At 37.9% G+C, this 69,169-nt stretch overlaps 1 protein-coding gene across 5 annotated transcripts; it reads right to left on the bottom strand.

Annotated features, from left to right (window-relative positions):
• Positions 1-43,628: 43,628 nt before the first annotated feature.
• GABRA6 (gamma-aminobutyric acid type A receptor subunit alpha6) lies at positions 43,629-67,576 on the bottom strand. Of its 5 annotated transcripts, XR_011155068.1 has the most exons (12): positions 67,317-67,576; positions 67,050-67,168; positions 66,719-66,786; positions 65,257-65,477; positions 65,063-65,145; positions 64,328-64,471; positions 63,751-63,903; positions 63,512-63,664; positions 60,283-60,542; positions 50,325-50,585; positions 45,231-45,360; positions 43,629-43,659 (listed from the first exon to the last, which is right to left on the bottom strand). XR_011155068.1 is itself a non-coding variant. In XM_069029153.1 (11 exons), exons 1-11 carry the CDS (start codon positions 67,352-67,354, stop codon positions 45,310-45,312), a joined length of 1,551 nt encoding a protein of 516 aa, XP_068885254.1. In that variant the 5' UTR covers positions 67,355-67,576; the 3' UTR covers positions 44,441-45,309. The 5 variants fall into 5 exon arrangements, 4 of the variants coding, with proteins under 4 accessions (XP_068885254.1, XP_068885255.1, XP_068885256.1 ...); XM_069029153.1 differs by lacking the exon at positions 43,629-43,659 and having other exon boundaries at positions 44,441-45,360; XM_069029154.1 differs by lacking the exons at positions 43,629-43,659; positions 63,751-63,903 and having other exon boundaries at positions 44,441-45,360; positions 67,317-67,570.
• Positions 67,577-69,169: the final 1,593 nt, after the last annotated feature.

Here is a 69,169-nt window from a genome sequence, read left to right as displayed (position 1 = left end):
TCAAGCATAATCTTTCCTACTGTCTAAAGCTAAAACTTCTTTTCCATTAATATATTACTGTAGAAACATACAGGGAGCAGGTAACAGATTGTAGCTCAGATTTTTCCATTAAAGCTCAAAGGTTTTTATTTTCTAAGTAGCATAGCAGGAATACACATATTTTAGAAGTTCTTACAATCTAAATGATGAAAAATAATTGAAATCAGAATATGCTTCAAAGATAGCCTTTTTTATCAACCCGTCATGTAAATGAGGATTTATGTTAATGTCTTATTTGTATCTTGTGGCCTTTTGAAGCAAATGTGGCTGTTCCTATTCCCTGCAGTTTGGCTCACATTAGGGAGGAGTCTCTGAATGTCAAAATTCAAATCATTGCAGATTAAACATAATCAGATGATGTTCTCCAGGTGTGTATCTGATATGGTCCAGTAGTAACGCATATTCAGCCTACAGGGCTGGACTAGAAGTAACCCTCTCAAAATGCATAAAGCTTGGGTGATGATCCACAGCATCAGCTATTTTGCTCTGGATACCTCCATCTTCTGGTTTATGGTACATCTTAATGCAAAGCCAGCCTATGACATTTAAATATTCATCATAAATTTTATTTTATGTTAATCCACCTTACCTTTTGCCATGTGTTGGAGGCTGATGTTACAGATTTTAGACGTGCCAATATCCATGTCCCCAGCACTCAAAATTATTTTCAGGGGCAGACCTGCATGTATCTGTTTATGGTTACGCCAGCCATGAGTTTCTCTGATTTAGATGCTTTCAACATCCTATGGAGCTCTGCCTTTGTCTTTTTCCATTTTGTTTTTTACTTTTTTTCTTCTCATGTCTGCAAGAATAGGCCTTGGCTGCGTAAAATAGTCATTGTTTCTTGCATTATCAGATTTGCTTTTTGTCCTACATAGGATTTTCTGTGGGGTCCTAGTACCAGTCCCATTTTCCCTTCCCTGCTGTATGCTGACATTTTTATGTGTATTATTAGGAAAAATGAGATCAATCATGCAGATTTATTGAGCAAGCACAGTTGAGCCCTTTGGGCAAGACTCCTTTAATTTCTTGGGGTATGATTTTTTTTTTTTAATTTCAAAAAGTACCTTTTACAAACTTGGACTGCCTTGAAAATTATTTAAACCAGCAAAGTGAAATACCCAGAGCAGTTGGCTCATCCTCTCCAGCAAGTCAAGGAATTTACAGTCATGTAGCCCATCCTACGCCTCACTCTCATTTCCCTTGAGAGATAGACCTGCCAGTTCCCTCTGTCAAAGCAGGACTGAAGAAGTGGGATTATGGAGATCATCATGTGGAGTATGTGGCGTGACTGGAGGGAGCCAGAATGGATATCTCCAGTCATTATTATTGTGTCAGTAGGTAATGAGGATCTGGGCATATATTCAACAGCAGAATAAAGAACTTTAAATACAGCTTCAACAGTATAGAGTGTTATCAGGAATAAATTCAAAGCAATCTTTGAAAGTGACCTAGCTTTTTCTCTATCAACATTTATGCCCCTTATTACAGATTATTTGTGTGATTTAGAATGCCATTCCCCTGTGAGCTGTTCCCCCATGTTCTAGTGAGGGTTGTGAGGGTGGGGAAGTTTGGATTTCCTTATGTTTCACTGATGTCATTAGACATATAAAGAAAATTTTTCGATTTTTTTGAATAAAACAACAACCTGAGCAACTTCAGCACCTGAAAATAAATATCTCTTTCGAACTGGTCAACAAATGCTATGCAAATACCCATTCTTAAGCCTGTTAGCAGTGACACTGAATTCACCAAGACTGCCTACTGTATATTCCTGTGCCTTTTAAAATAGAAGCAGCTCAGCACTTTAGAAAGTTCTGTGTAGGATTTTGTTTTGAGAGCCATATTCCCTCCAATCCATTGACAGAACTTTATATCAATGATGAGATGGTTTCTCTTACTGCCTGTGTAATCACTAAAAAGTCAATTACTGCAAGAAAAAAAAGCCATTCATGTCTATTTTAATATTTATATAGGAAGCACTAGCCTTTTCAATATTAACGGTGACTGAGCTTAATTAAGCAATTCAAACTGAGAAAATACAACATAGTTTACTCCTCATCAAATTAATGTACCAGGTATTGTCAACGTGGGACCTGTTCTCAAAAAAAAATCTGCTAATGACACTGTTTAGTAGAACATTTCATTAAAATTTTTCTTGACTTCCACAAGATTTTATAGAGCAATATGCTGCAAACAGGGGTGTTACACTAAGAAGCAACTCAGAGTCCTCAGGCAGGTGCAAAAGGGAGCTCGTTTATTCCAAACACCAGGCCTTTTTAAGCAATTAGGCCTTTATCAGTAACATTCCATTAAAGCACAACAACATCATTCAATCAACCATAATTCAACCAACACCATAAACCACGATCGGAACACTTGACGTTACATAACTTGTTTTCTATGGTTACGTATGTTTTCTACCTCTATTCCAGCTGAGTCATTACCCAGAATCCTTTTCTACTTAGCCAAAGTAACAGAAGCGAACCATGATTTTACAAGGGTAACAAAGCCTTCCTTTTATAAGGTTTTACCTATCTGCAACACATAGGGTGCTTCACCAACTCCTCTTCATACATTTGAAACCTAATTAAAGCAAACATTTAGTGAAAAACTGTCTTCGATTAACACAAATCTCAAGTGGGCATTTCCATGTGCAATATGGCAGGAGGGGTTTTATGTGTAAAATTTCTTTAACTGTACCTTCTAGACTATTTATTGCATGTGTGTGCACTTAGGGAAAAAAAAATTACTAGTACAAAGCCAGTGTAAAATAGCAAGTGCCAAAAGCACAAGATTAGAAGCCTAGGTTTGAGAGGTCTTTAGTGAAGAAACACAGGTTATATGGCTTCACAACTCTCAGCCTCTTTTATTTCTTTTGTAAGTTTTGATTTATTCAAAATATTATACAAAATTAGAAGAAGCATGTAAACTAAATATAATTACTGTTATATAGTGAACAATACTGCTTGCAACAATGAAAGGAAAAAAAAATCTGTTTGGAAAAATGTGTGCTAAAATGGGATTATAATTTAGAGTATTTTTTACCCAAATAGATTTTTATTGAGTTTTTACAATTAAGGTGAATGTATGCATTTATTTCAGTATGCCAAATTAACACCTTTACAGCAAATTCTTTGACAGAAAAGCTTTTTAAAGACCACTGCAATGAAGAATGACTGACAATATGGAGTAGCACAGAAGGAACCTCACTAGTTTTTTTACAGGAGGAAGAAATTGGAAAGCTAAAGCTCTCAGAGGGCAAGAGTCAGCAATGCAACAAGGAAGTCCTTATCAGAATTGTGTCTGTTCACCTACTACATAGCAACCATTGCAGTTGAAATTCAAGTGACAAGTGTCTAAAGGTACTGTAGAGAAATGTGAAATATGTTTGTGAGATGTCCAATCCTCACAGAATTATCTTAAAGAATTAAACATAAAAATGCAAAGATGCAGACAGAGCTGTCCTGATAATGAGTAATAAACAAATAATTTTTTACTATACGGCATTCTTTTTTGATGGCAATGATGGCATCATGGTAAGAATTAATGTTAATATCAGATGCTCTTATGTCACTCATACAGAAGGAATAACTTGGAAGGTTTTTTTATGCTGCAGTTTGTAAGCTGCGCTTTACAGTAGGTAGTGAAACTATTAAGCAATACCAAAGATTCAGAACTGAACAGGCATTTCAGGTAATTCTATCTAATTTGCATTAAGATTTAGCAAAAAAAAAAAAAGGAAACAAACACCAGAACAAAATTTATGTTGAAACTCTTTAAACTTTCTGTAAAATATGCTAGATTTTTCTATTGTTATAGCCACATAAGAGAGTTTTTCCAGTGAAGTGATGGGGACAGGCAATTCATAGGAATGCACAATAGGCAATCTCCCTTCAACTTGTCTTAATGCGGGTTTACTGCGGTGGAGGAAGAAATATTAAACGAACAAAAACTTTAATCTTTAAAAGATCCTGAAGGGTGAATTGTCATCCTTCCTCTCTCTTCAGATATAATATCTACATGTATTCTCAACTCCTTGGTAATTCTATCAGACTATTGTAGTGTAGAACAGACCCATTCAAAAGGGGTATTTTATGCCCTACCAGCACTCATAGTTTTATTTCAGTTTTCCTTGCCTCACCATCAGGAAGCATTCGTCCCAGCATGGCCTGTGCAGAAGTATTTGTGCTTCAGCAAGGGAGCAGGACTTTATACTCCTGAGTTGGTCACAATAATTGCAAAAACAACTTGTGACACCTGAGAGTGTCCATGAGTTGACATCCATGTTTCAAGTGTGCAATCACAAGACATAAACTTGTTAAGTGAAAGAAATTTGGTAATAAAAAGTATACCAAGAAAAAGAAAGCCAAGGTTTGCACAGAAAAGAATCAGCAGAGGTGTAGCACCACAGGAGGAGAAGCAAGATGTGAAATGCACTCCTGATGCACCTATTGGTCCTTTGAAAATATGGGATAACACATGCTTCTGAATTAAGCTGAGAATAAATCTAACCAGTAGAACACCTTATGGATCTTGCTGTAACAAAACATGGAGAATTGAAAGTCAAAGCTATGAAACACTGTCAAATTTGTACTGGAAAAAATATTGTAGCACTACTAATGGGTTTGGTCCTGAACTTCGCACCCATCATTTTTGTAAGACATAATGTTTGTTAAATTCCTCTAGAGAAATTGCTCTTTAAAAGGACATTAATATTATGCAATTTTAATACATGCATTATATGCTCAATTCCTAGTCTTAATCTCCCAGCACCATTCTTCAGCTATTAATATGTTTAGTTAAATAACTTCTTATACTGGGCTAGTGATGTAGTGACTATATGCCATGGATGAATTATGGAAGCAATTTAATATTCTAGACATTTATTTATATTGTGACATTTTTCATCAACTGAGAAGTTGCAGTTGTTTGCTTAGAATAGAAACTACTCACAAATCAGCAAGTAAATCAAGGTTTCTGAAATTCTGTGTCATGGCATATGATAATTGATATTTAGCCATTACAAAGGCTCAAGACCTTATTCTTGGCCTGGTTTTGATGGTGTAACTATAGTTGCACTTATATCTTATGCCCTAGGTTATTAAGGATCTCTCTAAATCAAAGTTCGGGGAGCTCAGTAAGTTTGATTTATCTTGGATGCTCATTAGGCAGAAAATGAATATGAACTTGCTCTTAATGAATGCAGTTATAAGTTATATTTCTGCCTCGGCCTTTTCTGCACATTTCCAAAGTCTTGATTTGGAATTCAGAGGAATTAATATATTGACTTGCCAGGGATATTGGCATTTGTCTTGCTCCCACTTCAAAGCCCCTTTCAAGACTCTTCAGAAGATTAGCACCAGGCACGAGAAGACAGATAACTAACCTTCCCAGGAAAAATGTGCGTGTCTTTTAGGAGCAGGTTCGCAGGTTTTGTGGTTGGTTTTTTTTGGTAAGACTATCAAGAGAGCTATAAAAACACATGCACTCAAAATATCCTACTTTTCAGTGTCTCCAGGATTTCAAGTCATACCTCCTAGCCTTAAACAGGACAAGCTCTAGCATTAAGTTAATACTTAATTTTTCCAGCAAAATGATTATCCTGCATCCACACTTTACTAACACAGCTTTTGACCACACCTAATAAAATAAATCAAAAAGTAAATAGCTGAGTTTATAAAACAAATTCTTTGTAATTCTTTTTAAAGCAAGAAAAAAAATTTAAAAAATCTCTTCTTTTTATTCTTCCTATCAGTACCACGAGACCTGCTGACATTCACATCCAGTCAATAAAGTCAGTAGGCAGAACAAAGCACAGGAACTGATAGAAAATGTGAAACTTTGTTTCTAATCCTTTCCCTTGCACAATCACATCTGCACACCAGCCAAACCGTTTTTTTCCCTGTATTATTTTGTGTGAATTCTCTATTTCTCCCAAGTTCAAGGAAAAAGATTCTTCACATACAATGTATTAACTGTCAATACCTGCTATTTGTATGCCAAGACATAAAACTGGTATGGATTATCAAGCTTCTTCATGGTGTTATTTTTTATCTTCTCAATGAAAACTTACATTTTGAAGATTATATGGGTGAGATTTAAATAAGCAAGGAAAAATGTCAGCTTTCTTCCCTTCTTAATATTTAAGGACCTGGTATCTGATCTTATTCTTTGACAAGACAAGTTCAGTGCCACTAGAAAGCCAAAAAAACAGTATGTAAAGCTGAGCCTTGTGGTATCTGGACTTGGAATTCTATTTTCAGGAGCTTGTGTTCCTGATGAGATTATGACCAGATTAATTTTTTCAAGTGTGTGTGGACTCAAAGAATTCTTAGAGCAATTATTTAACAATTCTTATAACATTATTTTTTAGCTCAAGAACATTATTATGGCAAGAAAATATCTCTCACCTTAGCTGTTCACTATTGACATACTTTACACGTACATACAGGAGATATTACTGACAGCCACATGGCTGAGAAGCTGACACAGTTGGTTGCAGTGTCAATATTGTGATGGTGGCTTAAAAATGGCATAGCTCCCTCTATCCAGGGGCCCAAGAATGGGGCATTTTGAAGGATGTAGCCTACACCACAGTCAGGCAGCACTCTGAGAACTATTTCACACTTTAATGAAGTCTGAAGTGCAAGTATACCCTTAGCTTTTGCATCCCCAAGAGACTTAACAGTGTGACATCAGGGATTTGAGGGGAGCATGTTTCTTTCCAAGCAACTCATTGCCTTACACCCTGGGCCATGTTTCTTGTTTGAAATTTGGCAGTGGTAGTCTGAGATCCTATGTGTAAGTTAAAAATATAGTTCCAGATTTAATATCAGTATTGTATTTCTATTATTTCTTTCTATATCTAACGTGAAGCAATGCACCAATACCAGGCTTCTGGGAAAAATTATATTCTCTATAGGGTTGTTCTTTTGCTGACCTGCTTAGACATATTCAAAGGGAATCTGGGTTTTCTGGGCATATGGTAAAATTCAGATTAAAAAAAAACAACAAAAACAACCCACCCAAACAAACAAAAAGCCCTATGCCTAAAGGTAAGGTCCAGATCTCCTAAGTGTTCTGGCAATAGATGGCTCCAGCAATGCTGGGGCTTACCAGCCATATCTCAGAGATGCTGTTGACAAAACTTTTAATGTAATACCTCTAAGTCTTGAAAACTTTCCAACCAATTAGGTCACCAACACAACTGAAACCAAGAGGAAAAAGGTTCACTGATATCAAAGGCAGAAAGATTTGGCTGATTTATTTTTAACCTGCTTAAAATATGAAGTCCTCCAAGACTATGTGTGAGGGCACTGTAATGTAATTGAATCCATTTTGAGGAGAAGATATTGGTAACACAGGTGCTGGGAAAAGATCTTCATATTCAGAAGGACATCTTAAAAAAAGACTTTCATTTTTAAGTCTTGTTAGACCTTGTTAGACCTCCTGGATAAATATACTGCAGAAATTGTAGTAGGTCTGGATGTGATTGTGTAAACTGAGTACCAAAAGTAGCCTATGGTCATGCTTTAAACAGACTATCAAGATTCCTTCTTTATTTAGGCTCTGTGTCTGTTAGACATGAAAACTGAAATAAAATGTGAATGCATATTCTTGACTGAGTAAATCTTTAAATGTCTCAGAGATTCTCCATTATTGTTAAAGTTCCATTAACAAAATAAAGTCTTGCATGTATCATTATAGATTATAAGCCCTATTCTGTTTGTAAAGTTAAAATTGAATGATGTTGTTTTACATAAACATCTCCTTACAGCACAGAAGCATAACAATATTAACTGGAAAAATACACTTTAGGATAGTGAAACCCACATATTTGCTAACATATTCTCTTTGAAGAAAAAATTGATCAGGTGTGTTTTTGAGCAGTTTTAAGAAAACTTGGCATTTAGTTTAAACCAAGTTTCCATTACCTCTGAATTACTTTAAGTAATGCTTTCCCAGAATTAGTAAAATGTCATTAAATTTTATTTTAATTATCCAACCTTTTATGTCATATTCATGTTAAAGATTGGGGGGTACTCTGATATCAAAGTGAAGTCTATCACTCTATCCCTTAAGGTTTCTTAGGGGGTTTACTCCAGGGAGGGTGGGATAATAAACTTGCTGGGGTCCCAGGTAAGAGTTCACAGGTTATAGTAGAAATAATGTACTTTAAAAGAGGTTAATAACAATGAAGAAAAGTCAGGAAATAAAATATTTCTTGTATTTTTGCTTACATTTTTGTGCTGAAGAACGTTCTTAAAATACAGTAAAGTGTGACTAATTTTCAGAAGAGATTAGTTCTGGTACCAGAGTAACCTTATTCAAAATAAAAGAAAAAGTCTTGCCGATATTAATGTCATTGGTCCAATCACACAATTAAAGATGCTGAAATGCATATAGGTTTTTCAGGATGAGACACAAATGACATAATAAATAGATTTAAATTAGGCTGTCTATAATTAAACTGAAACAGAAGTCTTTAAGTGCTTCCCAATTTTAGTCAATGGCCAGGTAGAAGCATTCAATTTGGGTACAAAATGCTTATTGCTTGATTCTCTGATTATAGAGTAGGCTAATTAAAGACTGATGAATGATTTATTAGTTCTCTTATGATATATACCATCACTTCCATTTTAGCTTCTACTCCTGTTCACTTGCTGAGCTAAGTATAGATTTGAAGGTCTGAGGGCTTTGCCAGAGATTGTATTGTCTATATTTATAACAATTTTAAAAAGATACCAGTCAGTATTTTAAGAAGTATTTTTCATTGGGCTTGTATGTTTTTCTCTGCCAGTCTTGTTCCTATTCTGTGCTCAGCATAATCAAATCTAAGCACCTGTGAGTGGTGAAGTAGGAGACACCTATGGTGTCTCAATATTTTCCATCTTCTCCTGCCATAACTCCAGCTGTGCAGCTGGGACAGCAAAGCAGGCCCTGGATGGGGGCAAAGCCTTGTTCTGCTCCTGAGTTTCTTGGTGGCTGGGTTGGATTTGATACTGTGCAGTCAGTCTGGAGATGCCCATCCTCTGGGCTTGTGAAAGCCACTAGCTCACCTCCAGACTGAGCTGGGGCCAGGAGTGGGCAGGAAAGCAAAATCTTTCCAAACTAACCATCAGTATAGCCACACTCTCCTGTGGCCTTCAGCCCAAAGCATATAACTTAAAGTATACAAATAGTCCCAGTTAATTCAGAGGAGCTGACACTTAAGTATCCTACTAAACTGAAACATCAGGCTGGATCTTTTGTCTTTGATTGTCTTGCATTGTTTCTGTTTATGTAATAGATATTTTTAATTTCCTAACTCCTCTATGCAATGTCAAAGATAAATTGTAAATATAAAATTCATAGGGATTGTGTAAAGGATTTTAAATATTTCAAATTGTAGTTAAGATCTAACAGAATATAATCCATACTCTATGAAAAAGTAAGAAATGGCTATTTCTGCTGGGATGAAATTTTAGTAGCTCAAATCCAATTGTGTCATTACATGAAATTGTAGATTCTGTTGTACCATTGTGCATAAAAAAAAAATTGTATTTAGAATAGTCTTGGTCAGTATCTCCTCTTTGAATTAGATGTGGAGCTGCAGTACGCATGTGCACAGAATCACAGAATTGTTGGTGTTGAAAGGAACCTCTGAAGATTGTCAAGTCCAAGGGAGGGTCATCCAGAGCAGGTGGCACAGGAACTCATACAGGTGGGTTTTGAATCTCCAGAGATGAGACATTAAAAAAACATATATGTATGTAAATGTAGCAATATAAATGTGTTGCCCTCATTTAATATTTTTTATTAATTGAAAGTAATATCAGATATTGATATCTGATCTGTAGCCATGGTTAATGAGCAATAAATATAATTATTATGAATTAGTAGTAATAGCTACAGGTCAGAGTTTTATTTATCTTTAACAAGAAAGCCTTGGCTGCAGAACCTAATTGTAAAGAAAGTCTCTTCTCAGCGTAAGAAAACAGTATAACAGCCTCTGATATGTTAAAGTCAGCAGTGGTTTTGAATTAATCCAGAAACTGTAGTTCATGTGGTGAAATCTGAAAGGATCTGGCAAATTATTCTGGCACTTGAAGATTGCTAATTAGCACATAAAGACTAAACAGAGCCAATAAATTTCCTCTTACTATTTCTTCCAAGTAAAGAGTAACATCCAACAGGAATACTGAAGCCTACTCTGTTGTCATGTGTAGCCATTAGACCACCAATATCTTCTGTCCTGACTTTGAAATAATGGCACAAAGCTGCTTCCCAGGGCTGGCAGAGCCTAGACCACACTTGCAGGGGGAGCCTGGTCTGCATTGGCACCACAGTAGCAGAGTGAGTGCACAGGACAGGTGCCTCAGCCTGGAGCAACATCTCCTCTATAAACAGGCAGAGGGGCTGGATGGACACTCACAGGAGTTAATGGAGAGGGTCTAAAAATGTCCCGACTCTGAATACATTGCACAGGGAGAGGAATAACAGGGAATCTTTTTTGCTGAGAACTGCTTTTTTTTTAAGCATACTTTAAGGAGAAGGCAAAGGCACTTAGCAGACTAACTTGCACAGAGTGCCCTTGCTGGAAATGTTTCTGCTTTTTCAGAAGGGGATGCTGTGCATGCTAATATGCTGGTGCAGAGCTCAGCTGGGGGAGCTGGGTAAAGCAAAGAGTAAAGACCTTGTAGGGAGGTTATCCTCCTTCAGGAGCAACTCTTCTGAAAATACCTGCCATTTGGGACAGCCCAATACTTTGTGAAAGAGAGTTTTTCTCTCCAGAAGCCTCTCTCTAAGCCCCAGGGAAAAGTTATTTCTAGCAGGGATGATGAAGCAGTGTCTAGTAAGGGGTGTGCTCAACTGGAGACAGGGAAATCAATACTGCCTTGGGTTTGGTGGCGGGATTCTAAGGAAGGCTGGTAGAGCCCTCTGGCAGAGCTGAAGCTTGTGTGCAGTGTCTGAGAGTGGGGCTGGAGGATCCGAGTGGACCTGATGCCTGCTCACACCATACAGGGAATTTCTGTTTCTCTGTTAGGAAGGTATTTAAATTCACTTGGCAGTCTAAGCACACAAGTTCTTGCTGAAAGAGGTTTATTGCTGAAGGTTATGCTGTGCTTTTCATTAAGCCACAGAGTTTAAAGTGTTAGAGTTTTGGATAGTAAAACTACAAGTAATTTCTACTGACCACAGTCCACTAGAAACTGTTAACGGTATTCTTTTTAGGTAGGAATAATTTATAGCAGTTTTGCTAATCAGTTCTGCAGATGGGAGAAAACGTTGCAGCATCTTGGTCTCTTTACTATATATCAAATATATTCTACCTCACCTATTTTTTTTTAATTTTATCTAATGTTAGAATGAGAGCACAATCTCTTAATCACCCATCTCATTTGTCAAACATCTCTGCATGGAGCAAGAGAGACTAGAGAAAGCTGTGAATGGCATTATGGCAAATGTTATGCTATAGGCATTGTTTTAAGATGGAGGCCATTTTGACAAGCAAGAGTATATTTTTGTATATTGTTTATAATTAAATGATGTCATTCATTTATGAATATATTCTTCCTGTAAAGTATTAGCCTAATCTCCTTTGAAATACATAAAGTGAGGGAAATGACAATTTCTGCATTAACCTCAGGAAAGAAAGAGTTGGTACTAAAATGCATTTCCATTTTATTTGAGAGTTATGTTGTTTTGTAAATAACATTTATCTTTGCTCCAGAAAGATATTAAAGCAATAAGGAAAATGGAATCTTGAATTGGAAAATTAGTCACCTCTAAGAATAAAACTTCCCTTTGAAATTGGGAATGTTAATTTTCAATCGCCTCCAGACACTGTGTCCCAGAGTTCTATGAGGTTTTCTTTATTTGATTATATACATTTTTGACTGATTAACCAATTTTTTTCTATTCTTCTGAGTCATAAATTAAGGCACCTGCTGATTATAGTGGAATTTATCAAGTGTAGGACAGTGTCTTGTGACAAAGCAGTTTGAAGAGCAGAGAAATAACAGGAACTGTTGCATTTTAAAATGTTGGAAACATAGTTCAGAGAAGGTTTTTTTCCATCTTTTACACACACCTTTACTGAAGACTGAAAATTTCCAGGCAGAGTCGCTGAAGAGAAAGAGAAGAATTTTTTATACTCCATCCCAAGTTGTTTGAGGGTCTCTTATTTTTCTATTTGATATTGTCTTGCCCAGCAAGCAACACCCTTTATTCCAGCTGAAAAGGACAGCATTTATTTTTTTCATAGCTGCATTAAGCACTACAATGGGCTATGCATGACCACAAGAGTTGTTTCCAGGTAACTAAAGCTTGTGCTGGAGGAATGCTGATGGCAGTGGATGTGCACAGCTCCCTCTTTGCTTTGTATATGAAACTTCTCTGGTTTATGCCCCAAGTCTGGCTCATAATTTAACCAGTAGGTTGCTAAATACTGAAAACATTAAGTGCACTGATCTGTAGGTTTGTACTTGTGTATGAGAATTTTTAGCAGGAATCCAATACAGCCAATATAAAAGAAGTTCTACATGGCTTTGTTTCTATTTCTTTCTAGATTTTCACATGTATTATGATTTTATCCTGGAATGAAAGGTGGGATTTCTTCAGATCTGTATGTAATTCAGTAGCTGATGGCTGCCAAAAATGTGCTTGTAAAAAGGGAAAAGATGTGAGATGTGAAATTGACCCCCGCCCCCATTACCTGTGCCTTTAGTTTGTGAAATTCAGAGCAGTAGCATTATTGGGCTTTTCAGGGTCAACTGGCTGACCCTGTCATTGGCAGAAAGGATCCCTGTTAAGAGATTTGGGGAAAGATTTAGTTGTTACTCAATTTACAACAGCTATCAGGACCATATCAATTCGGGCTGACTCAATAGACTGTGGAAGCTGGAGCAAGGTCTGACATTAAACTGTCCCAAACCTACCTTATGGAGTTGAAAATCATAAGGAAAGGATTCTCACTAGAGACAGATTCATAGAAAATAATAGCTTTTAACTGTAGAATGTATTTACCTCTTTAGTTGGGTGTAGGATTTTGACATTTTATTGAGCTATGCGACTAAATAAAGTCAGATAGATAAATCGATCTGACTTCTACAGAAACAGGTAGGAAGTGAGACATGCAAAATATCATAACTCTGTTAGTTAAATCAGCATAACAAGCATTAGTGGTCAGTAATAAACATATTAGAAAAGTGACTGTGGTTCAAATCACTCTTGCTCTGTTTCTGTTCTTTCTGCTCTGGATTTATTGCATGCAGTGGCACAGAGAGGCAGAGAAAGAAGTTGTCTTTTTACTGCAGCAGGCCTTCATTTGCTTTGAATGTTAAATCATTTCAGAATAAACAGCAACTGAAATGACTGAAGTGAATGTAGTCTGCTAAAGAATTTTGCACTAATGATTTCTACAAAGGGAATTCAGCCTTGTTAAAAAGTATGTAAACAGTAAGAAGCAATTCTAAAGCCCTCTGATGTCGATTAAAGCCTTTCTATCTCAGAAGCTCATATATGTTTGCTTTAGAAAAGCAGCTTCTCTACAGTGGAATGCTCGCAGCAATTTCAAAAACAGCAAAGCAATTAGTTTTCTTAGGCTGGGGTTGCTGAGGCTATGTAAAAAGAGAAAATAGGAAACATATCTAAGCAATGGGTTGGGAAGAGGATGGAATAAGGAAGGATCTTTTATGGTGGAAAATTAACTTTAGTTTTCAAATCTTCAGTGAATCTTGGCAACCTAGAGTCTAGCAGAAAAGTCATCAAAATAACACTAAATTTGCCATGTGATAATGATCTATACAGTATTTTATATAACTTGTTCACTTATAGTAAGTTATAACAAGATAATAGTTCACTTTAATTCCTACAAGAAATGAAAAATTAATAAATGCTTAAATAAATATAGCCTGTTGTGCTGAAACCTTTATGTGAAGTTAGGCTTATCTTTCCTCAATCTTTCTAGGGACCATCTTATAACTTTAAGCATAAACTTGTAGGTTTTTTGTTACTTTTATATTGTGCTTCTAGAAATGATCCTGAAGATAAAATTGGTTTTCCATAGCATACAATTCATATTGTGCATAAGGCCAGCACTTTAAATTCAATGGCCAAACCCATCTAGTTCTTTTTACCTGTCCTAAATTAGCACAGTGGTGCCCAGACAAGAAACAGGGAGTAATTTTCTTTACTCTGCACTCAGAGAACACAATTAATCCCTAAGGTGCAAGGGGACACAATTCAACTGGATATTCCTCCTTTCTTTTTTTTGCTTGGTGACCCATCCAATGAACCCATTGGCAAAAGGCCCTGTTTGGTGACTGACTCTGAAGCATGATGTACCTAAAATGCAGAAAAAGGCTTCAAAGAACTTTGCTTATTCCTGGGAGAAACAAATTATCAGAAATATATTAATGGGTAAAGCTATAATAGAACAGGCAATTCTTGAGACAGAAGGAAGCCTTCTACCCTGATATTAGGAATTAGCAGAATAAAGGAACCTATCTGATGATACTCAGTGTCCAAAAATCGTTATTAAAATACTCATTTTTGATCTGTCTAGTAACTTCTCCCATACATTATGGCTTCAGGTATGCACTAGACTGAGACTGAAGATGGAATGGTAGGGAATTTTTCCTCACCTAGCTTTAACTCCCTGCCAAATAGGTGCATGCATCTGAGCTGCTCAGCTAGACTTCCTCACAGACTCACTTCTAGGGTGTAATTTTTGTCTGCTGGTTCAGAAAATTGTCCCAGTGTGGGACTAGTTGTACCCAGAACAAACCTGCTTCTCCCCTGTGTCCTTAAAGTAGTCCAAAGTCCCTTATGAAATGGAGCTGGTTACAGCATGTCTGACACAAGGTGAGATGAACCCTGCCCAAGAAAGAGTGTTCACCCCATGCGTGGCACTGCAGCTCTTCTGCCATAGGAGCTAATGTTCTGGTGAATAAAGTCAGACAAAGATTTTGTAATGCTCAGAGATGAAGGAAATAGAATTTCTTTTTAAAAAAAGTTGTTGCCCAAGGCAAGCTTTTATTAGCATTTTGTCTCTTAGTTCAGTTCAGTGAGTAAATTCATTGCTTGTGGCTTACAAAGAAGTTACTACAGTAGAGGTTACCCCCGTCCCTCTCCCCGAGCTACCTATACAAAAGGCTTCTGTGATTCTCATTGTCATGTCTCCCAAAAGGCCCACCTTCCCCAGCTGACACAGAAGGTTAAGTGTGCAAAACATCTGCTGAGCCACAATGGCTTATGGCAGTGAGGACAGGAGTAACTAAACCGTGAATTTTCTTCTACTGCATGCTACTTAACATAACTGAAATCTAGATTTTTCTCTTCACAATAACAAATGTTACTTTTTTTGCTGATACACCATTTTTAGTTGGAGAGTTTAGAAGGTCCCAAGTGTTACGCTTTTCACTTCTTTAATGTAGGATATTACATAGTGTATTTACCTGTCATGCCCTTGGCAGAGGACTCCTTGTTCATTGATTGTTTACACAAAACAGAAACGCACAAGTCTCTGACAATAAGAATCTGGCTAATCAGTGTGATATTTGCAGAAGTAGTCACTGATTACAGAAGGGCATGTAGAGATTGAGCTCAAATTTCCCAGTTATACAATATCAATGCACCCAGCCAGAGGTACAGAACTAGAACTTAGGGGAAAATTTTCCACATAGTCCAACTTCTGTTTGGTTTTTGAAGATCTCTGTAAAATTGTGACTTTACCTACTTGTTAGCTTTTTTTCCTAGCTTCTCCTCACCTTAGTCATTTTAGTCATTCCTCTGGATGCAGCTTGGACTTATTACTGAGTCCAGCTGAATCCTAAAGGTTTCCTCTGAGATGATCAGTGCTGTAGCAATATGCAAAATATGACAACAGACCTGCAGTTCTCACATTTTCTCATGTGTTCATAGTTTAGGAATTATCAATAGGTCACTGGTGATGATCTGCCCTGCCCCTTGATTTAAGTAGAATGAGCAAAGGGATAATGTTTGTCATATAAAACTTTTCAGGGAGCTGAGAAGTCTGGCTTTAAGTCATCCTTTTCCTAGGTTAAAGCAAGGTTGTTGAGATATGTAGCTCTAGAAACATGCTTATGTGTAAGAGCTCAACGTATTAGTGGTTTATTTTCTTGTTCTAAACTGAACACAAAATCTCTGAGTAATCAATGCACTTGTATTAACTTCATGGGGGTGTTGGAAGACAAGTTTTGACTGAGTATTGAACTATAGCTCTAACTCACCCAGAACCTCAAACACTGAATCCTTGCTTTTAAACTAGACTGAAATATGATTAGAACTCATCCCATATCTAATATCTACTTCTAAATCGCAGTGGTAGCATTAGGTCAATTCCCCCACTGGCACTTTTGGCAGAACGAGAGGGTTTATATACAACGCTTTTGAATAAATGTATAGTAGCAGGTAATAGAAATTCAACACCTTCAAGAGATGACCCAAGAAAGATGATCAGTATTTCTCTATTACAGACTTGCATTGAGTGCTGGAAATTTGGGAGTTTGGGATTATTTTATTGCTAATTCTACTGTGAAGTTCTAACAGTTGATTTAACCTAGTCATGAGTTGATTTATGTCTCTGTACAATGAATGCAAAATTGAACCAAACTTCACAAAAATATTAATAGACAATGCTAGATGGGACTTCTTGTTTCTCCCTGTTTTTCCCTCAAGAGTCTGGCACTGCCACTAAGCAGGAATAGTGTTTTCCCCTGTACAAAGGAATGAGCCCTCCGTGGTAACCAAAGGGTAGAGAAAAAGACAGTTTCATCTCTGTTCAACTGCTCTCTTGTCTAATACTGTGAAGATTAGAAACTAATTTTTTTATGTATTATTAAGAAAATATTAAGATTTCATGGCTGAAGAGCAATAAGGAAGGCAAGTGATTCTGTTGATATAGCTGTCAAATTTGAGCACATTGAAAGGTTAAGAACTTGATGTCTTGCAGCAAAGATTTTTAAGAATCTGATATTCCAAATCTCTATCCAGCATCAATTGCAGCAGAAACTCTCTGAATAATTTGCATAGCAACTGTTGCTAAGAAAAAAACCTGCAGCCTAAACCAAATTTCTGATAAATTCAAATCCTATCAGCATTTCCAGCAGCTGGAGAAGACTAAATATACATAGTTCAAATGGCTGGCTTCCTCCAGCAATAGTATTTTTAGATGTTTCAAAGAAAAATAATGATTCAGAATACACAAATATTCTTGCTATATATAAGCTTGGGGGGAGGTGGAATGGCCATATCAAGGCAGCAGAGCCTCTGGGTTTCAGATGTGTTATCTGACTATGGGCATAATTCATGTCTGAAATCGGATGCACCTGCTCAAGCCAAGTGACTGATGCTCAGAGGAAGCTTCTGCTTCCCCCAGGCCCAAGCACCCTTCAAAATGAGGTGAAATGGGTGTTTCACAAAGGCCTCTGAATCAAAACCTAAACTATCCCAAATTTATAGGGCTTCCCCTGTTAAGAAGTGATCCTAAGTCATAACAGGAGACAGTAGAGAACCTCAGTTTGGTCCCCACACACCACTTATAGCTGAGTTTTGTTCACGAGTCCTTGATGCAGTAGTCTTCATCTCCGTAAAGATTTCCTCTGGGGAAATGTTGTTGGGAAAATGCGCCTCTGTACCATCTGAAATGAAGGAATGAAAGGTTAAAGAAAAATACGTGGGCTACTTCCCTTAGGTAAAGGGAAAAAAGCCCCACCCCATAAATGAACATGGCATGCCATGCATTGATAAAATCATATATGTTGACTCAAAGAAAAGACTAGAGTAATGTGACCTGTTAACAACACTGTTGAATGAGTACAGATCAAATAAATCTGAAATGATCATTATTTCAGCCAAAACCCTTAAGTCTTTGGCTTCTTGTTGTAACAACCCTATCCCAGGCAAGGTCTATGATTACCTGTAGACAGGACTGGATAAGTGGATGACTGGATTGTCCAGCAGAAGGATCTAAATATCTGCACAGTAAAAATAAGGATGTTTGTATTCTGTTCTCTAAAACAAACTCCTGTCAAGCAGACTTCTTCATCTGCTGCTAAAGGAAAGACACATTCTTTTGTTGCTATCGATCTCAACTATGATGTTTGCAGAAACCCATCAAAATAGAAAGAAATTACTGTAGGGTTTTCTTCTAAGAGAAAATAATAATCTCTCCTTCTAAATGCCTTAAATTATATTCCTGCATCAAGTTAAATCTACATATATTTGTCCGTATGTGTGACTGACTTTGCCAGTAACAGATTCACGTAGCCAAAATTTTTCAAATTATTTGTGTAGTTCTTTGGAAGTTATGGTTTCAGTATTTCATTTCCTTCTAAAGAAATTAAAAAAAAAAAAAAAAGCTGGTTTATTTATAAAGTTCCTGGGCTCTGTCTGGAACATTACTAAGCCAAGCATGCTGGCCATACCTGCTAACCAAACACAAACTGCTTCAGGTGTTATCTGCCTTTATGGCCCATCTAATTTGTCCCATTTTCATGTGAAGTGGGCATAATGCTTTCAGTAGCAGTGCAGGAAGCAGCAGCCAAGACTCCATTTTCAGGTCACTGATAAAAAGAGTATAACACTGCACTCTGCTCAAAGTATCTTTTCAACATGCATTCAATCAGAATGTGTTTTTCTCTGAAAGTAGTTGGGTCAATAATCTACAAGAGCTCAGAGGCTTTATGAAGTACCCAAATCTTGAAAATTTACTCAGTGACCTTTCTGTAGTTTACCTTCAAATTCTGTAGTCCCTATTCAAATTGTGTTTTGGCTAAATTTGCTCTAGTTGCTTCTTTTCAAGTTGAGCTGTCTTCTTCCATTAAAAATTACAAAAAAGGTCTCACTAACTCTTTTCTTTCAGATATTGCTGCAAAAGTCAGAAGTAGCATATGTGTTACTAGTCCCCTTTTCAGTACCACTTTAAATATAGCAGCAGCTGAATAGACATTTGCTTCGCTGGATCAAATGGCCTATGCTTGAACTGCAGGACACAACAGCCATTAAGCTTCTGTTTAGCTGGTGTCCCCAGATCATGGCAAGAACTGACACCTGAGTCCCTCCCAGCCACCCCTCCAGTCCCTTGTGCTGCACGAAGCAGGTACACAATGGAGATGAAGGCTCAAGTTCTCCTGAGTTGGTGGGGAAAGACCAGAGCTTTTAGATATGCTGTGAATCACACCTCCTGTTCTGTTCACATTCAGCCAGGGCTCTCCAGCATTAGCTCACTCCTGCTACACACCCAGCAGTCCTCAAAGGCAGTGCTTGTGTGCTGTGAAGAGCTGGGGTTTGTATTTATCACACTTGTTACATAAACTCAGACCGGCTGGCACATGCTCTCAGCCAGTATAGAAGATTTCTTCAAAAATTTCAGAACTTATCTCTATGCCCATAAAGAATAAAAAGGGGTTTTGCCTTTCAATGACAGGTCCATGTCCTACATGGACTTGATGATTCTGTGGCATTGTCAGTCTTCAGAAAATGAAGTCACTTAAGAATATTTTTTTTACCTTTTCCAGCCAATTAGCACAAGGTGGTCTCTCTAACATCAAGGTCAGGGGACTAGCCTAGAATAGCCTAGGCTCTGTCCTTCCAGCGGGAAGGGGAGATCTCACAGTCAAATAGGTTTGTCACTTGGCAGTTGGACAACGTCCAAACAGTCTAGAAAGCAGCAAAGGCAACAAGCACAGGGAAAGAACAACACAGCAGAAAAAGAAAAGGGAAAACAAGTACAAGGGAAACAGAGAGACTGGTGCATCTCTGCATGGCCCTGCAGGTCTGTCAGCAGTCTGACTATGGCTAGGCCCTCTGCCCTCCCATTGTCAGAGCCTCTGCTTTCTGAGAAGACCTTTAGGTTTCCCTTCCAATTTCTGTTCTCTGCATTTCTGAACGAAATTCTTATCCCTTTCCCTGAAGACAGCTAATATTTGTTTTGCAGATGAAGTGACTGTATATCTCGAGAATCTCATGGGATATAAATTGGATACATAAGTAAGGCTGATGTCAGAGATTCTATACTCTCTTGGTGCCCTGCATGTCTGAGCCATGTGCGAATCCTTCTTAAAAGGAGTTGTGCTAAGCCTGCCCTTAGGCCTGGGCTGTGTGGGCCTGCCAGGGACTCTGCATTCCCTTCCAATCCAAGGACCGGGAATGACCCACCTGGTTTTTGACTCCACTTGTCTCTGATCTCGCAGTTCTACCTCTGGTAATCACAGAATCATGCAGTGGATTTTAATACTTTCAATAACAGCAGCATGCTAACACATTGGAAAGAATAGAAGCAAAAGAATAAATAGAGAAACAAGAACATTTTGGCTATCAATTTGAATATTCTACATCTCTAAGGTCTTGAACAGACTGTTATTTAAGTACCACTTTCCAGCAAACAAGAGCTGTTCTTGGGTTCTTTTTGAAGGAGAAGATATCTCTATGTATGAAAATAGGAGTCTATCTGTAGACTGCCATTAGATAATCTTTTTCCTGCCTTAAGGATATTCATGTCCCTTTTTAAAGCAGAGTTTAGAATGCTTAACCTAAGCTCAAAACTTTTTTTTTTCCCTTCCCTTTCTTTTTCCCTTTTTTTGAATGAATGCTTTCCAAAGAGCCAGTCTGGAAGCCAGGTATTTAGGGAAAATACCTTGCATCCTGAACCTCCTGCTGAGTTCCCAAGTACAAGTAAGATATGCATGTGCAGTGACATTGTGTATAGGACTGAAGGAATTAGGATACTTTCTGAAAATATTTCCGGAGCTTAGTTCCGATTAGTAACAAAGACTTTAATACAGCAAAATACCATTTACCTCAACCACTAAATGTGATTGTATATCTGCTGTCTCGTTCTTGACTTTCGTATTGAAGAAGTCAAGTTTGTCACCATCAGATGGGAGATGAGACACAGGCTGAACGGATCCATTGGGGAATGCTGTCAGCTGCTGCCATCATTAGGAGCTGGGAGCAGCTCAGCTTTTCCTTGGCCACAGGCTCCTCCTCTTTTTACTGCTCTCACTGGAGCAGCCCTGGGCCTGATGGCCTCAAGTCAGCAGTCAGGTAGGGCAAGGCAGCAGGACAGCCCAGGCTCTGGTCCTGACCCCCACAGCCAAAGTGGTAACTAAGGGCTAGGGCTGTGAGCCAAGTTTATTTTTTCCTTTCAGTTGTCTTTGAGGGTGATAAGGCATTTTTGCTTACTTCAGTGCTGAAAATTTTGTGCTGATGGATGAAATGTATTCCTGCTTTATTTCCTTGTGTTCATTCATTAATGAATATAATAATAAAAATATTCAGCTTTTTATAAAGGAAATATTTTTACCCTGAAAAACAGTCATTCTTACAGAGAATGATAGCATGTGTATTACTCTAAAATACAGTGCAATATTAACAGGGAGGACTGACAATAGCTTAATACCATTCTCTTAATATATGTTAACATTATTTTGGATGTTTAAAGGAAAAAATCCTACCGTTTCTTCCAAAATAAGGATATTTTTTCTTTTATTACACCCATCTGGAAAAACTTGGGGAAGCTGAAATATAACTAATAACCTATTAAGACCTCAGCATGGCATTTCCTGGGTATTCAAAATGCCAGTGTTTGCTAAAAGGAATATTTTAATATTCTGCAATGCAAACAAGGTCATAATGTCATGCAAATTAACTTCCAGATTGGAGAGGTCTCCCATTCACACATTCGTTATGCTTCATTTTCATGGATGCTGATGACATCAAAGCTTTTAGTTAAACCCAATGTTTTATTGCAATAACCATCCATTGAAACGATCAGTGGGTATTATACCCCCCTAATCACATTACTTACTGGCACATCAGCAAAATACGTTTCTTAATATGAATTTGAAGTCTTATGCCTATTGAAATTAATGGTGAAACTTTTGTTGGCTTGATAGTCCACAAGACAATTTCAATAGTAGATGTTACGTTGAAATGTCTTCTGAAATGAAAAAATACAGCATTGTTGTAATATTGAGCAATAAAGCAGAAAATGTCTTCAACAGTGAACTTTGTTAATCAAAGCTGCAGGGAAAAGAATTGAATATGAAATAAATTACTGCTGCTTTTTTTCCCTTTTTTTTATTTTCCTGATGCCACATATGACATCAGCTTTAGGAACAGGAGAATAGTAGCTGTTGTTGAGGGTTCTGTAGAGGCACTGCTAAAGAGCTGTGTGATTTCTCCAAATCACCTGTTTGCCAGAAGTCATGAAAATTATGCCGCTGCAATGAAGAGTAAATGAAACTTCATAAATACGTGAGATGCCAGTGAGTTGTGTGAATCTGTGTAAGTCTCCTGTAAGTGAAGTGGAAAGTCATTTAAAGAACAAATAAAAAATCGTGATAATTCTTAATTCTATGTAGAAATTTCTGCTTCAGAAAGTAATTTTAGACCATTCTTATCAATTGCTACCTGAACATGGTGGACTTGGTGTGTAGGGAGGTACTTTAAAAGATGAGTATATCATTTGAATAGATCTTGTAATTGTGTGCTTCTCTATTCCCTGATTTCTACCCTAGCTCTGCCTGCTTAAAAATATTTGAATTCAGAAGAGGTACTGTTAATTGCTAAAAGAAATGTCATTAGAGCCCTTCTCATCAATGAACTTATGACTGGTTAACTCTGGTTTAAGTGTTCGAAGGATGTCTGCACAAACGGACAAGTCTTGGAGTTCTTTATCCAGATTAATTATTCCTGCTCTGTTTTCCGAAACCCTGTACTGACCACATACATTTCAATTGCTTTGGGAAATAATTATTCTTGTGGGAAAGGATCCCACAGTATTCCAACATCAAAATAAAAAGTAAAGCAAAATCAGATTTATGTACTACACGGAAGCTGCTGTGAAATTAGTTTTAAAAAATTCTTTCAAGAAATACTCAAATGCTTTCAAAATATCAGGATACAATTACTAAATTTTAGTGATCAAATGCAAATATTGAACAACTACATATATGTAGTTTTCTGCTTACTCTATTAAAAACTTGGAAATTTAGGTCATTCTCATTTAGAGGTGTTGGAAGTGTTTGTGTAGAACCGGGAATCAAAGCCGGTAATTTCATTAGAGAAAAGGTTTCAAAATGATGGGTTTGTTCCTTTGTTCCAAGTCTTAGAACTTGTTCTGAAATTCTGACTAGGACTGGACAATACCAGCTTTGGTAAAAAAAAGCATGATGAAGTGTGTATTGTACAGACCCAAATTGTTGCCTGATTTCACCTAAAGAGCAAGAACTATGTTTTTATGTTCAAAGAAATGGAACTTCTGAACAAATTCTTTGTCTGTTAACTTTATCATATGGCACCATTAAACAAACCAAGTTTCTATTTCTGATGGTTTGACAAACTCTCAGCTTTTGATTAAGAAATAAAATGTTCCTAGAAGTTGTAATAGCCTAGTGTTGCACAAATGCTTTATTCCCTCTATACTAGATACAGGATGGCAATAGAAGTTTAAAGCAACTTACTTTAAAAAGTTAAATGAATATTTCTTACATCAAGGGAATCACTAATTATTGTACTGAGGACCCAGTGGCAGGATATGAATTTCTTTCAAGCTCCAATTATGAAATTCTTAAAAAATTTGGAGGCTAGGAGAATGGCCTCCTATTTTGTACAGAATGGAGCTATGAAAGCAGAAGACTGTAACATCAAAAGAGGAAAAATACCAAGAATGCGTAGAATTTAGCAAAAGTTATAAAAAAAGTTTGTAAATAAGATTTAGTAAGTGAAAGAATGAAAATAAGTACTGAATTGATCCTCTCTGGTTTTCATACCAAATTACTGCAAGATTTTTCTTTCTCTGCCAGGCTCTTACCCACTGTTTTCTTGACACAGACTTTTATAGGGACAGTTAGGGCATAAATACATCTATTCTGATGGAAACAGAAATTGTTACCCATGACATTCCTATGTCTGTGTGGTTGAAAGTCTGGTGGGAAAAAGAGTTTATAAATTATTTATGAAGCTTTGGCATAGAAAAAAAAATTTGAACACAGATGAAATAGATTTAGAATATGGATGAAATAGGTTTAAAACAGATTACACTGTTATTAATGAAGTTTTGCCTGGGAGCTGCTGCTTGTGCCATGGCAGAAGGGCCCATCCACTCATGGGTGCTGCAGCTGGAGGAGGTGGAGCTGGATCCTCTGTGCCCCACGGGGACATTCACAGCATCCTCAAGGCACAAACCCTTGCCAGGGCCTCAAGGGAGGGCAGGATCCTTGGAGAGACACAGTTACACCCCTCCTGTCAGGAGGGAAGCTGACTCCAGGATAGCACTCTGATAATCTCCTCACTGGTACCAAGCTCTTGATTATTTTGCAGGAGGGTGCTCCAGAATCTTCCTTTAGGTTCCTCATCTGCTCTGTGAATGAAATGCTTGATGCCAGACTACCAAAATTAAAACCTGCTTGTATTGGTATATCGTGCTGAGCTCCCTTTCATTTCCAGCTCCAGCAGGTCACCAAAATCCTTCCAGGTGTCTGCAAATTATCAAACTCCAGACACTCATTCCAAGGAAACTATGGTGGCTTAGGTTCACCAGAGCAGCCAGTCACAGGCTCTGAGAGAAGTTTTTAAAACTTCAGTGTGACAAACAGCACACTGTACTCTTCACAGCAAGTACCATGAGTCTTTGGCTCCCAAAGTTTCTCTACCAGTTTTTTTGCTCTTTTAGTTTCTAAATTATGTCCCCTTCTGATATCCTTGTTCCTTCCAAAACTTAATCTAAGCAAGGCAGGTGACTCATTTTATAGTTACAAGGCAAGAAATTTTTGACATTGAACCTATAGTGTGTGTGCTGTGAATTGATCCCCAGCATGTATGCAGTTGCATGGGAATTGTATTTAGTCAGCAATCCTCAGGGAAGGTTCCTACAGTTGTGAGCACCAGGAAAACAATCAGCAGACCCTGGAACCTGCTGACAGGGCATTACTTCAGAGTGAGCTGGGCTGGGTGAGAGCTGAAAAGGTTAAATGAAGGTGGAAAGTTCAGGGGAGTTGCACTGCAACCAGGTCTCAGACTAGCATATTATTGCAAGCCAGCATGGGAGGATGTATTTAACAGATGGTTCAGAATATTATGATTTGTGTTGTCTTCTGGATAATGCAGCTCAATTCCCCTTTCCCCAAGTCTTTTTTTATTATCTGAATTGAATCCTAAGTGTTACATTGAGAGAAACACTCTTTGCCTTTACTTAGAATTCCTGAGAGGGAAGAATCTCTTGCCAGGCAATTTTCAACTCCTGCTGGAGCAGGCCGAGTTGTTTATCTGCTTTTTACTTTTCAAATGGTTAATGATAATGAACTGTAATTGAGAATTGCTTTGGGATCATTAATATACATGTTGTCATCCATTTATCTCCCTGTTTTCTTTGAAATCACCTTCTCAAGGGTTTGGAATGATGTCTGATATTCATTTTTTTCTTCCCGCCTTCCTGTTAATATTCGCAGGTTCTGTTTTTGTCCTTTTGTAGAACTGCATTCTTCTAATTCTTTTTCTGTGTAAGTTTCTGATTCTCTCTCTCTCTTTTTTTTTTTTTTTTTTTTTTTTTTTTTTTTTTTTTTTACTGTTTCTGTAGGCTTCTTGATTTCTAACCACTCTCTTCTAGGTTTCTGAATGTATTTCCAGTATACAAATAAGAGCAGAAAAATCTTCCCAACCTAAAACATTCAGGTACAGCTTGCTTAGCCTCTTGTTATTAATACATCTACTGTTGCTGTCTTAAGATACTACTGAAAACAAGATGTCACTATTGTAACTTTTGTTTTGTCTTGAGCAAAAACCCATTATGGAGTAAAAATGTTTCTGCATAAATGTTCTGGGTTTTGGTTTTATCTGCATACAAAAGAACTCCTGGAGACTCTTTCTTACCCATTCCTGGTGTCTCTCTGCTTCTCAGTCTGTTGGAAGTGCTAGGTTTACACTGAATTATTTTGGTGTAGCATGGACCTGCAGTGCTCATCACCTCCCTGATTCTGTATGAATTAATCAGTGCTGTACACCTTCAATAAAGAGAATATTAAGTACTGCTGTAATGTTGTAGGGTGCAGGTTGCTCATACTGCTTCCTCTGTCATCCCACCCCCACCTCCTTTCTTTACAAGGAAATGGTGCATCCTGAGGAGCATCCCTTGGACCCACCCTGGTTCATTTCTAAAGCATCTTCATCTTCTCTACTTCCACGAATAGCAAATCTGCATTCTGAAGCAATGCTCAAAGAAAATGGGAAATGTGAGCACAGCTCTGAAAGCCTCATTAGTGTGTTTCAATCTGAGTGATCCCACATGAAAGAGGACTGTATCATTAGTAAGAGAAACATTTGATCATTCACAGTTAAATGGAGAGCTGAAAATAATAACTGATGAAAACTAATATAAAATTGTGTTTATTCTAGTTCTATTCATTCTAATTTTAGTTAGCCTTATGAGGGTACTTTTCAAACATCAGATTTGGAAGATACATTCCCATCTTTAAGAAAGCCAACAAAATATACATAAAGCAACAACAAAAAAATCCCGAATATCTGTAACTATTTTTATATTACATTGGTGCTTGTTTCCTGAAAGAAGAGTTTAGTTGTATGGTCTTAATGACAGCACTTTATTGTCAGCTCTCCTCCCTTGGCAACACAGCTCCAAACATCTATAGAGAGAGCTTGAAAACCTGCTTCTGAGAGCTTTTGACAAGCACAGCTCCAAAGATGGATTTGACTGTACATTCCCCTGATTTAAAGAGGGTGGTCATTCAGAAATATTAAGTCCTTATCTTAACAGGGATCCTTTCTGTACATGTTCACATTATTCAGGCTTCTGACCTGCTAGCCATCACCAGGATGCTGGCAGAAAGAGTTACATGCAAAAATTATGTTTTATTTCTATCCTAAAGGTTTCCTTTTACTTAAGAACCTGCTTTTAAAAAATATTTACTTAAAAGAGGTAAATTTAGGTAACTTATTACTGTGTGATACAGCATTTTATTCCATAAATAGGAATGACCAATTGAGAATTTTAGGATGCCATTCAGACAGTGAGTCTGAAAGGAGTATGACAATTCAGAAGGCTTACTGAGCTGCGTAAGTCTTTGTTTCACACCTTTCTACTTTATATTTGTATTAAGTATTTTAGAGTCCAAAACTGCAAGAAGGGGTTCTTAATGAACTGTATTTTGGGGGAGAATATTTGTGCTGTGATTACCAAAACCAGCTGTTACAGGTTCTGCTTTGAGTACCTATTTGTTTACCTTGCAGTATTGTCAGGCACAAGTCAAGATGATGAGCAGTGCAGAACACTTTGAAATGTCCATCCAGGTGTGTTTGTAGTCAATGATGGAAAGAGAGCTGCTCTGGCACACCTCCAATACATAAATAAAGCTACCATAGGTTCCTGAATTCATGAACTAGCTGTTCTGTAAAGTGTCTCAAAGACAAATCATGCCCCTTCTGATTGCTGTGTGTAGTGGTTTGGTCTAAAATACTCATTACTGTTTATCTTCTGTGAGATAAGAATTAGGAGAAATGCAAAGCAGGCACCAACTTGAATGAATATAAAGAAGTTTATTAACAGACCTAAAAGAAGAAAAGGAAAAAAAAATTATAGCACCTTTAGAACTCTCCTCCTCCCCCCACCTTCCTCCCTTCTCCCACTGACAATGTAAAGACAACCCTTAAGATGTTCAGTCTGTTTACCACTTCCATAATAACCTTGTTCAGTCCATTTAGAAAGAGAAGTCTCTTTTTGCTCATGCTATGAAATTTTTCTGGGGTACAATTTTAAGGTTGAGCTGTTCAGAAACAAAAAAAACAGAGGCCCTTCTCCTTCCCTGGGAGCAAAGGGTCATCTTCATCTTTAAGACTATCTCTGGAAGCATCTCTAGGAATTGAGGTTTTTCTCCTTTCCTCTTTGGAGCAAAAGTCCTCATCTGGTTCATCTGGTTCATCTCTCTCTGTCCAAACTTCTCATGAAATTACAGCTGCGGCAGCATCTGCCTATTGCTTATGACTTGAACACTCCACCCCCCATATCTTCATGAAATTACAACGGGATACTCTGATATATCATAGCTTCACAACAGACTTTCAGCTTGAAGCATCTCCTCTCTCTCTTCCCTCAGGTTTTCAGCTCTTCACAGCAATAAAAGGGTTAATCTCACCTCGGCCTTGCAGCTGTGTGGCTTATCGCAGTTGGTCACCTGACCTCTGCCGGACAGAGGTGCCGCTTTGCTGAAATCTTGGCCGCAGTGGAGGGGGGGGGGGGGGGGTTCCGAGCCGCTCCAGCTGCCCACGGCAAGGCAGTGGGGGGGGGGGGGGGCGGGGTTTCCACGGCTGGAACAGGCCCATGGCTCCAGGCTAGCTGTGGCCCGGCCCGGCCTGGCCCAAGCAGGGCCTGGCCGGGCCCGCTGGCCCCCGCACGGGGCCTGCAGCCACCTGTCCCAGCGCCGGAAACGAGAGAGAGCTTGGGGGGGGGAGTTTGTCTATTCTTAAGTGTGTATCACAGAGGCGGTCACAACTTTAAGTGGCTTAAAGAATTGTCCATATTCAAACTGGCCAGCTGATAGGTTCTATCAGGTCCCAGAGGAAGCTGTAAGCACCCCTTAGCAAGGATATCCCTTCCGGGACTATCCTTGCTAACCTATGACACTGTGACTTATAAAGGAAAAATTTATATGTGTCATGGAATCTAGCCTTTGGCTTCAAATATTTCCTCATGTCATTTCTTTGCTATTACACCACTGTTGTGTTTCTTTGCATCAAATTACTTGACATCATAACTCTTGTCATTACTTTGGTTATAGACTGAGAATTGTTTTGACTACTGTTTCCGGTATGTGATGCTGATTCCATGTGTGCCTTAGTGAGCAAAACTTCTAGTTGTGCCAATTTGCTCTGCTTTCCCAAATGGAAAATAAGCAGGAGAGTGCAATTGCATAATTAGAAAATATACATTTGTCTCTTCTCCCACTGGTCAGAAAACAGCTTTGCCACCATGGCTCTTGCAGGTGGAAGAGCAGATGTTTCACAGTTGACATCCCTGCTACCCCTCAGCCAGCTGGCAAGAGAGGGCCATCATTGCCTCCCACTTGAGTTCACAGATGTCCCTTCTGAGCCATCTTTACGCAGAGGGGGATCAAACTGTGCCAAATTTGGCACTGATGTTCAATCCAACAGGGGAGTTGCGTGTCTGTGAGCTTGTGTTGTGCTGACAAAAAAGCCACAGAACTGTGTCTGGGAAGTCACATGTAATGTAACAGAGACTCAAACAGGCAGATATATAGATTGGGATTCATGTAACTCCCATGGAGACTGTTTTTCACTCACAAAACACCAAAAAGACAGTGTCAACTTCAGTTCTCACGTTCCTGCTGCCTGAATGCTCCTTCTCAGCTTCCATCAGCCTTGTGCAGGCCAATATTCCACAGGGATTGTCTCCCCGCTGTTAAGCTGCCTCGGTTAGACACTGTCCAGCTTTTGGGGTCGAGAGGAAAGGAAGAACAAAAGATTTATAAGAAATTTCAGAAAAAGAGAAGAGGAGAAAGCTTGGAAAGATTTCATCCAATACAGGGCATAAAGCTTACCACAGCTAGCAAAATATGTCACCTCTATGCAAATTCAAATTAAAGCAGCCAAGTCATATACATGAAATCTCATTTTTGATAAGTAATTCCTGTTTCTAGCAGTGTTTCTGTGAGGAGTTCAGCTGAGATCCCTTGAGGCAGGAATGTGAGAGAGCCTTTGCTTTGGCTGAGAAGCTGGGACATCTCCTGCAGCAGGTACCAAATACTGCACTGCTCCAAGATGGCACTTCTGGAGTTCCTCATGCCTCCTAAAGGAAATCTGCATTTATGTGGCTAGGAACAGAAAGGATTCTTTAAAAATACCCTTTCAAATACTATAGGGTGGAGGAATCCCAGAGCAAGTCATTTTCCTTTCTTTTTTCCACTCCTGAGCTACTAAGCACTGCAATGATGTTTATCTAATAACTCCATTCTCCTTGAGGCATATTTTCTATTAATAGTAATTATCTATGACTTATAATTTGTCTTGAATTCTCCTTACTAGTGCAGCACTTGAACTGATTATGTACTCCCACCATTAGAATAAAAAATGATGTGACTGCATTCTTAATAACAGCTGCATATAAGTGTGTGCATAAAAATATCATATCTTCTGAAAGTGAGAGGTGTTTCTACCCACAGTGAGGTGGATGAATGTTCACCAATTGCAGAATTAGTGGGATGAAGAGGCTCCTGACATCCTCTTTAAAGAGATAAAATGTCTCCTGACATTGACTTGCATGATTTAGAATACTCAAATAATTCTTAGTGTATTTATATATTGTGGAAACTCAGAGAATTATGGGATGGTACTTAATTGGGAATTTTTAGTGCAATAAACATGTAAGAAGGCACAGATCCTGATTTGAAGAGTTTAAAGTGTATGTAGAAGAGACAGAAATCATTACTATGAGGATTTCCCAGATGTAAATTCCAGAGAAATCATTAACTTCTCAAGGTCATATGTGAAACTTTGCATCAGTAAAATAATTTATTGTTTAGTGCATTTACTGGAAACTTCACTATCTAACTGGTGTTCTTTGGGTAAATGAAAATTGGGTCCACACTGCTATACCTGAGCCTGGACTGTAGCTGAGAAAATTGTGTGTTAGTTCCTCACTTCTTCGAATGTGGGAGCAAATCCACTTATTGGTAGGTGAGTGCTATCCTTTGCCTCCTTAAAATCAGAATTCAGTTTTTGTTGGATACACAAAAGAGGGTTGGAAAATTCCAGCTAAAAGAAGAGCAGGTGGACATTATTTTTTGCAGAATGTTTTATTTTGCAATGGTATGACACTTGGATTTCCTTGCATGGTTATTGTGAGTCTGTTGGTAACTATAAAATGTGCTGTGCCACAGAGGAGTTAATTTATGAATTCTCATTTCTTTTCTGTCTTGACTCATCTGAACTTGGAAAATTGCATTGAGATCTGTAATTTTGAATGTCTTATGTCAGCTGAGATGTACACACAACCTTAACCTAAATTATTAAGAATTAGAATTTTCCAGTGCATAGGGTGCTGACTGTCATATTGAGCTGATGACCCTGCCATCTTTGTTGTCTCATCAGTTAAAAAAAGCTAAAAAACCCACAAACAAACATCCCCCCTCAAAAAAACCAAAAAAAACCACAAAAAAGCCAAAACAAACAAAAAAAACCAAAATCCAAAAAACCCACCAAGAAGCAAACAAAACCTCTACCACATTTGCATTCATCTCACAGAAATGATGTAAAATTAAGTAGTTTATATTGAAAAGTCTTCTGAAAAAAATCTATTACTAAAAACAGTTATGTTGTAAAACTGGACAAGACCAAAATAATGTGGACTTTCTGAAATAATTGCTCTAATTTTAAGCATTCTTTAAAAATACATATTAGGGAAAAGTGTCAGGCACTTTGGACCCAAATCTTTCAAGTTTTATGTTCAGAAAGCCCCTTGTTTCTAAAATGGATACTAATTTGCATCTCATCTTATTTATAGACATAATCAATGCCTTTTTTCCAAAGGACATTGCTTATTCTTATTCATTGCAGCTACAGGTGTGGCAGTGGTAGAAGAAAATTGTCAATATTTGGATGTGCTGACTAGGTGAGGGGTGAACAATGCAGGCCCATCTGAATATCAATAGGTGTAGAATTCCCATGGGGAGAGAATTCAGTGATATTGAGCCCACCCAGCAAATGAAACAATAAACATGAATTTGCATTTAACTGTCTTGAACAGATGTTCATCAACAGAATGTGGTTTTTTTCTTCTTTTAATCAAGAATCATAGAACAAACATTAGTTTATTGGCTTGGGGGGAAGCAGCAGGGTATGTAAATCCATACTAAGACTACAACCACTAAAAAGGTAGAGGACCAAAAATCAGAGAACACTTCCATTTTCTTTTGAAACAAGCAGCCAGTAGAGTCTGAGTTGCCAAACAAACAATTATGGTTTTTTATTAAGTAAGTAATTCATAACTGAAGATGAACAAGTCCTATGACTGCTCCATTTGGTGCTACCTGTAATTACAATATGTTCAAATTACTGTTATATTTAATAGATGTATAATCTTGCATGGAGCATTGAATTCATATTAATAGTCTCATCTTAAAAATGTTTAATACAAATGCAGGTTTTTATAATTACATAATCAAAGGTGCATCAGGTCAAAGTAAATAAGATTATGAGAAGTTATAATTAATTAAAAGGAATTCAACGGCATGCAGAATTTAGTTTTGAAAACTTTCACAATTATCTCTTGCGCTTTCGGAAACAAGACAGTGAACTATACAGCCAGTGTCTTCCAACACATCCATGTTGAGTTCTCATGCTCTGTGAAAATAAACAAAGGGGGCTTGGCATCACTGAAGCCTACTGAAAATCCCCTATTTTAAGGACACAGTGAAAATGGAATATGTTACATTAGATGTAAAATTTATTTATCAACATATGAATTAAATTTGCTTCTTCTAACCTTTGAAAAATTTGGTGGTTAAGTCTCAGAAGTGATGAATGGAACCAGCAGAGAGGTACTCTCCACTCACCCTTCAGGCTTTGCACCTCTTTGCTAGCAAGAGTAGTACTGAGCACTTTTAATAAGGCCACCAAGGGAAAATTTCTGTGAAAGGTATGTTTATATATGAGTTTCCATAATTATCTTCTCATATTAACAAGTACCTCTGTCAATTTCTCTATTTAGCAAAATGAGTGCAGCCCCTGAGCTCTGTGCACAGTTTTCTTTTAATTAAAGCGGGGCTTTGATACCAGATTTTAGCTGCTAGTAGATAACTGCAAATTTTGCACAATTTGCAGGGAAGTAATGAGACGGAATTAGAAGACCAACAAGCCTAAAACAGGAACACCGTTCTCTTCACAAAACCCTGTAAAGTTTAGTAATCTGAATTGCTTGAGAATTATTTTCCCAAATAGTGTTTCTTTGGCTTGGAAATTTTGAATACGGGCTGATTGTATAGAAATACTGTATTTTGCACCCTCTTTTTGTCTCATTTCAAATAACAAATCAATGCTGCCAGGGGGGTCTTCATGGTTAGTTTAGGATTATCATAGAGCTCATTGCCTGCTCCATTCCTGCAGTGGTGGGGAATGTCACCCTACAGAAAGAGTATATGACATGGCAAAATTAGAGGGTATTCTCTAATGCTAGTGATCAGAATTTCATTAATTTGGCCTGTTTTGGTTTGGTGATTTTGATTTTTATTGGATTTGTTCTTTGTTTTCATTTTGTGTATATGATGATGCCCTCATCCTCCCCCCATTGTCTGCCTCCCCTTGGCCTTATACTCAAGCAACATTTCAGAAATTATTGTGAAAATACTCTATTTTTACTGTCCTTATGTCCCAAACTGGGGGTGAAATGTCCCACTTGTAAGTTGTGCTTAAAGGTGAAGAAATAGAAGGTATAAGATGATGGCTGCAGAAAATTAATTTTTTGCCAGTTTATTAGCACTGGAGGGACATTTTAGGTGTACCTAAACAGAAGCAGGTAAAACGCGTCCAATATGTTTTGCAATTTAAGTGACTTGACTATACATATATCTACATTTAGAAAGTATCCCATCACAACAAAGGCTATATAGCAATTTAACAAGTTTAGAAGGAAAAGAAACTTCCTTTTTGTTATTAAATTAGACATGTTTACTTTCTAGAGTTGGTTTTGCTAGTAATGAGCTACAGGTTTAAGCTGTCATGGTACTAATATAATAACTAGGATAATAAACCCATCTTAAAGCGCTTATAGCAGATAGGTGCTATATGATCAGCAGATAGCTGATAAAGAGGTACAAAACTGCTTTCTCTACAATGATAAATGCATCTAAAGGATCAAGCACTCGGGTTAACAAATGTGCAGAATGGATGCCAAGTAGATCAAAACAAGATATAAAAGACACTTTAAAGAAATGTTCCCTCAGACCTTCCTCAGCGTGACATTTGCAGCCAGATAGTTATCCGAGGCACTTTCTGAAGTGAACCACTTTGCTCTTAGCAGTAGAAAAATGACAACTCCATTTTCAAATTTCTCTAAATATTTCCAGAGAGAAAATACTGGTCATAAAAAGACCAGGTAAAGTTAATGGGTGTTATTTAGACCCAGTTTATCTCAATCTAATTTGATAGCAGACTGGGAGCTGAACTAGACTGAAAATCAGATGCTTAGTGCTGAACTTTTGACTCATCAGTGCTTCATGATGTACTTGAATACATTTTTATATCCTGCATTACATAACGTACAACCACAGCAATAAAACAAGATAACCCTGGTATATTTAAAATTTACAAATATATTTCTGACAATCTTGTAAGCAATCAGGTAGGGGTTTTTTTTCAGTAAAAGATTTTAGGCATTCAAATTTTTTCTCTGTTTTGAAAAGCACCTCCCATCTCTCGTCTCCTTTACCTGTTCATCACAGATTATTTTACACTTTTTACATAGATAAAATTTAGATAAATAGTACTGGAGAGTTTAATTGCAGTTGTTAATCCATCTGTTGCATGATGAGATGTTTTAGACGCCTCTCAGCATATTTGCCTGTTCTACTGTTCTGACTGGAGACATTTAAATTCTACGTTTTCTGCATTATTAATTTGTCATGAGATTAATTACTCTGTGCATTCACCTGGCACATACATACAACCCTAGCATTATTCTATTGCTTAAGTGCACTAACTCAATAAGATATTGGCCTGAAATACTGTCTGGGTTCCAGCAAACCCTGGCATTTCAGTCAATAAACCAGCATTATGGCCACTGAATTGCATACACCGAAACACCAGATGAACATATGTGTGCCTACAAGGTAAATAAAAGTTCAATAAATTACAGGGCTATCATAATCCTTTTAATCAAAACATTTAATAGCGAAAGGTAGAAATGAACACTTGGAGAAACTATTATGGAAAAGTAGCTTTGAGTCATTAGTAAAATATTTGTAAGACAAAGTGATGGCATCAACTTGCTGGGAGACTTGTACAAGGTTAAGTAACAGTGAATTAGTATTGATTTACTATAAATGTCTGTATTTGGATGCAATTGTGAAGTGACTTTCACAGAGGGGTTTCTTTCTGTAAAGAGATATGCATTGGATGGGCACGTGTTTGGAATTTTGGGATTTGTAAGGGCCCTTGTCCTATTTTATGAAAACTTGAAATATCTCCACCCTTTCAAGTTGCCTCTCTCCTGTTTAGAACTTGCTATGAGATGGAGTTAAAGGAAGGACTGTAAGAATATGAAAACTGAGGGGGTGTGGTGCTAATGAAGAAAAGCTCACTGGCAGTATCAGAGGTGCCATTTTCTACCGTTTGTAGTAGCAGATAATTCATGTTTTAGCAGTTAGATAGAGATAGAGGTTAAATATATAATGCAATTCTTTTTCCATATTGTATGTGTCATAAAAAATTAAGGGGTCATGTAACTCTGCCCATGGAAAATAGTGCTGTATTTAAATAAAACCAAAGACATAACCTGTCTTTTCCTAGGCCTTTCTCTCTAAGGTGGGCATAAACCACTGTTTATGTGACAAATATGTACTATTAAAACCATGTTAATAGCCTTGGATGTGAATTTGCATTAAATTAGTGGTAAGGTAATTAAAAGTCTGTTTAAGATCTCAAATTGCTGTTAACTTTGCTTGTCCCAGTATATGTGCCCTCATGTTTTTGCAAAAACATATGTCTACAGCATCTAGAATAGCATAATGAGTTAACTGAATTGCATACCCAAAAAGGACCATGGGATTTAGGGTGATCACTTGTCTGTCCTTAGCTACATAACTGGCATCATATTCTGGAATACTTTCTTTCTATCTTTTAAATAGCTATCAGGAGATATGCTAGTCCACCTTCCTTGTGGGAAGGCATTTATGACAATCTAACCACAATACACTATCCTTAAAATGAACATAGCACATTGGATTAAAAAATAATACGCTCCCAAACTATTTGGTTTATAAAAATAAAAGCACACTAAAACTACTTAGTGCATATGGTTTTGCTATTTCTAGAGCTGGTTAAGAAGTAATAAATAAATATTCATTAATAATGTATTCAGCAGTTGACAAAAATATCAGAAAGCAGTGATTCGTGTTACTCAGCCACACGTACAAAGACTATAATGTGAAAAAAGAGATTAAGTGGTTGTATAAAGCAAGTTTGGGGTTTTGTCATTATGAAAGTCTTCATATTTTGGAAGAAAATTCTTGAGTGCTGTTTTAGATAATGGGAATGAGATAGTGGGAACCACACTTGACAGAAATGAGGAAGGAATGTTGAGACTGAGTGCTCTGGCCTTGAGTAGATGATAGTAGGTGATGGTACAGCCTTGTCATAAAAACCACAGCAATACCAATCCCATACACCTTAATGAGTTACAATGGAGTTTGCTGTTCTTTTCATCATTTTTATTGGAATGAAGTAGAAAACAAACAAAACCAAAAACTGTGTGAACTTCAGCAACCCAGGAATCTGTGAACCAGTTGGTTTCACAGGACTGGAACATTCCTGGATGACTTCTAAGACAAAAAAAACCTTTTTGGCAGACTCAGCCAGGTAGTTTGATGACTGAAATAGCTGAGGCTGCTTGATTTCAAATTTAAGAGAGAGTCACAGTCCCAGCTTGTCCCAGCTAGCAGCAGCTCATCACCAGTAATGAAGCATTTGCTCCCTCTCAGGGAGTGTCTGGAACAGAAGACCTTTGGCTGTCTAAGTCAGGCTATAACCACTCTCTGGAATTAGGTCATAATTCCTCACTGTTGTGCATGATTGTCCATACCTCCTCCTCTTAACCATAGACTGAGCAGATTCCATTGCTGGCACCTTTGTGGTGCTTTTTTCATTCAGTTTGTGTCCTTTAGAAAGTCTCTTGACACCCTTGACAGTATTTTGTCTCTGTATCTTGGCAAAGTCTGGGATAGCTGCGATGCTCCTCTCAGTCTGTGTGGGTTCTTCTTCTGAAGACCACATGCTTTTTTACACTGCAGTTGCTACACTGGCTCTGCTATGTGGGGATGGCACTGGATATAGATAGTCCTATCAATTTTCTTTGTTTCATCTTCAAATTTGCAGCAGGCATTGCTGTCTCAAATTTAAGGTGTTCCAACCCACTGAATTTCTTCGTAATGAAAGGCATGCCATCCCAGGAATAGTATTCTGGATGTTTGCCCTGCATTTTATCATTAATTCTACTGTGAAGTGATCTTTGTGCCATCATTAGGAAAGAAAATAACTTCCTTGAATGTCACTTTTTTACTTTCCCAACTCTCTTGCCTCTGTGATTAATTATAAATAAACTCTAATTAATTTCTGGCGATACTGGTTTTCAATGGAAAATTGGTCTGTTCAACAAACAAATTTTTCTCTGTTCACTAGAGAAGGCTTTAAGGGGTTTTTTTTGTGAAAAAATAATCCAGCATCTTTGAGGAAGATGTGGTGGGGATGGCGATAGAGTTTGGACCCAAACCTAAAAAATTTTAGCCAGAAGCATCAAGATGAACAAAAGAAACAACTTTGATAACTAATGTTTTGATTTTAATAAAATCACAACTTATGTGAATGCTCTGATTTAATCTGTGCTGATCAAATTCTCACAGGGAGGGAAGGCAGGCTCATTTTTCTGTGCAGTTCTACATTTAAGCTTTCTAGTGCAAGAACCACTTCTCCCGTGTCTGATCCTCAGTCCTTTTTTTTTTCCCCTACTGGAGAATCCATCCAGCAGCCTTTGTGCAGTCCTGTCATGCAGATGCAAACAGCTTTGGCATGGGACAGGCTGTACTTCAAAGAAATAAAAACCTGACTCAGAACTCCTCCTAGACAGAAGGACCTTCATTTGTATTAAAAATGGCTTAAGAGGGAATGACACATCTGTGGTGCCACTCCTGGTGACCACAGACTGACCTAACCTATCCAGTTTTCATTAAACTGCCTAGAAAAGCATGCAGAATAAAATGAGAAATGACAGAGGAAAACTGTGCCCTGACAATTTCTGAGAAAATTTTTTACTGTCTCTAGAATGAAACATTTTTCTTTGAAAGCACAGTTGTGCTGACTTGAGTATTTTCTGCTTATCTTTGTTGATGCTAATTTTCATGTGACATTTTGACTTCCATGGACAATGACATGTCAGTGAAAGAACACTTAGCAGCACGTGCTTGCACTGCATTCAAGTCCAAGTGTTAATACATTTCTGCTGCTCCAGTTATTTGAAGGAACTAGAAGGCTCCCTATCCTTCAACATCATAAACAAATGGCTCTTCGCTCCAAGTTTTCTATGTAATCATGCCAACACCTTTTCAATCTTCTCAGCCTTTGAGGAAATGTTAGTGTGGCCAATCAGGAATACAGTTCAGATGGTAAATGTGAGTTTTAATTTGTCTGTAATTGTCAGTGTTCCTTTTTGGAGACCATCACAAAAGACATTTATTTGAATAATCTTAATGAGCAAACTGTCCTTTGCAAAAATATAGAATGACAAAATCCAGTTTTGCCTTCTCATTTTAGTACTTAAATCAGAACAGTTTCCAATTATTCTTTTCCCATTAGCAACTCAAGAAATTATTTTTTCCTTGCAAGGGTGTCATGGGAGATGTTTTGAGATTGTTGCACCTTCAAACGGAACTTGCAGGGAGAAAAAGTCTTAGCTTGCACATCACTGACCTGGATATTTTCCTGGTGATTTCAGAACATTAAGGTGTTCACTTATAAAATTTGTGACTCCACAATCAGCCCGCAAAGAAATGTTACCTTGTGAGTGAATAAATTTCGTTCAAATCTTAAAATAAAGGCAAGCTGTTGGAGTCATGTGGATCTTAACTTCTAGTGCAGCTGGAATTATAAGATCACTTAGCTTTGTTTGCTCCTTATTGGTCCTGAGTAGAGCACATTTACCCAGCGGTTTTAATTTATTTCAAGCATACAATAATAGTCCTGTGACTGCTCTATAATGAGCTATTAATGAACAAATCTCAAACATAAAAAGTGAATTCAGATATAGAATTTTTGCATGCAGAAGTACATATAGGTTCACTATACAGAACTTCTTACAAAGACTGTATGTTTCTGTGGTGTTTCTGGCTTCTAAGTTCCTGCACCTGTGAGGGTTTTGTCTTTTGTTCACTGTTATAATCTCCTCATGCTGCCTTCACATGGCACATAAACAATTGCTTGGGTTGTTTTGTTTTCATTCTTTATAAAAAGTACTGCAATAGGCATTCTTAATATAGCATTTGCATTAATTCATGTAATTACTGTAATTAATTGGGGTCCCTTCCCCCTGCCATGTAGCCCTGGGAGAGGGGCCCTGAGGGGAGGCATGGGGTTTCCCTGGCCCCTGGTCAGCCTCGTCCCCATTGGTTGTTTTGTGTTTCCCTGCGCGGGCAAGGACCCTCAGCCCAGACTGTGAGAGTTCCTCGGCAGAGCCCGGCCATGCGGCTGGGGAAATAAACATCTCTGAAACATCTACCAAGAATGGGTCCATATCTATTTCTTTTCCACGGGCCTCCTGGTTTGATATATGCGCGTTACAGTAATCCCCGCTGTAACAAATGGTGGTGAATTGAGAGCAGAACGATCCCCGATCCCTAAGCAACTGATTTGTGTGAGTAAACCCTAGAAACTTTGGATTCCTCTTCTGGGTTTTGTTTTGCTATTCCATATCTAAACTATGGAGGAACCGTGGGAAGACTCTTGGCTCTCAGAGCCACATATGGACATTTATCTTAAACTTAAAATGATTCTTGAACAACGATTTGTAAATTTTAGCTTGATTCAAGTTCAAAAAGAACTGAAACACTTCCTGGCATGGTTGTTTAAGAACTTTTTCTCTGTTTCTTGGGATTTAATACTTACCAAAGACTTTTGGAATACCATTTGGACACAGTTAATTTTTGAGTCAAAATACATGCCGATGGAAGAATATTTTCGTGAATATTATTTAATTACCCAGACTGTTGAGCAATGTCAGCTGTGTCTTGGTGAAGGGAAGCCTGGCTCAGGGACCGTGCAGCCTCGGCCACATGCACCGAGTGCTCTGCAAGCAGCAGCAAGGCAGTTCCCACGTACGGGTGGAGCCATGCGAGCTGCAGTGTCGGTGGCGAAGTGAGGCACAGTGGGAGCAGCGGGACCCAGCGGTGCCCGCCCGGCCCCACACAGCACATGGTGGAGTGAGCCCCATGAACGCCTGACCAAGAGGGGCGGCGTGTGGGCGGCGGCTGGCGGTGGCGGAGCGGAGCCGCGCCCAGCCGAAACGTGCGCTGGAGCAGGATGCGGGGGAGTCATCGCTCGGGGGCCTGGCTGAGATGTGGCTGCAGGGCCTGGCAGCGACAGCGAAGCTGCGACCAGAGGAGGCGACGCATGGAGAACTAAGCGGCGCGGCTCAGCCTGGCCTGCATGGCCCCAAATGCGACCCCAGGAAGAGCTCGCAGGCACAAGCAGCCCCAACAATTCCAATACGGGAGCAACCGAAAGAGAGAGCAAAGACGCAGTGAGACAGAAAACAGCAGCCACTCAGAAAAAGGAAAATACCATTGCAGCTAAGACTTTAGGAACAGTAAAATGGTATAATGTTAAACAAAAATTATGGTTTTATAACGAGATGTGACAACCAGCAAGACATATTCGTGCATAGAACTGCTATTAAAAAGAATAACCCTGAAAAATGCATCCCAAGCTTGGGAGATGGAGAGGTGGTAGAATTCAAAATTATACAAGGTAGAAAAGGGTTACAAGCATCGCGGGTCACTGGGCCTGATGATGTTCCTGTGAAAGGCAGTATATATGCAAAAAATCGTAGTCATGTTAGACAATATCTCCAGTATAAGCTCCTCCTACAGTCTCCCTTTCCTAATCCCACCTTTCCCTTTTACCCTATGTCCTATTACCCCCAGTGTATTCCCAATCTGTTTTTTCACCCATGGTTTCCCTCACAAAACCATACCTTTGCCAATTGTTTCCCCAAAAATCCCTTTCCAATGCCGAATGGGGGATGAAAAGGGGGTTGGAAGAAATTAAACCCTCTCCTGCCTCAGTTTCCCCACAAATCATGCTCAGAGAGTTCTGTCTCCTTTCTGTCAGCCCTAAGATGTTCCACAGAATCTGTTTGGACATTTAAAGACTCAGAAGGGTGGCTTGTTTTGTTTTGAAACTGTTCTTGTTATGTTTATCCAGTTGTTTTCAATGTTAAGTTTTACATCTCTTTTATTAAAAATAAATGAGTGAAATGTCGGGGTCCCTCCCCCCTGCCATGTAGCCCTGGGAGAGGGGCCCTGGGGGGGAGGCACGGGGTTTCCCTGCCCCTGGTCAGCCTCGTTCCCCATTGGTTGGTTTGTGTTCCCCTGCGCGGGCAAGGACCCTCAGCCCAGACTGTGAGAGTTCCTCGGCAGAGCCCGGCCATGCGGCTGGGGAAATAAACATCTCTGAAACATCTGTCAAGAATCGGTCCATATCTATTTCTTTTCCATGGGCCTCCTGGTTTGATATATGCGTGTTACAGTAATCCCCGCTGTAACAATTACTGAAAGTTGTAGGTCACCCTACTTTTCTGTAGCTGGTCTTTTTAAGGCATCTCAGTCTAAACTGATTTATGTAATTTTTTTTGTAATAGTTGGTCTATATGAGTTGAATAATGCAGTACTATTACAACTGAATTATCAAATAGGCTTAAAACCTGGTATTTAAAACAGCTTATTATATATGTCACTAGTTATTTCCTTTCACTTTGGTCTTCCTCAGTCTGCTTCACTAGAATTACTCCACTGTTACTGCGTTGGAAGTGACATCATATTAAAGCCCTTAAAGTAGTAAGGGCAAAGCTCACAGCTTCATCATATTGATTTAAAATCAACCATTAAAACCATGAAGACTGACTTATTTTTACTTTTGAATACATTTAAGTTGCAAGCAGACATCTCATGCCAAACAATTAATGTTGGATTTTATGTGGAGACTGTACCAGAAAGGAACAGTTTTCACTAATTTAAAATGAAAGGTGTGGGGGGTGTGAAGTGTAATTTTTACCCCACAAGGAATTTATAAATTACTAAAACTTGAGAATGCACATTAATTACATTTATGAAAAAACTTCAACTTTTTATTCATACAAAGGTGTTCCTGTCTTATTTTTTAAAAGTTCATTTCAGTGAATTTTGAATTTTGAATGCAATAGTAGCTTATTTATGATCTTTTCTAGTTGCTCTCACCATCACTATCCAATCTTTCCAATAGACTCATCTATGGAACACACAATTTATTAATATAACTTCCTCATGTAATTGCAAATGCATCGACTTAAATAACAGTTGAGTCAGATAATTTAGTAGACATGAAGAGGATGAAATAGTTTAAACTTTTGGTTTTTCTTTTACTATGATTTGTTTCACATGCAGATAAAACCCATGACTTTGTTGCTTAGATCCCACTTTTAAATCTCACATGCATTCCCTATGTCTCAGTTGGGAAAACCATGACTCCACATAGTTTGCATCAGGGCATGGAGTTTATAGCCCTTAGAAAAGTCAACTTCTAACAGTTGATATTTTCTAGCTTTTTTTTTTTTTAATGTACAGGGATAGCAGAAATAAGTATTCCTTTATTAGTTTTATTTAGTTTTAAATTATGAAGTATTTTTATCTGCTCCATGAAAATGTTATTACAAACAAAGCAGGTATACGGTGGGGAGAAAAACTTTGCTGTAGTACTTAAATATGTAACTATATATGGCCTAGAGAAGGTTTATTGGCTTCTTAAGGTATGTAAAGAATGTAGTACCTTAAAACTATTAGAGATTACTCTTATTTATGGAGAATAAAATAGTCTAGTCACAACTGAGGTTAGATCATGTTTCCATGAACTAATGACTCCTTAGAGAGCAAGCCAAGTGTGTTGCAAAGTGATTTAGTACAAATGTATGTTACATGGTTTATGAGATTCCTCGATGCCTTGTATTGTCTTTTATAGAACTACATTAAATACATGATTTAGGGTTTTTTTCTCTAACTGTGATTGGAAAATCATATATAATTTGGTTTGGGCAGGAGTAAGAATAGTTTGTTTTTTAAGGACTCTCAAGAGGTATGGAATTCTGTTTCCCACTTTACAGTTGTGGAGATGCTTTGATTTCTTTGGATTCCTTCATTTCTCTTGGTCAAATTTTCTGGTTTATGACTTGCATCTCAAAGTGTGGCTGAGTCTCATTTGTGCTTTGTCACATTTGTGCTTTCTATTTCCAATATACTTTGCTGACACTGAGTTGCTGTGTGTTGCATCAAACTGCTGCCTGAAAATGAGCTTCAGAGCTTTACTCTTTGTACACAAGCACCACTCCAGTGCTGGCTGAGGGATGATTTTATTGAAGTAGTGATGCAGAACACAACAGTTTACTTCTAAACTCCCTACCCATTCTGACTGTGGATAAGGACTTTTTCCTTCACAGTTTCTCCATAAGGCCAGGTGACAGACATCATTTATGCAGAAAGTTGAAAGGCCTTGATTGATTACCAATTAGAAGAAAATCCTCCAAGAATGAATTCTTTAGAGAAGGCAGATGAGGAATGCTGCTCTTGTTATGAACTGGAAGAGAAACAAGAACGTAATGAACTAAGTAATGACAAAGTCACCTCTGAATTTTATTTGCATATAAGAGAAAGGCCTTGAGTTTGTAACCTGAGAGGTAGCATCAAAATATCAAAACACTGGACAGTACCTTTCATCAAGACTTTTTTCTTCACATTTATGGGGTTTATGCAGCTCCTGCTTTAGCTGCTGGGGAGGACCACCCTTTGAACACAGAAGTGGATGGTCTCAAGGCTGATCTTCTGTGCCATTGTTTAGTTTCTATGTCTTAAAACTGCTGGGTTTTTATTTGGCTTAGAAATTATGAAAACAGTAATGGGGAGGAGAGCCCAGATCAAGAATAATAAACATTTATATGTAATTGAAGGTTCTAACGTACTATGACATAATTTTGTAATTGTGTTCTTAGTTATCCTGTTTCTTGCACTTCTGATCAAGCATAACATGCCAAAACTGAATGTAAGCTACATTTGGTCACTTTGTGTGGGATAAAACCAGAGCATCCTTTTTACCAGGATCCATAGAAAGGTAGGTTGGTGTTGAATAATGCAATATCTCAAGGTAATTGCACATCTTCTCCCCACAGTACCCTGTTTCACACATAGGAATTCCCATCTTAGAGCAACTTTAGCTCCTGCTCTTCCCATTGCAGTAAAGGCAAAAATACTGGAAGAAACCCATATCCCTTTATTTCCTTTTGATTTGTACTAAAGAAAGAAATATATATAATTTATTATAGTATTATTTATTTATTATTTATATTTTCTACAGAAATACATATGTATATATGCACACAGAAATATATACATAAATATATAAAACCTTTTTCTATTTAGCTGCACTTTTACTTGCTTGGTTGGTTAGTGTTTGACCATAAACAGGATTGTTTAAAACTGACATTAATTGTAAGTAATTACATTTATTCTAAGATACAACTTGACATTATTAACATTATTGATTACACCTGTGTCTCTACAAAGTATGTAAGAGGAAAAATACACATTCCCTTCCTACCATTCAAAAAGCTGAGGAGATCCAACCCTCCTCTGTCATATTCACATTAAAAGCTCTTCGGAAAAAAAGATGAGCAGTCTTTGTGCTCATGTTGAAATGTGTTGTTAAATACCAAGAGCTACTACAACACTTTTAAGTTCCTTCCAAATCAGGAAGTTACCACCATTTTACACGTTGAAATACTAGATTTCAAGGAAATAGTGACTACTTAGCAACTCTCTGTATCTCCTGTAAAATTATATGCCAAGTTATACCATTTCAGAATCAGCTGAGTTTAGCGATCCTTATTCTATTAAAAAAATCCAAATCCTTTTATTGATGTTTCATATAAATGTAAACATTCAATTGTTTATGAATGTTTTAGAACAAATGAACATTCTTTCCTTTGACAATTAAACAAAATAATTTAACAAGAATTTTTGTAGTAGAATCACTGTAAGAAATCTTAAGAAAATATTTTAGAATGCTAAGCAGTTTGCAGCTCTTGGTTTGTCCAGAGTTTGGATCCAAGTAATGCCCAATGTAAGTATTTCCTGTTTGAAAACTGAAAGCACCTGTGGACAGACAAATCCTTTGAAGTCTCTTCAATCCTCAGTGACCTTGAGTGATTTCTTTGAAGTCTTGAGCTGTTCTTCAGTTGGACTGAGGGTCATTTCGAAAATGCATTGCAGAAGGTTCAAAAAACTGGAAGAAAAGTTTAGAGAGAAGTTTAAGCTGTGGGTTGGTAACCATTATTAACAACAACTGAGCTAACCAACAAACCCGTGTGATTTCGAACTCTCTCAGCAGACTCAACATAGAACTACATTACGGGGGAGAATCCTCTTAGAATTTGATGCTCATTACCTGGATCATGAAAGCTCAGTTGTTAAGTATGTATGGCAATGACTGTTCTTTCCAAACTTTATTTTTCCAATATTTAAACTGAAACATGATGTAACAATGGCACTACAAGCTTTATGAGTATCAGTGTACTGAAGCTAAATACTTTTCCTGCTCTTGTTTCCTTCTCTGTTCTTATTTCTTCCCACTTGACATCATTAGCATCTTCGACTTATTATGTAACTCTTCTCCTGCCATCCTGCTATGTTCTCTGCATCCAAATAATATCCAGGACTCAGCAACTTTGGTCCATTCAGTGCCTTTGCATCTTCCTGTGCTCCCAAACATTAAAGCTGACCTCTGCTTCTTTTTCTGAATTTATCATCAAAATTTTTAACATAATCTCCTTATCTAGCTTGATTCACTCCATCATTCCATGTTTTATTACATGAGAAACGGGAATATAATTTTACATATAAAAATTAAAATAGATAAATTTAGAAATAAGGTGCATAAGATAATGTCGCAGTGGCATATGCATTGTGAGTTGTATGGCAAAGCAGAGAAGTACTTGCAGATCTTTAAAAGGGGACTCTTTGTACTCTAATCAAGCAAATTTTAAAATAAACTAAGTGAGCAATTCACCTACCAAGGTCACTGTCATAAATTAGCATTCACCTCAAGGATTTAGTAAGATTTAAAACAGAAAACAAAGCAAAAAATATGCTGTATGATAAAATAAAAAGCTAGAATATCTTTTTCCTCATTTGTCAGAAAGGTTTGCTCTTCTTTCAAGAACTTTTCTATTTGACTAATTTACACAAATGTGTCTCTTTTTTTACTGTGTAGAGCTTCTTGTGGATGGCAGATATTACTGTACTCTACAGAAGAACATGAACCATAGAAATGTGCCTGTTCCATCCCCCATGTATAAATCATGGGGATGCCACATCTTCAAACCATCCACCTAAATTAACTGATCTTACATAGAGAGGGAGTAAGGCCTCTTAGAGTAACTCTGATGCTTTATTTTTTCCATAATATAAATAGTATGGTGATATCACTATAGTTAACACCTGTCAGCATTAACTTATAAAACATTCAGAGAGAAAGGAGAGCTTATCTTACAAGTTTCTCACAGCATTTTCTGTGCTCTAAAAACTAGCATCTGTTATTTCATACATTTTGTAGTCCTTTGGTTATATCAGATTCTACCAATACACAGTCTAACAAAATGGAGACAGACAACTATGCTAGTTTAATTTCTTTGCTTTGACCAATACAGTTTATGTCCTGCAATGCTATTGCTACTCCCCAGTGCAAACCCAATTACACTGAAACATCTTATGTAAAAAGTTGCACGGTGGATGACTGCTATTGAATATGAATGTTTCCCATTTGTTCCAAAGGAGAATTGAACCCTTTATTTAAATATTAAGATCAGAAGATTAATGTTATCCCCAACCATGTATAAAAAGCATTCAGGTGAATTACTTGATTTTAACCTGGATTTTTTTTTTCATTTTTTTTCTTCAGAGAATGATGCTCTTTTGACTTAAAATATAGAAAATCATTAATCTTGCAATGAAAGTTCGCTACTAAGCTTCCTGGTTTGCAAAGCTTGACTTGGTGCAGTATGTATGGAAGTATAAATACAGAGTTCAGTCTAAGATACTTTTGCTGTCTGTCCAACCCTGGCTGCCCCTCCCTGTGAGGGTGGTGAAGTCCTGGCACAGCTTACTCAGAGAAGCTGTGGATGCCCCATCTCTGGAAGTTTTCAGGATCAGATTGGATTGGATTTGGAGCAACCTGGTCTAGTGGAAAGTGTCCCTGCCATGGGAGGGATGTGGAATTCTATGATCTTCAAGCTCCCCTCCGATCCAAACCAGTCTATGATGATAACATTCAAACGTTTCAAGGTGTACATTTTATTAAAAACACCTTCTTCTTTATATAAACTTCCAAATCAAAAAATTTCTGTGTAATTTATGTACTCTTAGTTTACATGTATAGTAAGAGAAAAGGTGATTAACCTGAAGAAAAAATTATTAAATGGAGGGGGAAGAAAAAGTTATGCAAGCAGCACTTTGAAAAGTATTCAGTCCTCAAGGTTCTCATAAATCTTTCCAGATACAATACACAAAAATGACTTTTTCATTTCTGTAACATATAGCCCATTATTTAAGCCATAAGAAAATTGCTTAGTACTGTACAGAACTAGTACCAAACAGCTAAGAAAAGAGCTCCTCATTTCATGCAACTCTGTGTCATTACATTAACAAGGCTGCTCATTCCAGCTGAGGCTCTGAATCCAGAACATGAAGTAAAAAACTGTTCTTGCACTTCCTTCAAAGCCAAAGGAAGAGTCTGGCCAGAAAATAATGATAGGAGTGGAAAATGACCTTTGATTCCAGTGATAATAACCTGCTTTTACAAACAGGTTCATGAAATGCCTGATTTATTCTCTCTGTACCTCCAAAAACAGTAGGTAGCTGTTCGGTTTAAGCACATGAATTGATGAATGATCGTCTGCACTCCAAACTACACTACTAATAAAAATCCTGGAAAGCTGCACTACAAGAAATGGTGCACTGGAAATTTGTTTATTTCAATTAATTAATTAGGTTTTTTTCCTCTTTTTGTTTTTTAAACAAAAGCCACAAGTACTCTAAAAAGTAAATTAAAAAAGCTAATATACCTGAAATACTGCACAAAATGCACTTTTTAAATTGAATAAGCTGAATAATACTGTAACAACATCAAATCTATTGGGCCTGAGGGAGCTAAAGATTAACTGCCCTTGAAGCACACCATGCTTTGTTCACCTAACTTTTTTATCTCCTCTCTTTGAAAGGAAAAGCTTACATATTTTTAAAATATTTTTAAAGCAAAAACAATCCTGGTTGTTGAAAGTAACAACTGGCGCTACAACAATTGAATTAGAAACCTAGCAGTGTATTTCACAATTACTATTAATTATAACTGAATACACAAATGGAGAAATGTAATTTAGGAAGAAGAGCTTGGTCAAAATTTACATAATTGCTTGTATTCTTCATAATTCAAAACACCCCAGCTGTCAATACCGTTCTCTCTTCTAAATCTCGCTGCTAAATTTCTGTCATTCTGTAACACTACAGAACACAATTTCTGAGCTTCTGAGCATGTTTGTGAGCTCGCACAGTAGCATTTAAAAATATTTATAGTCAGCACTTAATCTGAGACTTTGGAAGTATTTTAAAAGCCTGGTTCTAATGTTAATATTAATATACAAGGTTTCGTGTAAATATTTCATCACTACTAAGGGAAATGGAAACTATTTCTAGATGCAAAATATGAATGGTTGAATGAAACCACTGGAGTCTCGGCAAGCTATGCAAGCTGAGGACCTGGCCTCTAAACAGAAGCTGTAATGATCAGACATGAGCTTTTTCAGTACTTCCCTTCTCTGACTAAGTCATTTGCACACATAGTCAATATTTTAACAGAGGGATCAGTAACTGGCAAAAATGCTAAATTTAGCACTGGGCAGGGTTGGAGTGGCCAGGAGTTGGCAGCTGTGACCTCTTGAGAGAGACATCTGCAGGAACATTCTTAAGAGACAGTGTCTCCTACCTTCTTGCCCTCACAATTCCATAGAAGCTGCGTGGCAGCACACTCCATCTCTGAGAGACGGCATTTTCCAGATCATACTGGTAGCAAAACTCAGCAAAATTAGAGGCTGGTAGAGGAGCAGCCTTCTAGCAGAGGCAAGATGCCACCAATCAGCTGATCAGCACTGTCTTGTTTCCTCTGAACTGCAACATCTCTTGGCTGCCCATGAGATTTCCCTCAGTCTGCTTTACCTTTAATCTAGGCAATAAAGGTACAGCCTGATCCCCACTCATACCAGATTTTCAGACTCTGTTTTTATTGATGTAGGGACTTTGTGCATTTGGTGCTATCTAAACAACATTGTTATCTCTCTAGCTATCCTAAATAAAGCCAAATGTACCAATCATATTGACTGCAATGTACAGTGAGATCCAAAACTCTATCGCAATGAGGCAAAGGAATGTATTTTTTACCAAAGAAATAGGACACCGTGAAATGTATTTAGGCAAAAAAAGGGGAAAAAATAGAGATTTAAACCATTAAAGACTTAAAGTTTAATGACTGATTACTGACTGGTTATTCTAGATATGCTCAATTTGCAGGGCACATGTCTCTTCTGGATCTCATGAGTATCTAAAGATGTAATCACTCTCTGCCTGATTCAAACAAACTTAAGCAAAGATTTTTCAGCTTTATCTGCAAAAGACAGTGCAGTTACATGAAAAAAATAGGAAAAATGTGTTGAAATGTACAAAACTAGGGACTCTTGATTCACAAACTTTTTACTGCAGTTATTAATCCTTTGTTCTAAATAACAAACATTTTGGGGAGACGTATGGTACTAGCTCACTGAGAAAACCGTAGGATATTAAAGTTCTTATCTGTTTCACTTCATTGCTTCAACAGACATTTCTACCATTCCTTACTGCAGGTTAAGAAATAGAAGATTTAAGATCATTTTGTTTGCTGAGAATGACATTCTATGTTGTCTTACAGAGCATATTCTGCTCAGTGCAGCATGGGTTAAAGAGGTGTTTACATTTCCCCTCCTCAAACAGCCTTTCTGCATTGTACTGAGTGCTACAGCTGATTTTTTCTGAGAAAAACATTCTAGCATTCCTCAGAAAGAACTGATGAACTGAGTTGCAAGAGTAAATGAACAATTGAAATAATGCTGGCCAAGTAAACATATTACATATTCTAAACAAGTATTCAGAAAATTTACTACTCACTTCCATAGTGTCTTTTGAAAGATAAACAACCCAGTACACCAGGTTGAATCCTGCAAATGCCACTGGAAAGAGGATCCTGGAATACTGGTCTATTTTACTTGCACCTCCAACAGCTGGTGGTTGTGGTGGGGCTCGTGGAGGAACAGACGGTGGTTGACACTGGGATGCAGTATTTGATATTACACTGGGTTCAGGAGACTGCTCTGCCTGAGATGTTATGGAGTTTACTCGCTTCTTCAGGTTAGAGTTGGAGTCAGAATGCTGTGAAAGAAAAAAGAAGAAGAAAATAAAGGGTGATCTTTGGATACAGAGTCTTCGGTTTTGTGATCTTTAGACTTCTTTCCACCTTTTAACTTAACCTTCTGAATTTATTGTTGCTTCTCTGCTATAGTGCAATCTCAGAAAATCACAAAAATAATATCTACAGAAGGATGTTTATGGCCTAAAGCTTTGTTGTAAAACCATGAAAGAATATGTGCTTTTCATATTTTTAACACTGTGATAAGTGGAAGCTCCAAAAGAGAAAAGAAAAGATGGAGCTAAAAGGAAAAGAAGCTAATGGTGTATCTAAATTGCAGTAGATTGGTATGACTGAAGTTTGTGTAGATATGGATCAAGATTAAACAAAACAGCACATATGGGCTGGCTCAGGTGCAGTCTTCCCTGGCTGAACCCATTGATAAGTTTTGTAAACACTGAATGGAGTCAAGCAGTCATGCAAGAAGTAGAAAACTGCTGCGCAAAAGGCAATGGACTAACTTTACAGCTGCTGAAGACATGAATGCTAAATTGTCCTCTTGGTTTTTTCCAGGATAAAATTTCATTTTTAAATATATCTCATAATTCCCATAGCACTTCCATACATACAACTGAAGAAAAATATACTTATCTATAATGGGACTGTTTTTATTTTCATTTATGGTAAAATGAAACCAAATTACTCCCATATTTTGTGCAGTGTTCGCAGCCGGCTTGAGTTACTCTTCAGAAAGCTGTATGAAAACTCTTATGAAAGTTCAGCCAGAACTCAGGGACACGTGGAGCTTACCTCTTAGTTACTAGGCTAACATGTATATTCATTTTGTACATCTGTTTTATTTGGGACCAAGTTGCCATTATTTTACTTTCACAAGAGTAAAAGTAATAGAGTTCCTCCCTCCACAAATGGCTTAGGAATAGGATCTACCACAGGCTCTAACCCTGCTCTAATGGATATCAATTAACCATTTTCACAGTAGTGTCAAATAGGAGGAAATAGTCAAAAGCCTTGCTGCTACTGCCATATCCCAGGATGGCCATTAGTGGATGCACAGCAGTAGCTGTAAGATTCATGTGATGGCTGAGAAAATACAGAAGGATGCTGAGAGTGACTTTTTTGTTTGCTGTTTGTTTTGATATGAAGTACTGTAGTGTTCTGTTAATATAGAGCTTAAGCCTAAAACTTCGTCCATAAAGGATTGCAAAACTCATTTCCCAGATTATTAATGGAAAATCTTGTGCACAAAATCACACAACATACACAGATGTTCTTGGATTTGAATACAAAGCTTTTTTGGTCAGCAGAACAATGACCAAATGACTGAAGCGGATGAGGGAAGTCTTGGACAATGTAAATAACTCCCAATGTAACAGCACATACATCCATAGTAAAATGGAAGACTAACATTGGAATGATTTTAAGGTAGAAAAATGCTATTAGATAGGCAACTTCCAAAGGTATTCTTTTGGAGTGTTTTAATGACAATCATTCACTTAAATGTAGTCTGCTGTCAGCATTTTTGGGAGGTATCTTGCAGGACTTCTAAGCACGGGAACAGATTTTAGTCAATCAGATAAACGACTGAGTCACTGAAAGGAAAGGAAGCATTTTCTGAAATACATTGCCTACTCTTGTACTTGGGCCACAATTTCCAGATAGCAGACTAACCTAGCACAACTGGTGTATCCCGGGTGACTTAAAGTAGTTATAACAGGAATTATCCTTCCAGAAGTCATTGTTACTGTCAGAGAATCAGAACAAGTGACACTTCTACAACAGGATGCCAAGTTCTGTTCATGAATGAATGGACTAGTATCCAACTAAAATTACGGAGAGATGGGATTCCTCACAGCTGATTTTACTCTAAATAAAAGGTGAAGAGAACATCCTCTTACCTTAAAAGGAATAAGGTACTTTTTCGGTATGTATTTCTCTTATCTATTGCCCTTTTTCTTCCCCCGCAACCAATCACCACTTCCCATTTGTCCTCTATACATTATATGACTGGTGTCATGGTCTGAATGGGTATTAAACAGCATTCTATCTCTCTGCCTATCTGGAACACAGATGTTTCGTTTTGCATTTTCCAGTAACACAGCAACCAACAGAGAGATTTAAATGGAGGAGGATCTACAGATGTGTCACAGAAACAGAAAGAGGGTTATCCATGTCCATTTGCACTAATCATAATAATAATCCCACTCTATAAACAGATTGGCTAGTTGAGCCTGCCTTCCTGCTTTCATTCAAGTTCTATTCCATTTTGCCTGCATGTCCTGCTTTGAAAAGAACTGTACAAGTTGTAAGGTATCTTGTTTTTCAATTTACTGTGGAACAACTTGACCTTTTGTGAACAACATGTGGTTCCTAAAAATACAAGTGTTGAATCTTAGCCTTTTCTATCTAAAATATTCTGGTACAAGGTGGGTCAAATTCTACTCTGGATTATTCAAGCATAAATCGGGAATTACAGTGCTGAGGTGATGGAGTTAATAGTAAGTAGAACAGCTGTAGCATATGGTCTTTGGATGATGTTTAGTACTGAACATATTTAGAACATGGAGGTAGTAAAATCTTTGTGATCACTTGAATAGGCCCGTGGAAAAGTGTAATCCTGGTTGTTATTTTATTTATATTTATTAAATATCATTCCTATAGGAGGATTGCTAAAGTAGGAGGATTATCTCAATGTGATTTTGTCTAAAGAAAAACCCTGAATAGTTCTTTACACTGTCTTTAACACTCCAGTGTCCTCGTAACAGCAAACTCAGGGTCAAGTCTATTTTCTTGTAAATCCTTTCTCAGGATATGGAATTCTAAGTCCAAATTTATCTCAGATGTGTAATGAGGATGTTCTCAGTATGGGAACTGCTTGTAGACCAGACAGCTGTCCCAGAACCCCACCTCATATTTTTCATTGGAATTCACTGGTAAACCAAGAAGTGGAGGGAGTTGGGAGACCATATAATTTCTTATTACAGTTGTTCTGAAAAGCAGCTACAGTAATCTGTCTGCTATATCTAGATTTAACTTCTCCTTTTGACAAAGATTACATACAATAACATCATTAAATGTTAACACAACACAGAGAGAATGGAAATGAATAGCCTATTTTGCATAGCTCACAGAGCCAATCGGTCAAGTAAGGACTGTTTTACAAGTAGCAAGAACAAGAAGCCGGAGGCATGGCACACTGTGTCATAAGAAAATAATGGATTTTCCAAGTTACTGAACCTTGATTCAGAGAAGGACTATTGCACTCATGTGGAATGTTAGTCCACCAGACAATTAAACTTGCGACTCTGTATGAGTAGGCAGTGAAACAGAACAGATTGCCAGTTCATTGTTTAATGTGAGACACCATCACAGTGGACTAGACAAACACTGGTATGTAGATGGCCTTCTTATATAGTCTGCCTTCTTATTAAGCTTTTGTAGGCAAGCTATCTCATCCCCTGGAAAGCTCACAAAGCACTCTCATCCCATCTATAAAGCTCTGCTCTCTCACAAGTCTCCTCAATATCACTAGAATTTGCTTATACTCAGAATATCTCAAGAGGCTTTCAGCAAATTTCTTGCCTTCCAGATCTAAAACAATACAGCATATATAACCTTGGAGTAAACAGAATTCTTTGTCTGCTTTTTCTGATTTTTTTGCTGGATGCTAACTGTGATTTATGAATGCACTTTCTTCTTGTGTTTCTTTCCCTCAAAAGATTTCTGTAATTCATATTTGTAGAATTGTCTTCTCTGTTGCCTTGTACTGCAAATGCATATTCTTACTATCAGTTTAGTTTATGATCTAACAGTAACATGAGTATCTTATATATGCAACCCAGATACTGGCCAACTTTAAACAAATGAGTATCTGTATGTCCTTCCTTATCTCTCTTTTACTCACATCTCTTTTTCCTACTAGCAATCCAGTAAAAAGAGGTTCATGAGAATAAACTCTAGAAGTTTAGATAAAAATAACGTTATTTCTCCTTTTCTTCATAATTTATTTGATTAAAGATACTGAACTTTCCTCATATCAAAACACACACACACAAACCAACCTAGAACCAGAACTCAGTGTCTGTAAAAGGCAGAATGCTTAATTAAATATATAACACTTTTGCCTCTGCTCATTAGTAGATAGTTTGAGTAATTTCAACCATTCATATTACAGATATAACAGCACATGCTAATGATTTATCTCCCCAAGGGGGTGCTAAACATGGTTGAGCCCCTACATCCACCAGTGTGAACTGTAAAAACTCTCCTTAGTTATTGAACAATCCATATGCAGCAATTTGCAGCAAGAAAGTTCATTATGGTATGCAACATCATCTTTCAGCCATGTACTAAGGAACCTTATCCAATATAGTCCTGTGCAGTTTCGGTATCCATCTCATGACAGAGATTCATTTTTAAACCCTGATTTAGACACTTCTTTGCATGTCTCATCTGTGGGATCTGATACAAAAAATGTCTATTGCAAATGATGTGTATTGTTTATAGATATAAACAGCGTCCTGCATAATCAAAAGCTGAATATAGTTTAGAAGTCATTAATAACCCTAGCTTTAGGCATGTCTTTAGGAATGTTAAGTTACGTTTGCTAGAAACACTGAAGAAAAACATGAAGAGTTGTTTTCGACATTTTTTACTCTAGTAAAAGGGTTAAATCACTTAGGTTAAATTACTCACTTGGAGCATGGGAAAACCATGTTCAAATTCTTCCTTAACCTCCAGGAACTGAAACTCACTTCTCTCAGAATATAGCCTAAACATCAGGTGAAGGTGAATAAGGGGAGAGGCTGTTACCTTATTACTTCAAAGCTATTTTAATTTGCATGGAAAAATCTAAAGATCTATAGAGGCAGGAAGCATAACTGAAAAATACCCCATGCCCATTTTATTAAAATTACTGTCATATAAACCAGATATGCAGTAAGGAGAGCAGAGACTGGAATCCTGGTCATTCTCTTTTCAACAGGAATGTGCTATGGTAGAGCTTCCTCCTAACATTTATTTGTAGCATGCCAGAAAAAACATATAATTGGCACAGAGCCTCTCTGCTGTCAAAATATGTTTTTACATTAAACAGATTTAAATTTTCAAAGTCATGTTTGGCTCTTAAATCAGTGTCTGCCCATATGTTTTTTTCCTATAATTAAACTTACTTTATTTTGTCCTTACTACACTCCTGCAAAAAAAGTACTGGGATTAGGCTTCAATGTTCTCAGTCAAGACTTTAAAGCATGTAGCTGTTTCTAGGATAATACCTAAGGGGTGGTTGATAATCCAGATAGAAGTACTCTGTTACACCAGGATACTCATTAAACATACTCAATATATTCTGACATAATTATAGGAAACTAAATCCTCTATATCAGTGACATACGGCTGCTCTGCAGTTGGCCAGGGTTGTCAAAGAAAATGAGAATCCTTTCCTGCCCAAGCCATGTTGTTTTGAAACACAAGGCTGGAGGGAGAAGGAAGCTCTCCCAGAGGTATTTCACTGCTCTGTGCTGATTTCTGTTAAAACAAGAGGTCTTTTAGAACATAACTGTAATCAAGCTGTTAGAGGGTGGTAATCTTTTGTCTTTTACATGTAGCCTCTCACATGGAAAGGATGTCTTTTGATCCATAGGGTTACTCCCTAATCATCCCACAAAGCATTACTGCCAATGTTGTGCTCCACAGTATCACCAATTCCCTTCCCCTGCAACTTCCAGGATTGGGATCTTCATAGGTAAAGAAAGTCATCAAGAGGAAACAATGTGATTGATATAGAAAATATACAATTGAAATGGATTTAAAAGCTAAGTGCCATCATGGTTTTACATATGTATGTATATGATGTTTGGTTTTGACATGCTAAAACTAGCTTGGCCACCATATGAGTAAGTACAGGTTTGTGTCAGGGTCCAGATGACTACTCAGCTTGTTGCCATCGTGTTCTGCAGCGGAACACCCATAGCTTTGTATTTCACACAGGGATTGCCTGCAGCTAATGAAGAGAGCAAGCCAAATTCTGCTGTCAGTTAACTGAGGTAAATAAAGAGGCTTTCCTGGAGCCAGCCCAGGCCTGCTGGGCTTTCAGCTCTTCACTGAGCTCATGGGCATAGCCTCATCTCTCTTACTGAACCCATCACAGTTCAATGGCTGCAGCATTTTCTCCTACTTTCATTATACAGTAGAGCAGAATTTGGTCCTCTGGCATATTTCTTTTCTGAGTGAACAGGTTTTTTGGCTACATTATAAATATAAAAACGTGTGAGAGAGTTTCGTTTATTTGAATAAAGTAAAATTTTAAATAAAATTAACTAGACTGAAGGGGAAAGGAGCCTGCTTGATAATATTTTGAAATTTTTTGTTTGTTTTTGTTCAAGAAACATTTAATCTGGAATTAAAAAAAGAAACAGGAATATATTCTGCAGATATGTTTATCTTGATTTTAGGCCCTCACTCAAGCAGGAAAAGTTTCTAACTGGCTATTTTTTAACTCTTTTCTATTTTCATTTATACCAAACCTGTCTCCCTGGGCTTTTCTTATGCAGCACTGGGTCTTCCTGTCATACAAAAAGTACTAGTTCAGACATCCTAAGGTTATTCCCACCACAGTTTTCTTTATTCCCCTCTTCAGGCAAGTTAAAATAATAGATCATTAAAAATATATAGTCTGTGTGTTATTCTTAATGTTGCTCCTGGTAGCAGAGTTCCACTGGCAGTTGTACAGCCATAAAAATTCTCAAGTAAGTACATTTGACTTTTCGTTTTAGAAATGGACTCTCTGAAACCAAGTAAACTTTTAAGTCCTCATCTAAAAATATCAGCTGACTTCTAAAAATGCTAAAGACAGCATTTTTGACACAATTTGCTACTCTTCCTCCTATACTTGTGCCTTCATAGACTTAAAACTCTAGCAACTTTCACGCATTGAAAAATCACACATAAAAATATTACAATCCCTAAATAGATGGAAAATTTTACTAGGCCATCTAAACAGTAAAAAGAAATTTAAAAAAAAATCATAGATTAGAAAAGAAAAGATACCAAAGTACAGGGTATGAGAGATGAAAAAGATTTTTTTAAAAATCAAATAAAGTAGACTGTTAAAAACAATGTATTAAATATGGATTCTCTTAAGCTTTTTTCTTAATAACTTGGAAAACAATATTTTTAGAAGAAAGGCAGAGAAAATGAGGAGAAAAGACAAAAAGAAACGTAGGAGATGTAAGATAAATTATCAAAGAATAACAATTGGGCACTGTAGCAACCAAAACATAAGAGAAAAATCTCAAAGGAAAAGAGCTGAAAGAATTTAGAGGCAAACAATTGGAACAAGTTGGGGAATACAGGGCAACAGAGTAAATTGGGACCTCAGATAGGACTTCCTAAATCTACACTAAGAAAGAAACTGAGTATTATGCTCTGTGCCTTATTTAAAAATAACTGTCCTAAGACCAGTAATGTAGCTATAGAAGCGCAACACTCAGTGAGAATGACAGTCCTGAGGAAATGGTCATGCAATTCATGCAATCAGCCTGTATTAAATACACTGTTAGCATTCAAATTAGACACTTCAGGTCTGTTTCAGCTGTAATTATATCACTGACTGCAGCACATCTATCGATGTGACAACATACAAATGTTCCTTCTCCCTTATTTCTACCACGGGGTGGGGGGGGAAATAAAAGAACTGAAAAAAGAAAAGCTTCTTAAAATCTGTTATCCTGTAATCACTCCTTTTTCCCAGAATGCCTTTCTGGAAGGGAACCTTCTAAATACAATAGCTAATTCTTCTAGAAGCCTTTTTGACTACATCATCATGCCTTCAATTGTAAGCACACTTCATTTGTATGATCTCATTGAATTTGCTCTATTACTGCAGAGGTATGTTCTCATAGAGAACTGGTCCTGGGAGAAAACAGTGGTGGACATACAGGGCTTGAAAATTACTCTCTTGCTTTGAGCAAGATCAGGTCTATAGAATTTTGTGGACAGTGTAGCTGTTTTAGAGACTGAGTCTACTTTGGGACCTAAATGTTATGGGATTTAGTACTCTTCTAAATCTGTATGCTACATTACATCAGCTAGATGTAAATAATTTTCTTGAGCAAATGGTTGCAGTGTGCTTCCTAGATGTGTATTTTATTCCTAGATGCTTATTTTTTTGCTGGTTTTTACTTGGAAAATCTAACAAGTTAATATTTACAAAATAGGAAGGAGTGTCTTGAGTTTGGCTCTTTGCTTGTTTATGGCTGAAGACGTTGGTAAGAAACTTGAGTCTTTTACCTTCTTTATCTTTTATTCATTTGTTCAACAGAAATTTTATATTTGTTGCTTAGCTTGGTCTGCCATGATTCATAGACCATGTAAATCTGGAGGAGCCCTATCATCAGGAACAAGTTCTTAGCTTATCTGGGCAGAAGCAGATTATTTTTTGGAACAATTATTTTCCTGAAACCGGGAATGTGGCGGGGGTGGTGGCAGTGGCTGTGAATGCACCAGCAGCATGTGCCGAGTTGGCCTAACTGTTTTCATATTGCTTAGCAGGGACTTCAGTGAAAACAAAAGTAGTATTTTTTGGTTTAGTTTGGTTTTTTTCTTTCTAGTAAACCACCTTATGATTAACTCAAACTTAAATAATAAAGTGTGTGAAGGACAGACCCAAGCTGTTATTCCTCTTCATCATGTAGTAGCTATCAATATTTTCCTCGCGCTATATAAAACCAGGTGATCTTTTTGGTTTTTTTTTCTGATAGCCTGTCCTCCAAAAAAGAGTCAGCAAAACTTATCAATTATGATTTTAATGGTTGGAAAGTACTTAACTGTTGTTACTTTAACTGCTATTTATCAGCAAATGTAGAAAAATTTCTATATGGCGGGTAAGGTGTTGTCTTGATATGGGCACCTCTTAGATTGACTTCCTTATTCAATTACGGATTCAGAGGTTTTGCAAAATGTCGTTCAAATTCTGTTATTACTCTAAAAATGGAAATTGTGGTGGTAGTAGAACTGATTTTGAAACTGGAAGACCACAGTGATAAATATATTAACATATGTTGCGAGACAGCATTCACGATTTAGCATGAGATGTACAGAATAATATTTGCAAGCAATTCTGACACAGTTTTTTGATACTAGAAAGACTTCCTGTCTTTCACATGTACTAAAATCTATCCTTCATTCATGGTTTTTTCCCCCAAGCTTCCACCAACACAGATTTTCATAAAAGAAACAGATGCCAAGTTTATGTAAAGGCTAATTATCCATCTTCCAGATGACCCACTTACAGTATGTGCCCTTGTACTACAGTGATCCCATAATCATCTGGCCAATGCACATGGTTTATTTCATGGTACACCATCCCACAGATTCTGCAGACTTACTGAGAACCACAGTTGCCTGACCACACTGCCTACAGCATTGCTCAAGAGAAGTAGCATGGGTAACAGTCTAATAGGTATCCTTAAACATCTCGCCAAATAAATATATCTCTAGAAAATTGTATTGCAAATTTAAGTAAACACTACAAATAAATGAATGATATTCATTTTCTGGAATCAGAACAACATCTTTGATAAACAGACATGACCTGGTTACACAATCTGTTTCAGGTTAAGATCACTTTAATATTGTTTTACATTCACTACTTCAGCTGCCTGTTCCTATATGATGCTTATTATCAGAAAAGCAAGCAATTACCGACACAATCTCGTCCTCTGCCGGTACAGTTGCTGCTGATAGTGCTGCTGCCAGTGCTGCTGCCCTGGCTGCCTTCCTCATCGCTCTCTGAGTCTGGAGATTGGTGAAGTAGTTGACAGCTGCAAACTCAATAAGTGCAGAAAAGACAAAGGCAAAGCACACGGCTATGAACCAATCCATGGCAGTAGCATAGGACACCTTGGGCAGAGAATGACGAGCACTGATGCTTAAAGTGGTCATTGTGAGAACTGTAGTGATTCCTTGAAAACAAGAGTAAGAAATGGGGGCATTAGAACTTTGCTTCAGCCCTGCTACTCTTAAATTCATATATATGGAAGAAACCAAAGCACAACACTCTTTTTGGTTTTAACTGTCACCCTACATCCCAGCTAACCAACAACACTCCTAAGTATTTTGTATCCTTAAATAACTCATGCATACTGGATTCAGCATCTAAAAGCTCTGGAAAAACTTCCTTAATGCATTGAGCAGACTGGAAAGTAAGATAACAACATTCTACATGGTGCAGCTCCTTAGAATTGTGATAAACATGGCTATGAAAAAATCCAGGCTTGAAATACAAAGGATCCTTGGGGGGCTGGTAAGTGGAATGTTTGGCAGAAACCTGGATTCACATATTGTCATTCCCCAACAGTGATCCTCTCTTTCTCCTGTTGTTGTACAAAACAGACCGTGGCTTACAGAACCCTCACTAAATCAATCAAATTCTACATTAAGAACAGTTGGAGCCTGATCCAAACATTTCAAGTAATAGCACTTGGGTCCCCTGAGCTGTTGTCTTTAATCACTGGATACATATTTTAAGATTCACTAACAGCATCTTGATTTAAAAGTGCCTGTAGTTACAGATAGGGAAGGACAGAAAAGCTACTTCTCTAGAGCTGCTTATCTATTTTCACAGAGCAAATCTGGTCATGTAGCTCATGGGCACCATGGTGCTCTTCACATGAATTCATGAATTTATTCTTTCTGTGTTGAAGTGTACAGTATTCATAATGTAGGAAATATACTTACTTCCTAATGCTGCCTGATACAAGCAAAAAATGCAAGAACAAACTCAATCATTTACATAGAAGCCTCTGTGACTCATATTTACTTATGCCTGCTAGAATGTAAAAACCATGGGTATTTAAAGACAGTAAGGTGGAAAATATCCCCTTCTATTTTCTGCAGTTGGGAAAGGGTAGGTGGGGAAGATGTTTAATGTCATATTGTGATGGTCATGTTGAACTGATGAAGTAATATGCTGTGAGTGATGCTCGGAGGAAAGGACTGTCATAGCATATGGCAGCATCCAGACAGGGTGACATTATTTTCAGGGTTTCTTTGCAACTCTTTCACATGATGTGGCTTGCTAGCTGTGTGAGGTTAACTATGTCCCAATGTCATTACCTAACATGTTTTAATGAAATACAAATAGGAGATGGTATAGAAATATGTAGGACCCCTACTTCTCCCAGATCTGCCAGATTCATTTTATGATATGAATACAAGTATGCTGAGATACATTTCAATTTCAAAGGTCCAGAATGAACTTTTCGAAATGATGTGTGATTAGATTAGAATCTATGTGCTAGCTTGTAATAAATTTATATATTCCCTGTCTGAATAAAAACTTACTGCAGCAAGAATTTAAATTAGGAATAGGTTTCCTATTCTATTACAGGTATAGATAAGAATTTTCTCAGTGTGGAGTGAATATTGATGAAATGCTCTGCACTGTGGAAAGCTATTTTATCAAACTGAATACCAAATTACAGTTGGTAAACTGTGCAACTGTGAATTGTTTACCCTTGTATCTATACTTTGAACACTTCTTGGTAAGTTTTGAAGGATGTGTTACATAATGAAAACACTGAAATCTGATAACTGGCATCCATTTTAGAGGTAAACACAGTCTTTAAATTATTTTGTGCTGAGAAACTGGTTTAGGCACATTGTTGTTCTTCTACTATTAATTTCTCTTCTCTCAAGCTTAGTTTTGGGACTTACAAGTAAAAGTGAAAATTTATAATTTAAGTATTTTTAATATGATGCATTTTAAACCTTCTCCATTTTAAAACGTTTTCACTGAAAAAGACTGGAAGTCTTTTTTTGTCATAAGGAATTTCCTCTTCTTTTCCTTAGATTAAGGTATTCAGAATCCATGGGATTTTGAACGAGTCAGGACTACAAATTCAGACTGTGCCCTGGGAGAAATATAAATGGAAGAAAGATTGAAATGTTCTTTTAAAATGCTAACGTTACTATTTTCCACAATACAGAAAGGTTTCTGTTTTACTGTTTTCATAAAATATTTTCTCAAGTCTATGTTGCATGTTACTCTTCAGTGCAATACCTAAGAGCTGTTATTCCAGTGTTTGGGGTATTTATATAATTATTACCAAATCAGCTACAGACCTACTTGCCCATCTCTTCAAGCATGTACAGTTACCTTCTGTGACCACTATGTTGCAAGTATGTTTTACTCAAAATGTAGAGGATGTAACTCAACAGTCCAGAGATGCAACATGAAGCCAAAGCAGGTAGCATCATATTTGGAGTATGGACCTCATATATGTATGAACCAGGAGACTTAAAGCTTTAAGAGCATTAATTCAAATACTGGAAAGAAAAAATAAGCCCTGCCATGCAATATGGATACATCTTTCTCATTTTAAGTCCAGCCTGTGCTAGGGACATTATTCATCTCACTTGATCTTTATCCATCTAAAGCCCTTGTTAGTTGTTTAGATACCTTTGTAGCCAAGGGAAAGACAGCACTCCAGAATGGGTGTTAGATGAGGTACCTTATGTCAGATAATAACTCCATTCCCTGTGATTTTTTTTTTAAAGCTTTAACTCATATTGGTTTCACAAGACAATAAATCCATAGGTAAAAAAACCCTCTTTAAAAAATGAAGAGGCTGACACTTACTCTGAAATTGTCCCTTCCTGCATAAAAAAATATATATTGCAAAGCATCACAAACAAGTCTGGGTAACCAAACATTCTGAGTCAAGAATTTTGACCCTCATAGGCAAATTGTCTATCACTTGGTTTCACTTTAGTATGTACTTTTGCTGACTGAAACCTACTAGCTGCCTTTCCTAATCTCCCCTGGATTATAGTATCTGATTGATACAATGGATTCAATACAGTGAATGAAATGAAATGAAATGAAATGAAATGAAATGAAATGAAATGACAAAAGGAAAAACACAAATACCAGCCACAGTTCTCGCTGGAACAGATTCTTTGTTGATCCAAAACACAACTTGAGACAGGACTACAGTCATGATGCATGGAATGTATGTCTGAATGAGATAGTAGCCTATTTTCCTTTGAAGATGGAAGTAGAGCAGCTGGAGTGAATATTCGCCTAAAACAAACAAGCAGTGAAAGGAAGGAATGAATGAATGAATGGTAGATGATGCTGAGCTATTCAAAGACCTTAATGCAGCGTACCAAAAACTGTCCTGGCTGGAACAGACTCCTTGTTAATCCAGAAAGACACCTGAGAAAGAATGACTGTCATAATGCAAGGAGTGTATATCTGTATCATGAAGTAGCCCATCTTCCTTTGCAAGTGGAAATAAACTGTCATGATTACATATTCACCTGTTAAGAGACAAGTATGTCAGCATATTTTGGCAACATGTGAGCAAACATTACTGGCTTAAACCCAACATAGTATGTTCTGATGAAATCACAGACCTCCTAGTGCGTAAAAATAAGCTGCTTAAAAAAAGGTAAAGTGACCTTATGGAAATAGATGACAATAATATTCATTTTATGCATTCTTTTTACTGGGGTGGGGAGGCAGTGGGAATTCTTAAGAATCTCATGAAAAATTCTGTGGTTTATGGGACTGTATTGAAAAGCTGTCTTTTAAGAGACAATGGTTAGAATGTGTCCAAGGATTTTACTTTTTAAAATGGCAAAACATAATTAAATTCATTTCATTCTATATGAAAAAAAAACCCTGTAATTTATTATCAAGATGTTTCGTAACACCAGTAGTTTCCACATGGCTCCATCTTACCTGTGTTAGATTTAATTGTTTCACTAGATACAGTTTGTCCTATGAGGTCATACTGGAGAAGACTGGAAGACTCCTGTGGTACTTCTACTGAATGCAATGGTCCTTTTTTCCAAGTATAAATTATTTCACTTTTTGGATAAGCATCTGAGAAACAGAGGGGAAATTTACCATTACTAATTACGTATTTTATAAGTAATTGAAAAAATAAGCAGAATAATCCCTTTTGTAGCTCAAATGCCCACAGAAACATGCATCCTACTCCTACTCCCAAACTCATTAATTACAAAATGAAAAAAAAAAAAAAAATCCACAATAAGAGAATGGCTGAGGTGAGACCTGAAAGGAACTAGCTTTGTTTCTTAGTTTGCTATAAAACATACACACCTATTACCACAGCTCAACGAAATATTTTCAAAATTGATTACCACAGACTACATGTTTTCAAAATTATAAGTAATATAGCAAATGTAGCAGAGGTTTTATGACTTGTTGAAGGACCAACTTTGACTACCAGAAGTGTAAGAATAATAAACAATAAAACATGCTTCAACAGTCATCCTTCACTGAATAAATCCATGTCCATATGAATAGTCTGAGTCTCAGAGAAAAAAGTAAAATTCTAGTATAAAAATACAGTTAAAAATTTCAGCTATGTCACTAAGCAATATCTTAGGATCTTCTGACCTTCTGAACAAATGTGTTGCTTTAACAAACTGAGATACAGAAAAAACTTACAGCTTCCAAATTTCAGTGGACAAGCATGTCCATCCATTGGGAAGTTCACCAACCGCATAGGACAATCAGCATTAATAGTTAGTCTAGAATACATAATATAATGAAAAAATGATAATGAAAAAATATGGTATGTAGAAAAATACTGATAGAATCTAAAATACAGATCAACTAAAAGCAGAAGAACAAGCTCTCACCTCATTGTGTAAAGAATAGTTCCATTCTGCATAATTCTGAAAAGTTTGTTAGGAGTTGTCATATTGTGAGCAATTGATTTTTTTCCATTTCTAAAAAATGTGTCTGGTGTCCAAATTTTACTGACCATTAAATTGTTCAATCTCAAAATTTCAGTTGGCCCACTAAACTTCAACCTCTCATCAGTCCACGTCTGACGAAAGAAGACATCCATTGTGTATTCCTATGGAAAATAAACAGGGGTTGACTTCTGTGCAGGGGTCAGCAATAGCAAGTGGCTGTGGGAACAGTAACTCCATGAGACAAACTAACACACGTCAATGGCATTTCATTTACTGCTTATATACTCAATCCTATTACCATTAAGTAGTTACTAAAAAAGTCGTCCATGACAACATATCCTATTTTCTTACTACTTGAAGAATAGTGACAAATGAATCAGTGAACAGGTAATTTGACATGGGTAAGGAAAAAAAAACAACCCTCACTGTCCTCTCAGAAATAATTTAATTCAAAGTGACTGAGGTCTAAGGAAATACAAACGTCTACCTTTCAAATTACAAAACCAAACTATCAATGTTGAATTGCCAGAAACAAAAAGACATGTTCAGTGACTCTTCTGCAGCTTTCTTTGGATATTTACAAAGTAATGACTGATCTGAGTCACATCACAGTAGGATCATGGTGTCAATTTATTATTAATCTGTGGGATTATTTTCAAGAATTCTTAGTAATATTTTCACAAGCCTTCAGAAAGGACCTCTGCAGAACTTGCTTAGGAAACAGAGGTAAACCCAGCCAGGGGCAAATTTTGTAAGAATTAATGCTTATGCCTTCTCTTAGACTGACTGATGAAGAGCAGCGGAAAAACTATGGTAGCACTTAGAGCCCACGGTTTCCTGCCTGCAAACTGGACTGCAGGCTCAGGTGAGCAGGTGTCTGAGGAGTGCACAAGGGCAAAAATAGCAGCCCAAGTCAATCTCCAGAAAGAGAACAGCAATACCATCCTCACTTCCGTTACTTAACGTGTTCCTGGGGCTGCTGCTGTAGCCGCCAGAGTTCACCCAAGTCCGCAGCTGCCTGAGTTTGGGGGCACGCAGCATGACCAGGGGCAGCTGTGTCAGCAACGGCACCATTCCCCTGCAGCTGCTCATTTGGTTGCGTCCTACCAGGCAGCGTTCTGCGAAGCTGTCCTGGGACATGGGTGCTCACCACCTTCTTCATAGGGTTTTAAAGAGGCATCTTTCACCTGTGGCCCATGTTGTCACCTAAGGCTGTGTGCGCCCAGCCCCAGCTGGCGCTGCCGGGAAATAGCTGTATGCAGCTCCGGCCAAACTGCTCTGCTGGGCCCTAGAGATTGTCAAAGAGATTAAGCCTCGTAATCTGCTTTAATGACGGTCAACTCAGATGCCACCGTAATGAATCCCGGGAAAAGAGAGCAAGGGCGGCGAGTGGGGCCCTTACCATCTCCACGTCGGACACGGGCCCGAAGCTCGTCACGTAGATGTCCGTCTTGACTTCTGTCACGGAGCCTGCGGGACACAGAGAGGGGCTGGGAGCAGAGCGGGACAGGGGCTGCGGGGCCCCTCTGTTCGAGGGCAACGGAGACGCCCCGCAAGAGCCGGGAGCTGCGGGGCACGGGCAGTTTTGCTGCTTTGCCTCCCCTTTTGGGGTTCCAGCGCCTCCCTCCTGCCACGGGTGTGGGACGAACCGCTCCTGCCCAGGGCAGCCAGAGCGCTGCCGCTCGCCCTTCCCCGCCCGCCGACTCCCCGAGGGGACGGGGCTTTCCCGCTACCTCCAAATCCCGGTCGGAGCCTGTTGTCGTAGCCGTCCAACAACTTGTCGAGGATCCGAGTGATATTTTCCGAGTAGAGGTCCGCCCCGTCGCCCTGGTCCCCCAGCGCCGTCCACACGCTGCGGGGAGAGGCGAGTCCCCGTCAGTCCCGCGGCCGAAGTCACGCCGGCCGAGGCCCCGGCCCCGGGGAGCGCAGGGAGGGCAGAGCCTCTCGCCCGCTCCTCGGGGCTGCGGGGAGCCGTCGGGGATCGGCGGGGTCTCACTCACCTCACAGCCACATACACCCAGGCGAGCAGCAGAGCCATGCCGCAGGTGTGTGCGGGGGTACTTTCAAACCCGTCAGCTGGAGCCAGTGTCGGTGTTCATACTTCCCCTGGGCCCCGGGGCTCGGCCGGGTGAGGCTCTGGGAAAGCGCGGCTGGCTCAGCCCCGGCCCCGCGGCCTTGGGCCAGCCTCTGCCCGGGGTGGGGACGTGCGGGGTATCCGCGGCTGTGCGTGTCCCTTGGATTCACCACCGCAGTTCAGCCTCATCTGACTGTTCCGGGAGGGAATTAGGGTTTGAAGGGACGGTGCGCGGTCGGAGAGCAGTGACAATAATCGAATAAGGTATTAGGGGAGATTAAAAGGAAGAAATCCACTGCTAGTTTTGGCATGGAATTAGCAGGGACCCGTTAGGAAATCTGGAAAAGCGCTGGCATCTTGCTGATAGAGATTATGTTAGAAATGGCCTCCGCTTTTATTATGTTTATGGTTCACAGGGAGATTATTATGCAGCTTCTACATCATTAGAACTTTGCGGGGGGGGGGGGGGGAACCCTTGAGTTTACAATTTACTGGGGGTTTTAACCTTTCTCAACAGTTCTTCAGAACTGTACAGAGATCTCCAGTATCTAAATGTTGATATATGGAGATTGAACACTAAAAGTTGGTTCTGGTTCAGATTTCTAGATTTGTTTGTTTGTTTTTCTTTTTTTATTTGTTTTTTTTTAAATACTAAGCTGTTTTGGACGGTTACACACACAGATTTCACTCAGACTTTAAACCAAGGCATTACCAGGACTTTTGTTAGAACAGGAGCTCCTTACTTTTAAACCACTGGGATCATAAATCATTACTAATTTTGTCCTGATAAGTACTGACTGGGTCATTACTGTCCGTTCCTTCAGTAAGTGTGTTACTGTAGTCAGCCCTAAAGGAAAAAAAGTTCACGCTGCTCCAGCTTTTCCTGTGGCCTTATTACTTCTCAAAAAACTGTGAATGATGTGACAGGTATGTCATTTAGCTACACTTTAAACAAAGGAATTGGGTCAATTCTCTTTCCATGGTAATACAGAGGGACAAATAAATACACCAAAGTAAATTAATTGTTTTCATACTATTTTGTTGCATAAACCTCATTTTCATTACCAGCTTCTAAGAAAATTTATTCATTATCAAAAAATGGAATAATGTATTCACATGAAACTAGGAAAACAATGTATTTATTCAGGAGTAAGACTAGATTAAGACCAAAACTGGGGTTCTGTGCTCAAGTTTTGTGTTTTGTGTTTGAGACTGTGATGCTACAAAACCAAGAGAATTCAATGATACAATTAAAAATACAAGATACCCTCTAACACTGAGTCCCTTTCCCTGTTGTCATGAGCAGTAATGTGATATAATCCACACAGGTGGGCTCTGCACACTGCCACAGTTCCAGGTCTGCCTTTGAAGAGTTGGAAACATGAGTTCCTGGGAATCCCTGGAAATGTTCTCTGAATACACCAAAGATGTGACCTCTCTGAATTCATCATGGGCTGGTATATCTCAGGGGTTTTTTTGATATTCAGAACCATTTATCTGCATTAATTCATTTGCAGACAATACAGCTGCATCTCTGAAAAATCAAAGGTTTATATGAAATACTAAGTGGAACAGGGAAAAGGAAGAAAAGGGAACTCAACAAATCAGAACCTTCTGGGGTTATGTTATTCTCTCTGGTCCTGATTAAAACTTACCACTTGAAACTTTACCCCATTTTTCAAATATGTTTAATCTTAGACACATTTGAGTTACTTGTGTGCATCACTCTTCTCAGAATATTAAAACTGTACTTAGCATGTAAACACCATTAATATCTAT

The sequence above is a fragment of the Aphelocoma coerulescens genome, chromosome 13, assembly GCF_041296385.1.
Source record: "Aphelocoma coerulescens isolate FSJ_1873_10779 chromosome 13, UR_Acoe_1.0, whole genome shotgun sequence".
Lineage (NCBI taxonomy): Eukaryota > Metazoa > Chordata > Aves > Passeriformes > Corvidae > Aphelocoma > Aphelocoma coerulescens.
This window is presented reverse-complemented; position numbering and strand designations above follow the sequence as displayed.

Coding starts and splice junctions, on each gene's coding strand:
- GABRA6 (XM_069029153.1), bottom strand. CDS start 67,354: ATGGCTCTGCTGCTCGCCTGGGTGTATGTGGCTGTGAG. Junction 67,169..67,316: donor TGGGTGTATGTGGCTGTGAG/GTGAGTGAGACC, acceptor CTCTCCCCGCAG/CGTGTGGACGGCGCTGGGGG. Junction 60,543..63,511: donor TCCAGCGAGAACTGTGGCTG/GTATTTGTGTTT, acceptor CTTGTTTTCAAG/GAATCACTACAGTTCTCACA.